This window comes from Copadichromis virginalis, linkage group LG6 (assembly GCF_057382275.1).
Source record: "Copadichromis virginalis isolate Kocher_CV1m ecotype Utaka linkage group LG6, C_Virginalis_male_GT1.1, whole genome shotgun sequence".
Lineage (NCBI taxonomy): Eukaryota > Metazoa > Chordata > Actinopteri > Cichliformes > Cichlidae > Copadichromis > Copadichromis virginalis.
In genome coordinates, this window is record NC_140623.1 from 25,442,797 (window position 1) to 25,502,725 (window position 59,929).

Consider the following 59,929-nt stretch of genomic DNA (forward strand, 5'->3'; position numbering starts at 1 on the left):
AATTGGTACCCTGATCTGTCTGCACGGTTTTCGGGAGGCCAAAGGTGGTAAAGAATTTGACTAGTGCTTTGGTAATGCTTGCTGTCGTGATTTTCCGCAGAGGAATCGCCTCTGGGTATCGAGTGGACACACACATTATGGTTAACAAGAACTGATTCCCTGCCCGCGTCTTTGGTAAGGGGCCAACACAGTCTACCAGGATATGCTCAAAAGGTTCACCGACAGCAGGGATAGGACGTAGGGGGGCGGGGGGCACCGCCTGGTTCGGTTTACCCACAAGCTGGCAAGTGTGACAGGTGTTACAAAACTGCACTACATCTGCTTTCATTGCCGGCCAAAAGAAATGCTGCAGTATACGGTCATATGTTTTAGTGACACCCAAATGACCTGACCATGCGTGATCATGTGCTAACTGCAGCACATGCCACCGCAGACTGGTCGGAACCACCAACTGCCGCACTACGCTCCAGTCTTCTCCAGGCCTTGGGGTCCACTTGCGCATCAATAAACCTTCCCAAACGAAAAATGTCTGCCTCTTGCTCCCCTCACCTCCCTTATCCTGAGCTGCTGCGGTAAAACACTGAACTAATGAAGGGTCTTCTTTCTGAGCCTTCACAAGTGCTTCCCGGGTGAGCAGAAAAGGAGCTCCAGACACAGGAGCTGGCTCAACCACACTGTGAGCTAACTCTAAGGCTCCATTATCTCCCTCATCGGTGCAGGGCATCACATCCTTCTCTAGAATAGAGCCGATCACTGAATCTGACAAATCAACCCCCCCACCTTGTTGCTGGGCACGTGAACGAGTCAGAACGCTCACCGGGAACACATCCGGGTGCTGCAGGCTGAGGGCATCTAACACAGGCTCTATAACAGGATTGTTGGTCACCTCAGGGGTAGGGTAAACTTTCCCACCCGCGATATCATTTCCCATTATAAAATCCACCCCATTAATCGGGAGAGAAGGCCGCACACCCACTGAGAAGAAACCACTCACCAGCTCACTCTGTACCCAGATACGATGGAGGGGAGCAGGCACAAAACTCATCCCAACACCTCTTACAATGATGCTAGAGTCACAGTCAGACTTCTCATTAAATTCAAGCACACTAGCTAGTATGAGGGACTGTGAGCCACCAGTATCACGCAGAATGGTCACTTCACGCTTATCCTCGGTCTTACCAGAAAGCGAAACTATCCCCTTAAAAATGAAAGGCTTAAAACACTCATCCGGGGTCTCAGGGGAAGGGGGCCTACTGACAGGAGGCATGGTTTTAATCAGCCCAACCCCTTTTGGTTTACGTGAAGACGAGACTGATTGTTTCCGTCTGTAAGCTTCACAATCTGCGATCAGGTGGCCAGACTTAAAACAGAAAAAACACTTTCGGTCTGCCTTGGGACGAAACACAAGTACCTCACTCTTTGGGTGCTGTGCAACTGGCACCTCGCTAGCCTTCACTGGGGCATCGCGCCGGTCATACCTACTGACACTGGTTTTATGGACGAGCGCGAACTCATCAGCCAGCGTCGCAGCCTGCTGTAGCGAGGAAACCTTCTGTTCATTAATATATACCGCGATGCGCTCAGCAATGCAGTTCTTAAATTCCTCTATGAGCATTAGTTCCCGGATCGAAGCCAGGTCAGTGGCTTTGCAGGCCGCACACCACCGATCGAAAAGAACACCTTTTTCCCTGGCGAAATCAAGATAGGACTGACCCTGACCTCTTCTCAACCCCCGGAAACGCTGCCTATAGGCTTCTGGGACCAGCTCATAGGCCAGCAGGATAGCCCTTTTCAGCTTGTCATAGTCCAAGCTGTCCTCAGCTGACAACGAGGAACAAACTTCTTGAGCCTTACCCGCCAGCTTACATTGGAGCAAAATGGCCCATGAATCCCGTGGCCAGTGCAAGGCCGTGGCTATTCGTTCAAACGACTCGAAGTAGCTGTCGACCTCAGTGTCATGGAACATCGGAACCAGACGACTGTTTTTCCCTACGTCAAACGGGGTGTCCGCCTGACGAATGGAGGCGGTCGGAGGAAGGGAAACCTGCCGGAGTTCCAGCTGTCGCAACCTCACAGCTGTCTCTGCCTCCACCTCCACCTTCCTCAATTCGACCTCTCTGGCTCTAGCAAGCTCTGCGTCTAAACGCCTAAGCTCCAGCTCTTTCTTTAGCTGGAACTCCCTCTCACGGTCCTCCTTCTCTAACTGGAGACGAGCCAGGCGTACACGGAGCTTAGCATCCTGCTTCGAGCCTTCACTTGATTCAATGGAGAGGGGTTCGAAGCGAGGCAATGTCATGGGTTTGTCCACAGGCAGCCCCTGACCAACAGGTGTCGACACCAATGGACCTACAGCTTGAGCTGACGCCTGCGGAACAGGCTGAGACGCTGCACCATGCTCAAGTGGACTGGCAGATACTGGCAAGGCCACTATCCCTTTCTCCACCAAGCCAGCCACAAGAGCAGCTTTCAGCTCAGCCTTACGCAGAGCTGTGGAAACAGAAATGCTATAACCTGATGCCACCTCATGCAAATCCCTCTTCCTACAGGCGTCCAGTTGGACAAGCGAGGGGTTTTTATTAAACACGGCAATATCAAAGGTAGCCATCAACTCTAAAAACAAAAAACTACCTGAGGCTAACAATAACAACAAAGAAGCACCACCTCCAATACACTAATGAGAAAACAGGTGGGAAAAGTGTGGCCAGAGGTTAACCAATAAATAAAAGTACCGCCGACCCTCTCCCCAGACCTGCCTACTAAAATCTTAGCCTAGTTAGCTTCTGGAGTGTACCAGGCTCGAGGCAACTTTAAAGGCTAAGCATCAAGTGCACAAAGCACCGACAAGCCTACCCCCGACAGGGAACTAATCCCCACCCGGGATTACTCCGAAAATAATAAAGGAAAAATAAAAAATGAGTGCCTGAAGGAGGAGCTTACGCTCAGCTAGACACTCCCCTTTGCTAACTGGAGAGAGAGCGCAGCAGATACCATACAACTAAACAAGCCACCGGCAAACAACTCACTAAAACTCAACTGTTGTTCCTTCCATTCATATCCCGGACGAGCCCCCACATTGTTACGTTCCCCCCGAAGGGGTCTAGGCATGTGAGAGAGGGGACCAGTAACAAATGAGTCCGGAATCAGAATGAAAAAGGAAAACAAACAGAGTTGTTCTGCATCAATAAAACTTTATTACAAAAATGGTACAGGTTAACATTAACTTAAAGGGCCGGCAACGCCGTCTTACCAATAACGCCAAAGAAACAAAGAAAACGCTCGCAGCCACGAAGGGCAGGAGGACTACCAAACAAACACAATAAAAAAGGAGGCACTTCCCACACTTCCTACCCTACTCCCCACCACGGGGAGACACTCTCAGGGCCCACAAGCCCGTCTGCTCACTGGTCAGAAAGAGGCTGTCTGTCCAAAATCTAGCACAGAACCGCGTAGAGCCACCGAGGAAAAAGCCCCAGTTTAAATAGCCTCAGAGGATGATTGCTGACTGGAGTCAGGTGGCAAACGAGGCTAATCAGCAGCAGCTGTGTCCTGGGGAGAGAGGAGAGTGAGAGAGACAGAGAGGGGTAGGAGTGGCAAGAGGGGTGGAGGCGGGGAGAGTGGGCAAACACCCCACCCACACACTCCCACAGCCTCACAGAACGTAACAGTCAGTATCTCTACAATAGTTCTACATTCTATGATAACACATTTCTAAACTCTAAAATAAGCTAAACATTCCTACACTAACTAATTAAAGCTATTTAAAGTGCGTGTTCTCAACGATATGGTCTGCAATTTGTTGCAATCCACTTGGCACTGTGTGAGTCAATATCTCCGAGGTAGCCTTACTGAGTCCCCGGTGCTCCGTGAGTGGTTTGTCCTTACCTTTGTGCATAATACTTTACGTCAGTCGACTGCTCCATTTTGTTATTTTTTTAATACTCAAATTTCCCATTGAGAGGGCCAATGTGCGTTTATCATCTTCCAAATTGAGTTGATTGGTTCAGCTGTCCGTCACTACCAGATCAACTGCCCATTTGCACATGTGCGAAGGTAACTCGACTTGGACAAACTGCCCGAAATGCGTTGACAGAAACATTTCAGGGATATTTTGAGTCATTCTGCACTCGAGATGCGTTAATAGCGTTACATTTTTTTTATCGCATTAATCGTGATGACGGCTTAATTAGGAAGTAGTTTTTGTACCAGCACTTTCAAGATTACCTTTTTTATTTTTCCAAGAAATGATATTTGAAAGAAGTTGTAAACATTTTCCTTGTGTCCTTAAAGTCAAGATTGACCATCATACAGGCTCTGTCTCATGCTGCAGAATGACAGAGATCATCCAGTGTAGTGTTATTCAAAGAAACGTAATCAACACCAAGTGAATTACAGCAGCATCAAGAAACCTCAGCATTACTTTTCATACTGCAGTGTTTTGAAGGGTATTTTGATTCAGGCACCGCCCAAGTTATTCACACTGCCCATAGTGCCCTGATATTCCTATCTTGCATAGATAATATCAATCAAAGGCTTATGCACTGGTCATTATTGCTGCCAAATTTTAACACTGAGTTTACCGCCTAAAGGGAACCAATAACATAGTGATAGACACTCTGTTTCAGGGAGGCTCTTAAAGCAAAAATGTAATATTCATTTTTTCATCCTGTTTGTGCTCTCCAGCTTTGCTAATGTGGAAAAATTTCCCTTATTTATAACCCAATAGAGAGCAACTTCTTCAGATTTCATTGATATAAAACATGGTTAAATAATATTCTTGCATGACCAGAAAGTTTAGGTTTGTATAAATATTTAAAATGCATTTATAAATTGATTTCAATAAAAGTTTTCAATAAAGGGTAAGGCTTATTCATTTTATTTTATAGGTTGTGTGTGTTTTGTTGTTTTCTTTCTTTCTTTTGTTTTTGTTTTGTTTTTTCATTTTCTTTGTTTTTGGAAAATTAGCTTTCAGGTTACCATCATAACTTCACTTAGTTTTGCACCTATAGAAAACAACCACGAAGAAATGTTCCATTCAGCAGGCCAATCACAACTCACATTTCCTTTAACGGAAAATGTTCATGTGTCATGACATCTGTTAATAGGACGTGTTGCTGTCTTCTAACTCCAAGTTATCGTCATTAGACATGGACGGGGTGCATGCATTTCTGGTTGTTCTTTTCGGTAAATCGTCTAAACATTTTGAAGATATCCATTTTGGTCCCATTTTAACAATGAACATTTTTTCATTCTGAATTTTTTTTTTTTAAATGTGCATATGTGAACATTTTTTTGTTTCTATCTTCCAGGAGCTTTATCTTCAAGTCAAGATCTGAGAAATGAATCAGTGATAGAGATGAGAGTGAGACCAGGAGAAAACATCACTCTCTACTGTGATTGTAAATCATCAGTTGGAGTATACATAGTGTGGTACAGGAATTGTTCTCATGAGAAGCAGCCTTCCCTGGTATTAAAAACCAGGCTGGATTGGAGATATGGTGCCCCACACTCAGATTATGAGTCTACTTTCTTCCATCTCCTGAATCCATTTCCTGATTTTCATCTGGTAAAGAACAATTTCTCTCAATCTTATGACCTGCTGATCACAAACATCGCTGAGACTGATGAAGGCCTTTACTACTGCGGAACTGAAGAGTTCAAGGTTAAGGATGAAGAAAAAATTATCCAAAGATATGTGCGCACATATAGTAATATCACAACAAAGATCCTGCTTCATAAGGATTCTGGTGAGTCTTGCATTATCTGTGCACTGTTTTTTAGCCCTTTGAAAAACTAACCACAGTAAGAAGATATGATCCTACATTATGATGCATTTTAAAATGGACAGTTTGATTGTTTAGTAGATAGTAGGTGAATGATTATGATGATTTGCATGCCACCAGAATAAATTTAAAATGAAACAAGAAAGATGCAATTTTTTTAAATTTTTTGACAAACGGAGTTGTAAATGAAATGCAAATTTTTTATGTTTTCTTTGTGGTGTTTTAACACTTTCCGTCCCTCAGAATGCTTTGCTTGGCCTTAAATAAAGCTGTCTTAAGCTTTTGCCAGTAAGCAAACTGCATTCTAAACTGAAATCAAGTCAATGACGTGGCCGTTACTAAATATTTTATTTATTTATTTATTCATTTTACTTCTTTAAAACAAGCTAGATGCTGTTACAGCACATTCTGGGTTATCCTCTATAATATCAACTACATCTGTAAAAAGCCCTCATCTTTGTGGCTAAAAGATGAGCCTGGTGTCAGAATGTAGGTAAAAATGAGAACATTTATACTGTACAACTTCGTCTGAAGTTTTAAAGCACATATCTTGCAAGGTTATATGATCTTTTGTACTCTAATTTCTACTTTGTTATGATAATTCATAGACAATTAGTTTTACTATTGAAACTATCATATATAGTAATGTTCAATGCTGGCATTAGAGCAATAGAATAAAAAATAAACTTGAGCTTCAGATTTTGAGATTACTTAAAAACTGTTTTTCTTGCAACTTTGGTTGCAATTTTTTAGAGGAGCTAATATGTTTATTTCGAACATAAAAATTTTATATCACTTGCTCCTATATTTAAAAGTTGTATTTTGTGTTGTGATTCACTGTCCACAACCTAAATAGCATTTGGCTTAATCTGAGCTGAAAGCAGTTGAGATTTTGGTGAGGTCTGATGCAAAAATTCACAGAGGGTTCCTGCATTTGTTTGGATTTTCACTCATTCACACAGGGTCAAAATTATATGTACAGGTTCAAATATGTACAGTGGTGGCTGTGACACATTAAAAAATAACACATTACTGTAATCACATTATATTTTCCAGTAACATTTTACTGTACAAATTCAATAATGCAGCACATTACAGTTACAATTATGTTGTCACTTGCGTTACAAAGGTTCATTCATTTGCTGTGCGGCAGAAACCATTTGCACATTGTTAAAATCAGGTGATTTCAGTTCATGTCTGAGAGGAGAAAATTGGTGGAGCAGTACAGCAATACAGCTTTTGAGGAGTGGACATTAATTACATTTTTATTGCACAAAAGGACACAAGCACGATGGTCAAGCGGAAACAGCTTCCAGGACAGAAACAACCACATTATACTGCTAACACAACATTAACTCTTTGCAAGCATCTACATACACAACATGCTAACACAAAGCTAGACAAGAACTGAGAGAAATTTTAAAGCTGAGAACAAACTGACTGATCTTCAACAGGGACAAAAAACAGTGATGAGCATTGAGGCTAATAGTCACCATTTCTACCTGTTCATGTTTCTAAAGTAGAATGACTGTGTCGATCATTTTCAAGTTTCTTTGAGCTGGTTTTAATCTTTGCTTTGTGTTGTCAGGTTAGTGTTCCTATCTAAAAACTGAAAGAAATATTGTACGTGTGTCCCCATTAAGATCGAGATTTGTGTTGGTACATGAGGCTGTAGCCTACATTAGCTGGTTATTATCAAACGATGTGTTTCAGGTCATTTTATGGAGTAATGACTAACTTAATGTAACATATGAGTAGTGTAACAAATAATTTTTCCTGGCAAGTAATTATGCAAAGCATAGCATTACTTTTAAGTAAAGTAACAAGTAATGTATTAAAAAGAGGTGCTGAAGGTTCTACAATGTCTTTGAACCCGATAAAGTCAAGGCATATTAATGTCTCATTAGTGATCACAACTGACTACATTTGGTAGTTTCTTTTTGCAAACATAACAATTTGTACAATAATTATAACCATAATAATTTATTTGTTAGCAATCTTTGGATTGACCAAACTCAGAACAATGGGAAAGTCCAAGGAACTAAGTGAAGACCTAAGAAAGAGAATTGTATAAGTTGGGAAGGTCTCTTGGAGACCTTTCTAAATGACTGTAGAGTCCAAGATTATCAGTTGAGACAATTATAAATAAGTGCAACTTATTTGGATGTTGCCATTTTGCCAAGGAAGAAGACCCAGACAAACCCTGAAATAAGAGGAATCTGGTTAAGATGTTCAGGGGCAATTCAGTGCTCAAACATGCCATGAACTGAAAACTCCTCAAATGCCAGCATCACTTCCCACAGTGAATTGAGTTTTACATTGCCATGGACTGAGAGGGTGTTGACCAGTAAAGAAGTCCCTGCTCCAAAATCGACATCTTCAAGCTCGACTGACATATGCAGCTGCCTATGATGAGTTTATGTGAACCACAACTGTAGAAAGTATATCCCTCTACACGTCAGAATCATTAGGTTTATGTGACATATTCACAAACAGAACTGGACAGTGTGCACTATTTCTTACATGTGATGCCATATGCATGGATCAAGAATTTTAATTGTTTCATTCCAGAGTTTCAAAATTGTCACAGTTTCTTGTATCATCAGTCTACACAATGAGCTAACCTCGATAACTTCTGTTTTTCAGGTTCAAGTGAGAACCGCTGTTTTACAGCTTCAAGTGAGCACCATCATGAAACTTGTTGGATTCTACTTTATTCCTTGTGTCCCGCTTTTGCTGTTATCTCATCACTTCTCTCTTCTCTTTTGATTTATTACTGTCAGAAGACAAGTAAGTCCTCAACGTTTAATTTGTCTACCAAATTATTTTTCATCTCTTTATTTCCGTGCTCATTTTGCCATCATGATTAAATTAAGTTTTTGTCTCTAAAATTGAAATATTTTCACTTTCTCTATAATTCTGATATTATAATTTTACTATGATTTTTCCTTTGATCTGGTTATAGTTGTTTTCTTTTGGTGTACTGAATTATAATAACACTATGTTAATTTCTATAGCTAAGACACCTCAGGATGATGAGAAAAGATACAGCAAAAGAGTACAGAAAAGATGGAATGAGGTAATTAAGAACTTTCATCAGTCTTTATATGTACTGATATTTAATATTTATAATACCGTATTTTCTGCACTATAAGGCGCACTTAAAATCCTAATTTTCTCAAAAATCGACAGTGCGCCTTATAATCCGGTGCGCCTTATGTATGAATTCTTCTTCATCTGTTAATTAGCATTAGATTTTTTAACATGAGCGCATATGGATGTATCATGTCTATCCCCATTCTTTTAATGATATATGCTACTCAAGCAGAACGTGTCTATTTTAAAAATTGTTTTAAAATCATTTTTAACTAGTACTCACTATTAAGTTTTCTTAACTAAATAAAAAAAACTATTTTGAAATTTCATGAACTAATTGATTGTAATAGCAGTGATAATTCTAAATAACAAATGTCGTATTGTTTTTTTTAGGATGAAGACTTATGTTTAACACAAGTGTTGTTCTGGGCTCAGGATGGATATAAACATCAATAAACAAGATGAAGAAAACAGTGGGAATTTTCCACATTTTCACAGAAAAATTAAAATCCCAGTGTATTACATAATAGTTGTGACTTGCCAGTCTTATTGTCATGGTCCGGAGTCTGGTGATTCCATGTTTGTGTTTTTTGATTATTAATATTCTTTAGTTAGTTTCTGGTTTTCTTTAATGATTTTAAGATCTTAGGTTTTGTCATTGTGCCTCTCTTGTGTCTCACGTCTTGTCAAGTTATGTTTTCATGTTTGTGCTTCTCATGGTTTTCTTGTCAAGTCTGTTTCTCCATGCCTGACTTGTCTTTCCTATTTTACTTTGATAGTCTTGTGTCCTGTGTTCAGTGTTTTGAGTTCTGATTCCCCCTTGTCTCATTATGACAGATTAGTCCCAATTGTGTTTCCCTCCTGTTTCCCATTCCCTCATTACTCCCTTGTGTATTTAAACCATGTGTTTTCTTCTGTCCTTTGTTGTGTTGAACACCCTCGTTGCTGTGTGTCTCCTCTGTGCACCTGACAATTCCTAGTTTTCTGCTCTTGGTTTGTTTTCTAGTTTTGAGTTTCTTGTTTCTAGTTCCCAGTTAGTCTTTGTATTAGATGTCTGAGTTATCCCCAGCAAATAAAGCTGCCATTTTGAGTTCAAACTTTTGCTTGAGTCCTGTGTTTGGGTCCTCATCCTGCCTGCCACACAGCCGCACGTGACGGTTTTGCAGTTTTAGCTTCTATCTTCTTTTTTGCTGCTTTTCATTTCAATGAATTGTGAAGTGGCAGCACGGTGGCACAGTGGTTAGCACTGTTGCCGCACAGCAAGAAGGTCCTGAGTTCAATTCCACCATCAGGCCGGGGTCTTTCTGTGAGGAGTTTGCATGTTCTCCCCGTGTTTGCGTGGGTTCTCTCCGGGTACTCCAGTTTCCTCCCACTGTCCAAAGACATGCACTTAGTGGGGATAGGTTAATTGGTTAATCCAAATTGCCCATAGGTGTGAATGTGCGAGTGAATGTGAGTGCGAATGGTTGTCTGTCCCTGTGTGTTGGCCCTGCGACAGAAACCTGCGACTGCAACCTGTCCAGGGTGTACCCCGCCTCTCGCCCTATGACAGCTGGGATAGGCTCCAGCACCCCCCGCGAACCTGAAAAGGATAAGCGGATGCGAATGGATGGATGGATGAATTGTGAAGTGTTAAAAAAATAGTTGTAGTTGTTAATGTTCACACATCCAGAAACTATAATATAGTCTGTTTTTTTTATTGTATACTCTTGCATATTGATTGTAATGGACTGCAGTACTTAATATTTGGGGAAAAAACCTTTACAAATTACAAAAAAATGTCTGCCTGTCAGATAAGTATTTTTCTGGTCAGAATATGTATTAATGAAATGTCATTACAAAATAAATTTTCTTTGTCGTCCATTGTTTTCTTTCTTTGTATGTTTTTTTTTTTTTTTTTTTGTCTTTTAAACCTCAGGGGACTCTCATGTTTCCTCAAATCCTCTCACCGAGGTTTCCTAGACTGTTTCTCTACAACAGGTTGCTTTTCTGCAACTCTGGGCAGCCTAGGCAGAGTCCTGCCACTACACAAATAATATAATGGATTGCATTTATATAGTGCTTTTCAGGACCCCTCAAAGCGCTTTACAATACCACTATTCATTCACTCACACATTCACACACTGGTGAAGGCAGACTGACAGAGGCGAGGCTGCCATATTGCGCCATCGGCCCCTCTGGCCATCACCAGTAGGCGGTAGGTGAAGTGTCTTGCCCAAGGACACAACGACCGAGACTGTCCGAGCCAGGGCTCAAACCGGCAACCTTCCGATTACAAAACAAACACCCAACTCTTAAGCCACGATCACCCACTGTATACACACACACAGATACCAAAAGAGGAGAGGCAGAAAACTATAAGGTGGAGTGAAAAAAAAAGGAAATTGGCAGGTCCACATGGATATCAAAACATCTTTCTTCATTACTAGTTATGTAATTCATTTACTCAAATTGAATTGTTATTGCAACTATACAATAAAAATAGCATATTTTAAAGATGAAAAATCAATACTTTTCCTTAACAAAACTTGCAACTTTGGTCCCAAAGTTTGTGGTTATGAGGTTGAGAATGTAGATTGACCAGTAACTCGACAGTATCATTACTAAGCTCAGCTCTCTGTTACCACAACAGACAGGACACTTTCTGTATCACTGTTAACACTGCACCAATCAGTCTGTTAATTTCCTGATCAACTCTCCTTTGAAATATGAACAAGACCCAATAATACTTAAACTCCACAATTTGTTCCTGCCCCACATTAGGTACTCCACCTTTTACTGGCTGAGAAGCATAGCATGGATGTGTTAATTCTCCTCCCAACAAGTTCACACTGATCTTCTAACCCCACCACGTACACACTGGGGTTGATGCATCAAATTGTGTGACTGAAGCCAAATGCTACCTTATCAAAGTTGGTTGCCTGTCCACTTTATGTAGTCTGGCAGTTACACTGCATGTTTCCCATCCAACATTAGTTTAACTATTTAGACACTGCTGGTACCACCACTTAACACTTACAATCTATTTTCAAAATATCTGATATTTCTACCCTGATTTTGGTAACATAAATCCACAGTGTTTAACATGATATACATTTACATCTCATTCTTTTCTCTTGTTGATTTCTTCTTGTGCGTATTTCAAACAGCTACATTACATTCACTTTCATGTCACAAGATAATAGAGCTCACAAACCACAACCATTTTGTATGTGAGCAGCAGGCTTACAGCAAAACCACAGAAACAAACAACCCAAACAACGAATACAACAGACCAGTGGTGGTGGTCCAATGCATTTGTGCACCCCTCTTTTTTTCAGTCTTCATTCTTTATTTTTAGAAGCCACATGCATATGATGCCGAAAACACACACAAAACTGATTTCCGAGCAGAGGGATGCAGTCAGTTGTTTCAAATACAGATATTTGGTGCGCCTGCTTGCTGCTGCTGCTCATACACAACACAAAGGGGAGGGAGTGGGCTGCTTCCCATGCACATTTAATTCATAATGTTGTAAATCCAAGCCCACTATGTATTAATTACAGTGGGATGCAAAAGTTTGGGCAACCTTGTTAATAGTCATTATTTTCTTATATAAATCGTTGGCTGTTACAATAAAAAATGTCAGTTAAATATATCATATAGGAGATACACACAGTGATATTTGAGAAGTGAAATGAAGTTTATTGGATTTACAGAAAGTGTGCAATAATTGTTTAAACAAAATCAGGCAGGTGCATAAATTTGGGCACAACAAAAAAAGAAATGAAATCAGTATTTAGTAGATCCGCCTTTTGCAGAAATTACAGCCTCCAAACGCTTCCTGTAGGTTTCAATGAGAGTCTGGATTGTGGTTGAAGGTATTTTGGGCCATTCCTCTTTACAAAACATCTCCAGTTCATTCAGGTTTGATGGCTTCCGAGCATGGACAGCTCTCTTTAACTCACACCACAGGTTTTCAATAATATTCAGGTCTGGGCTGAGATGGCCATTCCAGAACGTTGTACTTGTTCCTCTGCATGAATGCCTTAGTGGATTTTGAGCAGTGTTTTTGGGGCGTTGTCTTGTTGAAAGATCCAGCCCCGTTGCAGCTTCAGCTTTGTCACTGATTCCTGGACATTGGTCTCCAGAATTTGCTGATACTGAATGGAATCCATGTATCCCTCAACTTTGACAAGATTCCCAGTCCCTGCACTGGCCACACAGCCCCACAGCATGGTGGAACCACCACCATATTTTACTGTAGGTAGCAGATGTTTTTCTTGGAATGCTGTGTTCTTTTTCCTCCATGCATAACGCCCCTTGTTATGCCCAGATAACTCAATCTTAGTTTCATCAGTCCACAGCACCTTATTCCAGAATGATGCTGGCTTGTCCAAATGTGCTTTAGTATACCTCAAGAGGCTCTGTTTGTGCTGTAGGCGGAGAAAAGGCTTCCTCTGCATCACTCTCACGTACAGCATTTCCTTGTGTAAAGTGCACCGAATGGTTGAACGATGCACAGTGACTCCATCTGCTGCAAGATGATGTTGTAGGTCTTTGGTGCTGGTCTGTGGATCGACTCTGACTGTTCTCACCATTCGTCACTTCTGTCTATCCGAGATTTTTCTTGGTCTGCCACTTTGAGCCTTAACTTGAACTGAGCCTGTGGTCTTCCATTTCCTCAATATGTTCCTAACTGTGGAAACAGACAGCTTGAATCTCTGAGACAGCTTTCTGTATCCTTCCCCTAAACTATAATGGTGAACAATCTTTGTCTTCAGGTCATTTGAGAGTTGTTTTGAGACCCCCATGTTGCTACTCTTCAGAGAAAATTAAAAGAGGAGGGAAACTTAAAATTGACCCCCTTAAATACTCTTTCTCATGATTGGATTCACCTGTGTATGTAAGTCAGGGGTCACTGAGCTTACCAAGCTAATTTGAGTTCCAATAATTAGTTCTAAAGGTTTTGGAATCAATAAAATGACAACAGTGCCCAAATTTATGCACCTGCCTGATTTTGTTTAAACAATTATTGCACAATTTCTGTAAATCAGAAATCTAATGTGTTCTCAGCTTGTTTTACTTCTAGACAAAGGGGAGTAGCAATTTTAATACATAAAAATTTTAATTTCACAGTACTCGATACAGTTATAGATGCAGAGGGCAGATTCTTAATCATTAAAATATCTATACTTGATAAAAAGCTATGTATTGTAAGTGTATATGGTCCAAATGTTGATGATCCCTCATTCTTTCACGTTTTTTCAGTGCACTCTCTGAACACTTAGATGGCACACTTGTTCTTGGAGGCGACCTCAACCTTGGACTAAATGAAGACATGGATAGGCTCAATACAGCGGGAACTCAGCGTAATTGGCAGTCCACAAATATAATCAAACAGTATATGAGCGACTTTGGTCTTTGCGATGTATGGCGCTCCCTTCACCCCACCAGTCAGGAATATACTTTTCTCACATGTCCATCACTCCTACTCTCGTCTGGATTATTTTTTGGTCAGCAGCTCACTGCTGAGCGACATTTCAGACACTGAGATTCACCCTATAGCTGTCAGCGATCATGGTCCTGTATCTTTAACACTAATGCACAAGAATAACACTACGCCAGGTAAAAACTGGAGATTGAATACATCACTGCTTAAAGATGAAGACTTTATTAAATATTTTTAAAAAGGAATGGACTCTATATTTAGACTTTAATGACACTCCCGGAACATCAGCTTCTGTCCTATGGGAAGCAGAGAAAGCTGTGTTGAGAGGTAAAATAATTTCTTTCTCATCACATGAAAAGAAAGAAGAAAACAAAAATATTCAGGAATTAGAAAAAACCATCAAATCCCTTTAAGAAGCCTACGTGTCACACCAAGATCAGGAAACATTGAGCAAAATACGCAAAACAAAACTAGAATGAAATGAGATAATTAATAAAAAAAACAAAATTCTTAGTACAAAGACTACGCTTACAAAATTATGAACATGGTAATAAATCCGGTCAATTTCTAACGAACCAGCTAAAAATAAATAAAGAAAAAACAACTATATGTGCTGTTCAAGATTTATCTGGGAACACATGATATGACCCGGAAAAAATAAACAACATTTTCAGGGATTTCTATAAAACTTAGTATTTGTCAATATAAAATTGTACTTAGTAGTCAGTATAAGCTTTTAATGATATAAGTTTGCATATGATAGAATACTGCATGATGACCTTTTTATGACTTAGTCTGTTGTCCACTACAAGACTTGTTTTATAAATTCTTTCTCACAGCAATAATAGCTGAACAAGCTGTTATTATTTCACTCCTGCCAGGAAGAGGAGAGCTGGACACTCTTATCTGCACTCCCTAACAAGAAAAGGGGCCACGTCCTTCAGAATCACACACACACACACACACACATACACATACATACGCACTAACATTCTTCTGTCTATGAATAGATGTATTCACTGTTGTATTATTTTTGTATATAAATAAAGACAAGTGCAGGAACAGAGCGCACATCACAGGGCCCCCACTCTGGTGTGAGCGTTCTGTGATCGCCCTTGCAAGTAAAAGCTGCAGCGTCTGTGTGTGTCTTCACTCTTAGACTCTCAGCTGAAGAAGTGTCATTTAGAATAAATCTCTTGACATTTATTCACCACAAATAAACCCATCTAAAAACGAAACTGATCAGTTTTTGAACAACATAACGCTTCCAAAATTATTAGACACTCAAGCAATGGCACTGGATTCGCCACTGACGCCAGGTGAACTCCAGGAAGCCTTGATAAGTGTGCCCAATAATAAAGCTCCAGGTCCAGACGGCTTTCCTGCAGAATTCTACAAAGAATTGTAATTAATTCATTAATTCATCCTGACCAAACTGGTTTCATAAAAGGTAGGCACTCATCAACAAATACACGTAGATTACTTAATTTGATGGACTACTCATACAGTAAAAACATCGAAACTACAATATTTTCTTTAGATTCAGAAAAAGCGTTTGACGGAGTTAACTGGAAATTTCTATTTGCAACTTTACACAAATTTGGTTTTGGTGGACGGGGCTATACAATTCCCCAACAGCTTGTGTCAAAACAATAGTGATGTGTCGGTTGCAAACGAAATGGCTCTTAGAGCCGGGTCTTTGACATGAACGACGCAAGCCGGCTCCTTATCGCGAGCCATGGTTTGTTTTTTTTCTTTCTCTCACCCTCTCTCTCGCACTTTTTTCCCACTTCACTCCACATGCGAGCCTTGTGCTTTGTGCTGGGCAGAGGGGGGAGGGGCGGTAGTTACACTCTCAGTAGCACAGGAACAGAACAGGAGGGAGAGAAAGAGAAAGAGAGCCAGGGACAACAACGTCACATTAGAAAGGTATAGTAATCATCCACAACTATTTTCAGTTGCGGATGATAAAGGATTCAGAAAGTTTATTCATGCAGGCCCATATGACAGAGAATATGAATCTTCTTTTTGTTTTCATATTTTAATTTATATTTAATTGTGTTGTGGTTTGCAGCGTTTTGTGTTATTTCATTTTAAAAGGAAAAAGCTGAAAATTTAAATAGTTGAAAGTTGAACTGTGACTAGTTGGTTTTTGCGTTATATGATTATTTTATTACATTTTATGTGGAGTGAATAAATAAATGTATATTTATGGTGGCCCCTAGAAACAAAACACGTAAAAACTTCAAAACACGTACAAACCCTGAAGCATGTACAAAACACAACAGAAGTGCTCCAGGATGCTGGGCCCAGTGTTGAGCTTTTGTTACCTAGAGGCTACACAAGCCAGCAAGTACCAACGACCAGATTTGGTGTGTGGTAGTAACAGGTAAATGAAATTTTTTTTTTAATTTTTTGAATATATATATATGAGTGCTTGTGTATAAATACACAAACAATACACATATGCTTTCAATCTTGTAATATAAGTGATCTAGGTAGCTCTGCTTTGGAAGTTCAGTTAACGCTAGAAATGTGTTTTGGAGTTTGTATGTGCTTTGTCTCTAGGGGCCACTGTATATATTTATATATAAACATATATAAATAAAACCACTTTTTTTTACATTAGTAATTCCTTTTGTGCATAATTTTATATTATTGTTAATAATAAATTAATTAAAGCAACAAAACAACCTGAAGAGCCGGTTCTTTTTAGTGATCCGAGCCGAAAGAGCCGGAAATCCCATCACTACAAAACAAATGACCAGACATCCTCCAGCTTCTGTCTCCTGAGGGGCACCAGGCAGGGATGCCCACTCTCCCCTTGACTGTTTGCAATTTTTATTGAACCACTAGCAGCAGCAATTAGACAGAATACAGTAATTAAGGGCATAAAATGCAAGAACGTGGAACATAAAATCAGCCTTTATGCGGATGATGTGTTACTTTTAAAGAAAGTAGAAGGCGATCTGGCTAGATGCAAAGGTCTAACCATATCACTCATGGGAAGGGTTGCCACTATAAAAATGATGGTCTTACTAAAAATAAATTATTTATTTTCAATGATCCCAACTAAACCTCCTGGGTTTTATGTGGCTCCCCACACCCTCTAGCAGATCATTACATGAATGAACCTTTTAAATACAAGCGCGCTCATACTCACAAGTGTGCTCACAGACACAAACTCACAGACACAAACTACACCCTTTTTGGCTCCTACCTCAAAGCACACTATGCGCTGTCGATTCTACGTGCTGCACAATAATATTCAATATTTAGTATTTACTGTTATATTCACATAGATCATCGCGATGATGTTGTTTATTATATTGCTCTCTCTTTTTGCTTTTTTTCTCTTTTTCTTTCTTAGCAGGTGATCCAGGTGATTGATATATGTATTTTTTGTCTGTTTGTTTTGTTGGTTTTTGCCCTTTATCACCGTTCCTCTTCTCCGCTGTTTTTCTTTCCCTCTTTCTTTCTCCCTTTTCTTTCGCCCAGTCATGTCTGTCCCATGTGTAGCAAGTGAAAATAAAATAAAATAAACAATAAAAGCAAAGGTGAATCAAATAGACCAATATGGCAAGGCCGGGATGGTCCATTTGGTAAAGTAAATCCATTGGGCATCTTTCTTTGCCTTTAGACAATAATTCTGATGGCAAAAGAACCAAACGGGACAGGCGGGGGGCGGGGGGGGGGGGGGGATTAAAAAATAAATAAATAAATAAATAAAAGGTAGACTGCAACATCAGCAGAATACTTTCATGAAAGCTACAGACCAAAATAATGCAACACTGAAAGCTAGCTTTGTTGTGGCTGGAGAAATGGCCCAAGTTTCAAGTATTTCTTGGAGGGTGCATTTTTTAGGTGCTGCATGCCAGGATCTTGGGGGTGGGCACGATACACGGAGTCCAAAGTACCATCAGGGTGTACACCCCACCCCTGGCATCGTTGCCCACCTCTCAATTTTAAATACACGTAGACATTGAGGGCTAGCAGGAGGGACCATGCGCTTACCTGCTGCTCTCTGGCAGGTAGCTCCAAGCCCTCCTGGGTTTTAAATGCACCTTAGAACACACATGCATCAACATTACAATGAGCGGGTGGAGGGAGGTTTGGAGTCTTCTCTCACCCCCATTCTCTGTGGCCTGCTGGAGCAGGGGGGCTAGGACTAGGAGGAGGAGTTGGCCGTCCGACTGCGGTCTGGAGTGTGGAGCCTTCCTGCTGCTGCGGAGTCGGGGCGGTCTGCCTCCCCCCACCGCAGGGAAAAGGGAAACACCACCTGGGTCTGGGTGCAGTTCCCCCCTCCAGGGGCGGGGGCACCTAGACCCGGTTTGTAGAGTACGCTTGGGGAGTGTGATCGTGTGTACAACGTCTCTTTATGTCTGTATCCACGTTGGTTGAGTGTGGAGTAAGTGCATATGAGAGCATGAGGGTGGGAATGGATGTTTGTATATGTGTGTGCCTGTATGTCTGTGTCTATATGTCAGGTTGGGTGTCAGGCGCCACCTCTCTGGGGACATCTCAGGCCCTCCAAGGTTTGGAGGCCTATCTCCCCCTACCACCACTTCCCCTGCCAGTGGCGGACCCCCTCAGACATCGGTGCGTTGGTGGTTCTTTGTGTCCGGGGATGGGCATCCAGGTACACACCGGCTCACTCCTTGGTGGCCGCTTATCGGGGCCTGGAGCCTGGGGCTCGCTCGGGCCACTTCGGAGGTGGGGTGCCCCCGGCCTCTCGGCCTGGGGCTCGGTCACTCAGGCGCAGCTGAGTGAGCCGGCGGAGCTCACGGGCGCGTCACTGCAACCCCCCCCCCCCCCCCCCCCCCCCCCTGGCTTCTGCTCCGCGGCTGCTGAGTGAGCCCTCATCTGGGACTCTCCTCAGCTCTTTCCGGGACAGTGGCGCAGCTGCCCCTCTGTTGGTCTTCCTTGGTCTCTTGTGTTCTGGGGGCCTCTGGATGTCTGGAGTTTTGATCTCCTCCATACCTGCTTCATGCCCTGGAGGACGGGGCTGTGGCCCCCCCACACCCTCTAGCAGATTATTACATGAAGGAACCTTTTAAAAAACAAAAAACAAGCGCGTCCATGCTCACAGGTGTACACACGGGTGATCACACCCACAAACTACACCCTTTTTGGCTCCTACCTCAAAGCACACTGTGTTCTGTTGATCTTATGTGCTGCACAATAATGTTTAATATTTAGTATTTACTGTCATATTCCCATATATCATTGTGATGTTGTTTATTCTATTACTCTTGTTCTCTTCTGCTTGCTTTCTTTTTTCTTTCTCAGCAGGTGATCCAGGTGATTGATATATGCATTTTTTTTTCTCTGCCCGTTCTGTTGGTTTTTGTCTTTTGCCCTTCTCCCCCGTCCCTCTTCTCGGCTGTTTCTCTTTCCCTCTTTCTTTCTCCCCTTCTTTCCCCCAGTCAAGTCTGTCCCGTATTCAGTAAGTGAAAATAAAATAAACAATAAAAGGTGAATCAAATGGACCATTACGGCAAGGCTGGGATGGTCAATTTGGTAAAGTAAATCCGTTGGGCATCTTTCTTTGCCTTTAGACAACAATTCTGATGGCAAAAGAGCCAAACGGGACAGGCAAAAAAAAAAAAAAAAAAAGGTGCTGCATGCCAAAGGTGAGCAGGTAAGGCCCAAACACTACACTTGCTACATTCTTTTTGAAAGCTATAAATTTACAGTTGTGTATTTTTTCATAATACACATCAGACAATTGAAGTGTGAAACTGTCAAGACTGCAAAAAACACAACCAAGGGTAACGCTATGTTCCTAGTAACTTAATACAGAGACGTTTTTGACTGACACTCTACTTAAGTATCATCTGGAAAAAAAACTTTGCTCTTGATGTCTAGACAGTCACAAAACATCACACCAATAGAAAACAACCACAGAATGAAAGGTTTCATTCAACTAGCCAATCACGACTTGCATTTCCTTAAATGGAAAAGTTTGTGCAGGCAACACCCAAGAGTCAAGAAAGATGCCAGTTTTAGTGTCTTTTTGCTGCAAGTCATCAAACATGGAGAGGCTTAACACCCTTCTTGTCCTTCTTTTAGGTAATACTTTAGTACTTTTAATAAACTATTTATTATACTGATTCTATTTGGCAATCTACATTCACTTCTGTACTCAACAGCTACAAGCATTTAGTATGATAAAAAACACTACCGACATTTGCTGTTGTGTTTGTATTTCAGGACATCGTTGGATTTTTGGATCAGTAGTGAATGTGACAGTGGGATCAGGAGAAAACATTACTCTGTACTGTGACTGTAAAATATTGACTGATGAAATTATTATGTGGTACAGAAACTGTACACATGAAAATCAGCCTCCTCTTGTTCTAGAAAAAGAAAAGGATCCATTCAAACCCACCAGTGGCCGTGCAACTCTAGTGAATTTGCTACCTCGCTTCCATTTTGTAGAAAACCAGTCCTCTAGTTCCTATGATCTACTGATCATGAATACTTCTGATTCTGATGAGGGCCTCTATTACTGTGGAACTGAGCGGTCACAATCAGTTGGTGGATATAAACACAAATATATTTACGGATATAGCAATGCTACAACACGGATCCGATTCAGTAAGTACTCTTCTATTCTTCAATTTTTTTTAAAATAATGCCTTTGCCTATGACAAATAAGAGAGTGTGCTCTTGTATTTAGTGGAAATTATATTCGATGGTGCAACATAACCCTCTTGAGGTTGCACCGAGCTTAAACTACATATACAGTAATAGAATATGTATATAAATATGGTTTATTTGAACAAGTTGAAAGTCAAAAGCAAAACGACTTGTGCTAGACAATAAAATGAAGGAGGCTAGAAGGAAAAATGCCGATGCTAATTATGTGATTATTTTATTATTTTTGCTATTTTAATTTTAAAAAGCCATCAAATACTAAAATTTTAAATAAATTTTATACACATGTGCAGGTTAAATACCCCACGGATAGCTGCACTGCTGTGCATTGTGCACATAATGGCAATGTTGACTCATTATTAGCAAAGAAGAGCTTTTTATGAAAAACACCTTTGTGGTATAAAAGCAGAAAAAATGGTTGCTATGTGTTTAATCTCTTTAAATAGCTGTTATCTGGTACTGATGTATGAGATTTGTGTAAAAGAGAAGTATAAAAATATACACAGAGCTAACTGAAACAGTTTGTGAACAATTTAGAGGCCAGTGAACAAATTTCAACTGATCACCCAACTCTACAAGACTGCAGCATATGTTGGAAGCTGCTGTTCATCCTGTGTCCAACTTTTGCTGTTCTGTCCTCTCTACTTATCTCCCTTCTTGTTCATCGCCTCTGCCAGAAAACAGGTAAATACTAAATGAAGTAGTTTTATTCACTGGATCCTTTACTTAATTCCATGACTTAGTTTTGTGATTGGTTCTATATGCAATATCAATTTTTTTTCTGAAGTCTAAAAGGACTTTTAATTACACAATAAAGCTTCACATACAATTGCTACTAAAGTCATTTGTAATGTTAGATGTTATTGTTTAATAATGTTGTATTCCTTTTTGTGGCTAAAAGATGATCAGCCCAGATTTCAAACCAGTGGGCAAACAAGAAGGAATCAGGTAAATTACATCAGTATCAAATTTGATTTTTATATGTGTATTGTTTTAGATTATGTTTTAGTCACTTTCATAATTCATTCCCTCTCAATTTTTTCTTTCCCTAAACAAACCAAATGTACAGGGTGGGCCATTTATATGGATACACCGTAATAACATGGGAATGGTTGGTGATATTAAAGTCCAAACAAAGAGAAACTTGTAAATAACTCATGAAAGAATAAAGCTACTTTGAAACCAAGCACACCATTGTTTTTCTTGTGACATTACCAATAAGTTTGATGTGTCACATGGCCCTCTTCCTATTGAATAAACAAAAGTTGTATCCAAGATGGCCGACTTCTAAATGGCCACCATGGTCACCACCCATCTTGAGGAGTTTGCCCCCTCACATATACTAATGTGCCACAAACAGGACTTTAATATCACCAACCATTCCCATTTTATTACGGTGTATCCATATAAATGGCCCACCCTGTATAATGTCTGCAGTGAGTTATATGTATATGCAATATATGCAGACTTTGTATCTCTGATAATTACTCATCATAAACAGCATTCTATGTATTTTCTGCAGCAACAATCGCAAATAATAATTTGACATTATATTAACTTCTGTACCTACTTACCTATACATCATACCCTGTGTAGACATTAAAAAAATCTTCCCTGGTATAGTGCCATGAAATTAGACTGTGAGCAACAAAATCCAGCAATGATACATAAATACTTATATACACACATAAGATGTGAACTACAGTGAATAATTTTAGGTGGTTAAGATTACTTTAAAGCTACCTGCTAGAAATGGTAGCCAAGTACTCACTGAGGAAGGAGGGAGGAGATTATTAAGCATAACAGAAAAGTACATCTGTCTGGGTTAGGGTTAGGGTCGTCAGCATAGCAATGATAGGAAAATGACACAGGGGTAACTTATAAACTGAGCACAGAAGCGATCTAAGGATTGAGCCTTGAGGGACCACATCTATACAGGATGGTTTATATTAATAACATACAGCTATTTATTTAAATTTGGTAATGTCTATCAAATCAGTATGAATAGCATTTGAGAGCAGTGTCAGAGATGCCAACCCAGTTTTATAATCTGTCAATCAAAATAGCATGACTATTGGTGAAAAACTGTGCACCTGAGTTAAATGGAATATTTGACTTTATCCAAACTCAAAAGAATATTGTCAGTAATTTTTAGTAATATTGTTTCAGTGTTTTCAGTACCCAGATTGGAATTTATTAAATATTGTTTTCCTTAACCGATCCAAGAGAAGGAACGATAGAAGAGTGATCTCAAGATTTTTTTAAATGATGGGATCTAGGGAGGGTTTTGTTATTAAAAGGGAAAATGCTGGTTGTTACAAACGTGAGGCTTCACCTTCGTAATTCTGACCAGAAAAATGTGAGTGAGTGCTAAGCATCTGATTATGACTGTAAACAACAAATGTCCCCTCACAGGATGAAGATGTGTTTTATGCTACAGTGGAAACCCGTCAAGCAGCACACAAATCAAAGAAGATAACCTATAGTTCTGACATCTGCACCTATTCTGCTATCAACACCTCTGGCATATAGATTTAACAGTATTTCATGTTGTGAATTTGTCAGCATTCTTAGCTTTACCACAAGAATTGACAAGCGCTGGCCTTTTGCCGTTATGGAGAAGTTACCTCACTGAAAGATGAAGCAACTTGATTATTTGCAACATTGCAATAGGCCTGTGCTGCTGGAGTGTTTCTTCTTAACTAAACTTTTTTCACTCTCTGTGTTTGTACTTTGCATTTAGTCGTTTGTTATTATTAATCTTTTTTCCTGTCTTCCTCACCTTGTATCCTACTGGTTGTGCCAGATTGCTCCCCATCCCTGAACCTGGTTCTGCTGGAGCTTTTTCCCTGTTAGGGGAATTTCGCCTGCCTACATTAGTGCTTGCTCATTGAAGGTGATCTGATTTTTTTGTGTTTTCTCTGCATTATAGAAGCGTCTTTACCTTACAATGTAAAGTGCCCTGAGGTGACAGTTGTTTTGTTTGGCACCATGTAAATAAATTTGAATTGAATACTAAAATGTGATTTTATTTGTGATGTGACACTGTTTGCAGTGTCTGTTGTTTTGTGGTATAATTAGTAGTATAAGTAATAAACATGAAAAGGAACACGTACATGAAATATATGCTACACTTAAGAATTTTTTGTTCTTATTTATAACAAAATTCCTTCTGTCAGTTGGTGCAGGGTCTTTGGCACTCTGTATCAAGCATTTCTTAGCATTAAAATCATGAACTAACTACACAAGATAGTAATTATATATACATTTTGCTATATATATTTTTTTTTCTTTTTTTAATTGTTAATATTGTATTATTAATAATATTTGAAATTAAGTTCGACAAAGACCTCAGCCATCATGAAATATAGTCTGTGTGATCATTAAGCTATACAGGAATTCCACACCGACATGAGTATCAGTTACCTGACAAACAGATCCGCTTGTGGCTACAAACAAAAACTAGGCTCATGAAAATCACTTTCTTCAAGAGTTAACTATTATCCAAGCATGAAGCCTTGAATGCTTATACAGAAAAAACAGACATTAGACCTAATGAGGTTGCACTTCCCTCTGAATGAGTCTCATTTACAGTGTTTCTTTCATCACTAATTAGTTGACTAATGTTCATGAATTGACAACAAAAACATTTTCAATTGGTAATTGGATTTGTAAAAGCTTTCAACACAGAAACAAAAATATTACTGCAGAACTTAGTCATTTCTGCAGTAACCTTGGGCATTTTAACATGAGACTTTACAACACACAGGCCCCAGAGTTTTTGAGAATTAACACATACTGTACATACTAAAATACCTCCTGTTGTATAACATATTTAAACACCAGGTATAGATATATTGCATCTTATGTAATGGTTAGCACTGTTTGCAATATAAGCTCTGTTCTTTTTTTTTCTTCTTTTTTTTGACAAACTACTGATGTCATAGCTGTCGGAGTCAGAGGCTTACATGGATTGCTGTTTTCGGTTGCCTGCTTGAAATCATCTTGTATAAAAGTTACTGTAGCATTGCACGTTGTGCCATGGGTTCCCCAGTTTCACACATTGTGGCCAACTTGTACATGGAAGATGTGGAAAAGAAGGCTCTGTTATCCTACCCTGAAAAACCACTGGTCATTGGTTCAGGTATGTGGATGACACCTGGGTGAAAATCAAATCGCAGGACATACCGCAATTCACTAATCACATTAACTCGGTGAACCAGCACGTCAAATTCACCAGAGAGGCTATGAAAAGTGGCAGGTTAGCCTTCTGAGACTATGAGATTTCTATAAGTAATGGGGGTCATCTAGTCTATCCTGTCCTAGCCTATCGGTCTATTTACACCTACAAGCCACTCTTTCAGTAATGACAATGTGCACATCCTGCACAACGAGGAATGCTGGTTTGAGCATAGAACAAGGGGACCACTTATCTGCAAAACGAATGAGTCGAGTAGAGGACCTAAGGTTACTTGTTTCACCATTTTACAATGCTTTGACTGCATCCATTCCCCAACTCTCTATGAATGGTATTCATGGCCACTGATCAATTGTCATTAATCAGTAGTCTTTGATCAGTGGTTGTTGATTAGTGGTCATGACAATTTGTATATTACTAATCATGAAACTGACCTCATGGCCCATTGTTCATTCAGTGGTGAAGTTGTTCATTCAGTGGTAGTTTCAGTCATTGTGCAAATGCACTGTTTACAACAAAGGCTGTGGAAACCTGCAGTCAGCTGAGACTGAAGAAGCCACTTGGATGAGTGACAAAACATTTCTTCCATGAAAACACTATTTGCAGATAAAAAGAATGAACTATTTGGGATTTCCTTACCTGGATGATTGAGCATGCATCAAACCATATTTAGAGGAGTGGCTGAGCTTCAGTCAATGTTGGATCATTAAATGTCCAATATTCAGTAAAATCCTGGTTCATGAGTAAAGGTTTGTCTTAGCAACCCTTGGTAGAAACTTACCTTTCATTCTCCTTTCTGTTTAGGAAAACTGTGGAGCAATTTTGGAGAGAGAGCATTGGCCTTTGCACATAATCGCTCTTGGGAGATGAATTACTGGGAGCTGGGATTATCACTGCTCAATGAAATCACATGTCATTGATTGATTTCTGCTTTTCCCTAGTGGAAAAACTGACAATTTGTCATGTTGTATTTGTTCTATTTTTAATTTTGTGTTGCTTTTAAATCTGTAATTGTACTATGAATTGGTAAAAGATTTTGTGAGTCATGTCATTGAGCAGTGCTAAACAAATATATTTTGCTTGCTCTTTCCTAGACTGAATATTGGGTGGATTAATCTTATTGTTGATCAGCATCAGGAATTTAAAAGATGTTTGCATGTTTTCTTTGCCAATTTGTTATCAGACTCTAACGGTTAAGACTGAAAAGTACATATCTGACACACTGTCATCTTGAACACAAAAAAAATTGTATACTGTTACAACAGTAACGTCAACAGAAAACAACCACAGAACAAAAGGTTCCACTCAACGAGCCAATCACAGCAAGCATTACCTTTAATGGAAAAGTCTGCGCAGACCATGACATTCAAGAGTCAGACAAGCTTTAGTGTCTTTTTACTGCAGATCATCATCAAACATGGATAGACTTCACGTTGTTCTTGTCCTGCTTTTAGGTATTAAACAATACATTATTTAATTGATTATATTTACAATCAAAATAAAATTTTGTATTTAACAGTTAAAAGCATTTGGCATGGTTTTGTGTTTGTATTTCAGGAGGTCATTTGATTTCTGGATCAGTGGTGGATTTGACAGTGACAACAGGACAGAACGTCACTCTGAATTGTGACTGTGAAGCATTATCTGAGGAATATATTGTGTGGTACAGAAATTGTACCCATGAAAATCAGCCTCCTCTTGTTCTGAAACTAAAAGAAGATGCATGGAAAAAAATCAGTGACCGAGCAATTTCAGTGAATTCTCTATTACGCTTCCACTTTATAAAGAATCAGTCCTCTGGATCCTATGATCTGCTGATCATGAATATTTCTGATTCTGATGAGGGCCTCTATTACTGTGGAACTGAAAAGGAACAGTGGGCAGATGCCACAGACGTTCAGGTCAGATATGACCACAGATATGCCAGTATCGCAACAAGAATCTTAATCAGTAAGTACTCATCTGATTTTTTTTTCAATGATCTAAAGGAATATATCCATGACTTAGCAATTAACATTATAGGGAAGTGTTCTCAGGTATTCAGTAGAGAATTATTTATTTATTAATGATGAAGTGACAAATGACCATTATAAAGTCAAATTCGGTATATTTAAGTGAGTTCAACCATGCACTATTATGTCAGAGTAATATATCTGATTGCTCAGTAGTTTTCTTTTTCAAAGAGAACAACAGGGTGACCAATATAAAGCAAACTATCTGTATCTTAACAGAAAATAACAGTCAGGATCGTTTTCAGAAAGCATTTTTATAAAGGACAAAAGTGAAGTTAATAATACAATACAATACAATACAGTTTTATTTATATTGCACATTTAAAAACCCGAAGGCACACCAAAGTGCTTCACAATAATACAGAAAACCAACATAAATCAAGTCAACTTGCTCTTGATTTTCAATTTTTTACTGTAAGGGAAGAGTAATATACCATGATTGATCAATATGGTTATTTTTTCAAAGAAACCCACAGTGTGACCAAAAAAAGGAAACCAAATTTGTATCTTAAAAAGTAACACTCAGATGAACAGAATCAACCTTTTGGTAACTATTTGGCAATTTTTATTTTAAAAATCCCTTAATATTAAAATGTTAAACACATGTTGCGTATATATCCAATTGATTACTCTGCAAATAGGACATACTGTGCAGTGTTTACACAATGGCTAAGTTAGATCGTTATTACAGAAAAAAGAATTGTTTACAAGCAGACAAATATTTTTTTATTGACATGGCATAATTCTTTTGAAACTAGACTGACAGGGTACTAATGTTTGAGTTTTTTGTAAAAGAGAAGTATCATAAATATACTCATACCTAACTGAAACATGTTTGTGAACAATTAAGATGCCAGTGATACAACTTCAACCCATGAGAGGACTCCACAGGTTGAAGATTGCACCATGTGTTGGAAACTGCTCTTTGTCCTGTGTCCAACTTTTGCCGTTCTCCCCTCTCTTCTTGTCTCGCTTCTTGTCCATCACTATTGCCAGAAAACAGGTAATTACTATAAATTGTACTTGTATTCAATTAGTCCATCATCAGTTCACTACATCACTGAGGTTTTTGATATACTCAGTTTATAATCTCAAATTATTGATCAAAATCTAAGAGTATTTTTAATCCCATAGTAATGTTGGATGTTGTTGCCTAATGATGTTGTATAATAATTTCTGTGGCTGAAAGTTTATCACCAAAGACCTGAAACCAGCAAGCAAACAAGAAGAAATCAGGTAAATTACATTCATATTCAATTTCTGTAATAGCACAGATAATTTTTTCATAATTATTTCTCTTTTTTTTTTTATTCTACATATGGCATTTGTAATGGCAGCAATCTACTTGGCAATTGTGCTTGATGACACACTAGTATGTAAAATTTATTGTGAATTCTCTTTAACAAGAACTAATCATGAACAGTGTCCTAATGATAGTGATTAAAAAAAACTTTATTTGTACTTTTAGTCCTTTAAAACATACACACAGTTAAAAAGTGCTTCGCAGTTTGGATACAATAACATATTAAATATAAGTGATCATGTCCCACTGTACAAATATATATTCAAATACATTGTCTTACATTAATTCTGACATAAATAATTCTATACACATATTAGATGTGAACTATAAAGAAAAACAATGGGTAAAAGATTAAGTAAAAGCTAATCTATAAAAAAAATCGCAATGAAGTTTTCACTGAGATTGGAGAAGCTATCAAGGTTGTTAGGCTTAACAAAAAAGTACAGCTTTGTATCACTAGCATAGCAATGATAGGAGATGGCTTTGCAGCTAATAATTACATATCCCATGGGTAACGTATAAAGTGAGAACAAAACTGGTCCACGGATTTAGCTTTGCGTGACCCCTCATACAAGGGGCACAGGAGAGGACAAATTGGGATTTATATTAATTTTATGTCAGATGAATATGATGAGAACCAAATGAGAATAGAGGCAGAGATGCCCACTCTTTTCCAAATCTGTCAATCAGACTAGCTCAATTATTGGTGAAAAAGTGTTCAGACAAAAAGGAAATTTACCTTTTACCAAGTTATACAATACAATACAACTTTATTTATAGAGCAAATTTAAAAACAAACGGTATACCAAAGTGCTTCACATAAAAGACAGAAAATAAGACATAAATTTTTTTTTTTAAATATCACAGAGAAGTGATGTGTTTCTGTCAATAACTAAATCGGAATTTAGCAAGTATCCCATGTCGCTCAACCAGTCAAAGTAACTGATCAGCAATGACTTTCTCAAAAAAAAATTCAAATGAATGGAAGTTTGGAAATGTAATTATCTAACACTGTGGGCGCTAACAAAGTTTCTGTTTTTTTAACAATATGTAATACACTAGCTCTTTTTATTTTGAGGCTTAAAATTCTGGTTGCCAGATTTAAATGTCAATATAAAGACTTAAAGAACATTATCACTGTCAAGCATTGGAGCATTTGGCTACTGTCCTGACTGTAAATAACAAATGTCCGTTCACAGGATGAAGATGTCTTTTATGTTACAGTGGAAACCAGTCAAGCAACACAGAAATCAAAGAAGAAGATAATGCATAGTTCTGATTTCTGTACCTATTCTGCTATCAACATCTCTAGGGTCTAGATTTAACTTTGTTTCATTCAATTATGCATAATGAATTATGTTTGTTAAACCAACTTTAATAATCCGCAAGGATTGACAGTAGGTCCTTTGCTTTTCCCCTCATCTATAAATGAGTGAATACTGTAGTGACCTGACTGTGTGCATATAGCCTAAACCACAATCTCCTCGCTGTCCTGTTTAGGCATCATATCAGAATCTCTAGGTGCCAGTACTAGATGTTGATGCCAGTAAATTAAAGTTATGCATCTTATCTGTGAATGTTCATGCTTTGGATCATTGGTATATACATGCAAAACAATTTGTATCATTTGTCTCGTTTTTTTTATTGTTGTTCATTTATATATTTTTAAGCAATTATAATAGCAAAATCTAAATAGTTTTAGCTTTATACATTACATTTTTGCTTCTCCCTGAGTAAAATGTGTAATTATATATTTTAATTGAATAACTTAACAGCTGAAAAAAGAAACATTTACTAAACAAAAAACAGAATTTAAACAGAAACAGAAGTAGTTTACCAATGCAGAGATGTAATGTTATCTGTTGATGCAGGCAACATACTAGAGTGTGATTGTATTTGTGGTCTGATGCTCCTTGTAGTTCATTTTTATTTTGTTTATTTTGTCTAATTAGTAGTTTAAATAACAAACATACAATTGTAAACAAATTCCACACTTAAATACCCTGTGACAACTAGAGCAGGGTCATAAACACTGTGTTAGAAATTTATAAGTACAGTGGTCCCTTCCTATAACGCAGTTCACCTCTTGCAGCCTCGCTGTTTCGCGGATTTTTTTTGGTGCAATTTTGCATGCTTTTTTTTAACAGCGTATTGTGTTCTGGGTCTTGATTGGCTTCAGACCATTGTCAATTAATCTCCTCTGTGTCGTGTCTCCTCTCAGTACAAAATGCGCTCAGCTTGTCAAATTTACATAAATCTTCGATCGCTAGTAGTGTGACTCTGAAGTGCTGTACTGTATGTTTGTAAGTTTTCTCCCAAACGAACACAACAATATCGACGAAACGTTTTGCACCGTAAAAAGGCACCTGCGGTAGTTCCAAAAAGGCAAAGGAAGATGCTAACCATCGCGCAAAAAGTTGGACTTCTGGACATGCTAAAGGAAGGTAGAAGTTACCATATATTTTGGACAATAAGGCACACCGCATTATAAGGCGCATTAAGCAAAACAAAACAGTCAGATAAGTCAAACTTTACTCAACTGATTCTTCTTGCTTCCTCCACTTGATTCATTAATGTTGAATTCTCTCGCAGCTGTTCTATTCCCATGTTCTGGACCTGAAAACAGGGTTTGCTCTTTGGTTTCATTCTATAATACTGGACTTGCTTTTCTATGAAGGTTTGAACTTTGGGAGCGTTTAAGCAAGAGAGAAAAGTGTGAAAATGTTCATTCCTGTCTAAAAGTGTATAAAGTGTGTAGTGACAACTTTTGCGGCCTTAAAACATCTATAAAAATTGTAAAAATAAATAAATAAAGCTGGCTACTTCACGATACGATTTCACCTATCGTGGGTTATTTTTAGAACGTAACTCCCACGACAAACAAGGGAACACTGTAATGAAATTTGAAAAATAAAACAATACTTCGTGCATGGAACTGTGGTTTCATATTTTGTATATATTTTTTTAATTATGAATGTTAGAGAAGAATAGAAAAACCCTTTTTTGTCATTGTACTGTAGATGTACAATGTAATTATGCGTGCTCCACACCAACTGTGTCATGGTACTGGGTCATGTGACCCAGTATGTGGGTTGTTAGTGTGTCATTTTGTATTCATTTGTGTTCTAGTTTCAGTTTAGCTCATTCAGTCAATTTCTAGGTTGCTGTTAGTCCTTTGTTTCTTCCCCTGTGTTCATCTTGTTGTTTATTGGGTGTTATTGGTCATGTTTCTTGCCTGCCTGGTTAATGTTGTCAAGTTCGTGTCATGCCAGCTTCTTGTCATGTTTTCCTGTTTATTTTGAAAGTCCAGTTTTCATATCTTTGTGTTTGGATTTACATTTCCTGTGCATCATTATGTTCATCCTAGTCAGCTGTTTCCTCGTGTGTCTCCACTCCCCCTGATCACCCCATGTGTATATTTAACTCCTTTGTCTCTTACTGTTCTTTGTCAGATCGTCTGTTATCCTCGCCACAGATTTCATAGTTTTTCCTCTTTGTTTCACTGTGTTTCATAGCATTCCTAGTTACTCTGCGTTCATAGTTTTTCATAGTTCTTTCACAGAGTGTCATAGTCTTTTAGTTTACACAATCTTCTTAGTCCCCTTAGTTTTCCCAGTTTCAGTGTGTCTCTAGAGTTGTTCTCATGCCATCAGCCACAGTAAAGGCTCGCTTTATTTTTGGAAACTTAGTTCTGTCTCCACCGTGCTTTTGGGTCTACCTCATCTACACATCGGCGCAGCCCGCCGTGACAAACTGTGCAGGAATAAAATATAAATAGTAAGAAGGAGTAAATAACAAACAGGAGATATATATATATATTTTTTTTTTTTCTTTTTTTTTTTTTTTTTTTTTTAAAACAAGAGAAAGGCCCACAGTGGAGAACAAAGGGCTTGGAAGTGTCAGGGTACCTGGGTCCCTGACACAGTGCTTTTAGTTTGGACTTTTGTCACTGTTTATTTTCCCATGTGTTTCCTGTTTTATTTTGATAACCTTTTGGTCGCGTGCATTATGGGAAGCTGAGGTGGAAACCATGACTCATACCGGAGTATAAGCATATCTTCTACAGGACTCATCTGGCTCTCGGGGGTCCTTGAAGCAGGCGCTCCTCCACCTGGATGGCCTCTGGGGGTGGCAGAGGGGAGCCACTGATTAATCTACAGTAGACTGAAACTATTTCATACAAAAAAAAACCATTAAAAACATGTAATATAGATACCAAAAGAACTGATGTAAGAACTATTTTTGAATGCTATTACTCAGATATTATGTTGGTTCTTACATGGTAAATACCACTCTACAGCAGCTGGGATAGGCTCCAGCTCCCCCGCAATCCTGACTTGGACAAAGTATTGGATGGATGGACATTGTAAAAACATGGTGTTAATAATATCCTTATTTACACATTGTTTTCCCAATAGTACCACATCATTACCGACTGTGCTATAAAGTGCCACCTTTTTTGTTGTTGTGCGTCTTCTTTTGTTTTATTTCTGAAGTAAAAAAAAAAAAAACTAGGATTACATGTGAAGATATAAAAGCCCAAGTCAGGTAATTATTAGGCTTTATGCTAAACATTTGAGTGGTTATGACACACATGTTAAATAATAAATTGATTAATCATCAAATGTTAGTAAAAATGTTATAACCCAAATACAGCTGTGTTTTATGATCTCAGGTGTAACAATGCTCCTGACATGTTCTACATTTAGAGCAAAATATAATTAAATTAGCAACACAGTGCTATATGACAAACTATAGCCTTTTTTTTCCACACACAGAAACGGTGACAAGCACAAAATCTAATCTTCTTACAAAGACAAAAACACAAGTTATGTAAATAAATTTAGCTTGCGTTTTTTAGACTGATGACTAGGATGGATGGATGGGTGATTATGACATGTTTTCACGTATCCCAGTCACATTCTTTGTGAAAGCTACTAAGTTTATCTCATTTTGCATCATAAACATCAGACTCTTCATGTGTCTAATGGTGAATGTGAATGTTTGACACACTGTCGTCTAAAAAAAAAGAACACAGCATACCATTACATTCACAGAAAACAACCACAGAACAAAAGGTTCCACTCAACGAGCCAATCACATCTAGAATTACCTTTAATGGAAAAGTCTGCACAGGTCATGAAATTTGAGAATTAGGCCGGTTTTACTGTCTCTTTACTGCATGTCATCGTCAAGCATGGAAAGACTTCACATTGTTCTTGTTCTGCTTTTAGGTAATATTTAGAATGGGTAATTAAATATACAATTTATTATAGAATAAACTATTTAATTAATTATATATAACATTCTAAATTAGCTTTTTTACTCAACAGTTACAACCATTTGGTGTGGTTTTAAACACTGGCCACATATGTTGTTGTGTTTGTATTACAGGAGGTCATTGGATTTCTGGATCAGTGGTGGATTTGACAGTGACAACAGGACAGAACGTCACTCTGAATTGTGACTGTAAAACATCAACAAACATCAAGGAATATATTGTTTGGTACAGAAATTGTACGCATGAAAACCAGCCTCCTCTTGTTTTAAAGCAAAAAGAAGATCCATGGGAACAAATCAGCGACCAAAAAAGTCTGCTGAATTCTCTATTACGCTTCCACTTTGTAGAGAATAACTTGTCTGGATCGTATGATCTGCTGATCATGAATATTTCTGATTCTGATGAGGGTCTCTATTACTGTGGAACTGAGAAGGAACACTGGAAGGAGGAGGATAAAAGTGTTCAGGTCAAATATGTTCACAGATACAGCAACATCAGAACAAGAATCCTAATCAGTAAGTACTTGTGTGATAAATATGTATATTAAGGAATTTAACTATGACTAACTGATGAACTAATGAATGTGTGCTTGTGTTCAGTTTAAAGTAAATTTTAATGATCGAGTCACAAACAACCATTATGAGGTTGTATTATTTTTGTAGTAAATATTTGAGTAGAATTTTGTACACATACAATTGCTTACATTTAATCTTTTAAATGTTAAGTAAGAGAAATTTCTGGATCCTAAAAACAGTAACACTCGGGATCATTGTCAGAAAGCATTTTTATTTTTATAAAGAAAAAATACTGAAGTTAATTGTATGATTATGGAATTTTTTGGCAGTTTTTAATTTAAAAAGCCATTAAATACTAAAATGTTAGATACATTTTATATGTACATGCATTGTGCACATAATGGCTATCCAAAAGAGACGAAGAATGGTTTTCCAAACAATCCTCTGCAGCTTAGAGGCAGAAAAAATATTTTGATTGGCATCTATTTATCTATTTAAACTACATTTACTGGGTACTGATTTTTGAGATCTGTATAATAGTGAAGTACCAAGAATATACACACAGACCATAACTGAAACATGTTTATTAACAATTTAGAGGCCAGTGATACAACTCGAACCCATGAGAGGACTCCACAGGTTGAAGCTTGCGGCATGTGTTGGAAACTGCTGTTTGTCCTGTGCCCAACTTTTGCTGTTGTCCCCTCTCTTCTTGTCTCACTTCTTGTTCATCACTACTGCCAGAAAACAGGTAATTGCTAGTAATGGTACTTTTATTTAATTTTGTTTATTGTATCAATTCTGTCATCAGTTCACTACATCACTGTTCACTACATCAGTTTGTAATCTCAAATTATTGTCCAAAATCTGGTATTTTAAGTATTAAGTATTTTAATCACCAAGTAAAGCTTCACACACATTACATACTATATTTAAGTCTGTCTGATGTTTGATATTATTTTTTATTATTTTGTTGTATTCCTTTCTTTCTGTGACCAAAAGTTGATCACCAACGACCTAAAACCAGTCAGCAAACAAGAAAAGATCAGGTAAATCTCATTCATATTCAATTTTTGGTATTTTCATAACTAATTCTCCTACTAATAATTAAAATTTACATATAGCATTTATAATGGCAGAATTTGTATTTATACTGATCTATTTGGAAATTGTACTTGATAGCGTATTTATCAAGTACAATTTGACACATGGTATGCGGAACCTGCACATCTTGTAAAAAAATGTATTGTAAATATTCTGTACCAATTACTCATCATGATCAGTGTCCTATCCCTTTCCTGCAATAATAAGGAAAAATGACTTAATGTGTTATAGATTCACATATTTTCATTATTTCATCGATAAAAAGAATATAAATAATAAGAATAACTTCATTTGTTTTGCATCTTAAAACACACACACAGTTTTAAAAAGTGCTTAACAGTTTGGATAAAACTGCACATTAAATATAAAGTAAACATGTACCAGCATACAGACACAAGCTCAAACAAATAGTCTTATATTTACTCCTACATAAATAGATGTGAACTATAGCTAAAAAAAATAATGCCAGAAAGTTTAAGGAAAAGCTAACCTCGAAAAATGACCATTCTGTTACATTAAATTAAATTGTATTTATATAGCTCCAAATCACAACAACAGTTGCCTCAAAGCGCTTTATATTGTATTGTAAAAGCCCTACAATAATACACAGAAAACAGACAAGGCACAATCACTCAGTGAAGCATTCACTGAGGTAGGAGAAGCTATTGGGGTGGTTAAGAGAAAAGTACAGCTTTGTCTTACCAACATAGTGATAATAGGAGATGCCTTTGGAGCAATAGTGCATGAGCCTGAGGTAACATATAAGGTGAGAACATTTAGAACCATTGGATCTGCCGTGTTTCTTTAATCAGAGAGAAGATGCTGGCTGTTTTAATTGTGATGCTTAACACTCACAATGGCGACCAGATTTATATGCCCCTAGAAAGATTTATAGACAATCATGTCATGCATTTGACCATCTGATTATTGACTGTAAATGACAGATGTTCATTCACAGGATGAAGATGTGTTTTATGCTACAGTGGAAACCCGTCAAGCCACACAAAGACAAAAGAAGAAGATAACGCATAGTTCTGACTTCTGTACTTATTCTGCTATCAACACCTCTGGGCTCTAGATTGTTCATTGTTTCATTTAAAAAATGCATAATGAATTATGCTGGTTAAACCAAAAACTTCTGCAAGGATTGAGATTAGCACAATCCTATGCAAAGCTATTCTAGAGCCTATAGAGCTTTTAATCACTGAGGATGATGTCTGGTGTAAACTGCAAGGAAGCCAAACACACAGTGCTGTTGATGCAAGATAATTAATATTTTTCATCTTCTCTGTGAATGATCGTGGTTTGGATGATCGGTGTATACATGTAAACAATTAGTATCATTTGTATTCCTGTTTTGTTTTGTTTTAATTCTAAGATTGTTCATTTGTGTATTTTTTTCGCCATTTTTAATAGCAAAATCAGTAGCTTTAGCTTTTTAGATTACATGTTTGTTTTTTCTTTGTTAAAATGTTTAATTATATATTTTTGCTTAATCATCTAAAAGATGACAAAAGAAACGTATCATAAACAACAAACAGTGGTGTTTGTCGTTTATGATGTTTGAGTGTTTTGTTTTTTCAAATCAGTTGTAGTAGTTTACAGTATACCAAAGAATACAGACCTTTACAGAAGTTTACTGAAGCAGAAATATTATGTTATCTGTTCATGCAGCTAATATATTAAATTGCGATTGTATTTGTGGTGCGATTCACCTTCTACTGTTTTTTTAAGCCTCTCTAATTAGTAGTATAAATAATAAATGTGATTGTAAAAAATTCGACACTTCTTCCTTGTCCTTGATAACAAAATGCACAGTTTCAACCACAGCAAGGTCTTTTACACTGTACTGAGAAATTATTAAGCACTGAAATTTGAAAAATAATCCAGAACTAACTTGATTAATATTAAAATTCTTCTTTTCTGCTGACATTAGTTTTTAAAGCCTTCCAGGAGTGGACATCACAGGAAATTTACCAAAGGGTGAGACTCTGCAACAAAAATGCAAAAACAAAACCCAAAAGGAATAAAAAATTAAAATAAAATAAAGGTGTTCCAGCTGTTACTCTTCAAAAACAATACTTCTTCTCAACTGTCAAACATAGTGGTAGAGAGGTGATGATTTGGACTTGTTTTCCAGCCGCAGGATTTGGGCACTGAATAGACAACGAACTCCTCTGTATAACAAACTATTCTATTCTTGTGAGCTTTTGAAGTGAAATGAGGCCTTGAGGTGACTTTTGTTGTGATTTGGCGCTATATGAATAAAATTGAATTGAATTGAATTGAAATGTGAGGCCATCTGTCTGATGTTTATAGCTCAGTTCAGGCAAGGGTCAAGGAGCATGCTCGGAGCAGTGCTAGCAGTTAAACCAACTTTATTGTGGAATAGGCAGGTGTAAAGGGGCAGGGTTATGAGGAACACGACAGGGCTCAACTTAAGGGTGGTCTCAGGAGTTCTGTCAAAATTAATTAATTAATCAATTCATTAATTCATTAATCAATTAATTAAATTAAGCTGGATTCTGCCTTAGTGTTTTACCAGGCCGGACAAGCGTGGGGGGAGTTGGCAGTTGACAATACTGTTCCAAATTATAGCCAAGTGGTGAGTAAACAGGTAGATTAAGGATGGGCTTAGCAGAAGTATTACCAGAGGTGCCAGAGAGAAGAAGGTGTGCAGATGAAGTCAAATGTGGTATTCTGGACAGAAAGATCCTGAACAAGGTTTCCAGACATGGATGAGCAGAAAAGACGGGTAGCTGGGCAGGCAGGCAGGGGTGAAGTAAGGGAATCTCAAACCAAAAGGGGCTGATTATCACCATGATGGTGGAGAATAACCACGCAGTTCAGCACCAGTTTAATTCATATTAAAACCAAAATTCATATTATAGATTATTAAAAGATCTGAAATGAAACCTCATATATTTCTACACTGTGTTATGTTCCTGAATTGACTGATATGTGTCTTTGCTACACCATGAAGGCAAAACAAAAAAATTCAGATCAAAATGTGAGTCTGAAATCTGTAGGAGTGAGGTAAAGATTAAACTTTTAATTCTGTTTACTAACAGCTACAAGACAAAATGCAAGATATGTATTTTTCAAAGAATCCCCCATTTACCATTTGGTTGGCAGAAATGTGCACAATGTTGATTCTTAACATAAAACAAGACTCTTTTTTTTCTTGTAATTTTTTTTAAGCTACGCTTTAAATTTCCACTTCAGCTTTAACGCATGCCCCATATTTTTGGAAACTCTCACAAGTTGAAGGTGCTCACAAACCACCACCATTGTAGACGATATAGTGAGCAGTAGGCTCACAGGAAAACCACAGAAACAAATGTCTACTTGGACGACAGAATGCAACATGTTTTTGTGAACCCCGTACTTTATTCAATCTTTATTTTTTAATTCTAAAACCAAAAGACAGAACAGATTTCTGATAAGAGGGACGCACTCTGTTGTTTCAAGTACAGAAATCACCATCACTATAGACATATGTCATATTTTTATAACTCTATGCTAAGTGAGTTTGACCAACTCACGACAAAAACGTTACTCTTCAGTTGTTGAATGTTCCATTAAATTTACCAGCTCATAGCTTTTTATGCTGTTTTTGGAAAATAGTGTTTTCGATCATTGCTGTAAGACTGAGCCAAAGCAGTAATTCTACAGGCCATTGAGGCGACTTTTGTTGTGATTTGGCGCTATATAAATAAAAATTAATTGAATTGAACTAAAAAAAGAATAACTGAAACATTTTAGTAGTAATAGAAGTAGTTTCGAGTCAGATAAAGTTTACATCTGTATTCATATGCATCTAGCAACTTGATTTGTTCATTTTTATTGAAGTATGAAGCGGATATGCTAGCACACTGAAAATAGTTTGTAACGTGGAGATTTGTGCAAGTGTCACACTAGATCTTGGTAAACCTCCCCCAACCCTCTCCCTGCGTGGCACACAGAAGGTAACCTACAGCTGATAAAACCAAATGTTTCTGTCATGTGTTCTCTAAATAAATTACATTGTCACATAGTCATCATTTAATGAACTTAGATGGTCACATAGATGAACTAGAATACACGACATATTACACTGTGTCTTTATCTTAATAAATAATAATCAGTTCTGTTTGTTTGTCTGTTTGTTTTTTCAAATTGGGTCAAGAACACACCAGATGTAAAAATCAATAAAAGTTTTTATGGATCGCCTTCAAACTTCACAGTATGCTAGACCTTGGGGTACATGAGTATCTAGGTTGGCTAAGCATTTCACCTTGGCCTTTATATTGTTAGTGCTCAAGGTCAAAGTTGACCTTAAATAAAGTTTCAAGGATGCATATCAAGTAATATGTCATTTTACTGTACAGCAAACTTTTAACCTTTTTAATATGATACCATATGACATCAGAATGATGCCATAAAAGACTGATGTCAGAATGTTGTAATAAAAAAAATCATAGCTCATCAAAATTCGTGTGTACCTCTTGTCCTTTGGGAGAAGATGTAATCCCTGAGTGTTCTTGTTCATGTCTATAATGGCTAAGACTGAAAAGCATGTTGAAAAGCAGTCTGTCATGTTAAAAGAACTTTAATTTTTACATCCAGACCATCACATGACATTGCACTGACACAGTGTAACCACAGAATAGAAGGTTCCACTCCACCACCCGATCGCAACTTGCATTTCCTTTAGTGGAAAAGTTATGCGTAGGCGATGACATTCGAGAGTCACACTATTCTTACTGTCTTTTAACTGCAGGTAATCATCAAACATGGACAGCCTTCATGTCATTCTTGTCCTTCTTTTAGGTAATATTTTGTACAACTAATTAAATTATACATTAATATTATAAAACATTAAATGAATGTGTCAACTCTATTTGGAATTCTACATCACATCTTGTACTCAACACTGGCAAAATTTGTTATTGTGTTTGTATTTCAGGAGGTCATTGGATTTCTGGATCAGTGGTGGATTTGACAGTGACATCAGGACAGAACGTCACTCTGAATTGTGACTGTGAAGCATTTTCTGAGGAATATATTGTGTGGTACAGAAATTGTACCCATGAAAATCAGCCTCCTCTTGTTCTGAAACTAAAAGAAGATGCATGGAAAAAAATCAGTGACCGAGCAATTTCAGTGAATTCTCTATTACGCTTCCACTTTAAAAAGAATCAGTCCTCTGGATCCTATGATCTGCTGATCATGAATATTTCTGATTCTGATGAGGGCCTCTATTACTGTGGAACTGAAAAGGAACAGTGGGTAGATGGCACAAGCGTTCAGGTCAGATATGACCACAGATATGCCAGTATCGCAACAAGAATCTTAATCAGTAAGTACTCATGTGTGATTGGGGTTTTTTTGTTGGTTTGTTATATATATGCATACAGTACTGTGAAAAACTTTTAGGCAGGTGAGGAAAAATGCTGTAAACAAAGAACGCTTTCAGAAATGGAAGTGTTAATCATTTATTTTCATCAATCCACAAAATGCAGTAAATGAACAAATGAAAGATAAATCTCAATCAAATCAATATTTGGTGTGACCAACTTTAAAACAGCATCAAATTTTCTAGGTAAACTTGCACACAGTTTTTGAAGGAACTCGGCTGGTAGGTTGTTCCAAACATGTTGGAGAACTAACCACAGATCTCCTGTGGATGTTGGCTTCCTCACATCCTTCTGTCTTTTCATACACTCGATGGTGAGATCATGGCTCTGTGGGGGCCATACCATCACTTCTAGTACTTCTTGTTCTTCTTTAGGCTGAAGATAGTTCTTAATGACTTTGACTGTAGGTTTGGGGACATTGTTCTGCTGAAGTCTGTTTAACAAAGACATTGCTTCTGTGCATCTACTGTATTTAATTCTGACATAAGCAAAAATCTTTACCCATCCCTCATTTTTATTTATTTTTTATTTTGTCCCTGATTTTCAGTGCAACTCTTGGGTAATTTGGCCAGTTCTTTGGTAGAAAGAGCTAAAATTGCTCTTATGATGTTGAAAGTTGCCGACCCCTAGCCTAGGTGAACCATACATGTATCAACTGAAGGGCCAGCTGCATTTCCAGCTGCAAGTCTTGGTGGATTGTTTTTTAACATTTTCTTAAGGAAATCACTTTCAAATGCAGTTCATTTGGTGTAGATAGTGTTTTAGGTCTTCCACTTCTTTTGTCCTGCACTTGTCCAGTTTCCACAAACTTTTAAGTACACACTGCACACCAAGTTTTTGGCTATTGTTTTTGCATCACCTTCTTAGTTAAAAAACACTCATGTTTAATATCCAGTAAAATACGTAAAGGAAAATAATAAACTGCAAATGATGTTAATATTATTAAACCTGAATTTTTTTCAAATGGGAATGCAAAGGTAAGTCTTGCTGTAAAAAATGTTTCTTAATGTGTTTATAATTTTATTTGCTGGTTTGAAGTGTTTGAATATGCATTATGGTATTACTTTTGTAAATAATAGTCCGTTTAGAGTAGAAAAGACGATGAAGCAGGATATACTTTAGCGTGGGGCTTTCTTGTGATTGAAAGTCATCTTACATGAAGTAAACAGAGCAGTGTGCTTGCCACTTAAGACGTACAATAACTAAAGTCAGTACTAAACTAGATTGCTACACAGTGTTTCTATATTGTGTAAACTAAACACACTATACAAAGCACTATACATAAGTGGATTGTAGTAAAAATGTAGATCTAATACACAACTTATTTCATGCAGATTCACCTCACACAAGTCCTTGCCCTGATTCCAGTCCTTGCCCTGACTCCACTCTTCACTCTGACTCCAATACTCGACCTGACTCCACTCCTCGTGCTGTCTACGACAGAACCTGTGGTTCCAGTCTCGTGCCCTGGCTGATGATGTTTACACCAGGATTTTCTATTCTCATTTCATTTTTTTCCTTTATTTTTATTTATCAGTTGTGTCGGAAAACAGGTACTGTATATTTTAATTATTAGAATTTAATTTTTCGAATTGTTTGACTCACCTTCAAACACACACACACACACACAGTCCTCCACAAAACTATCTACAACCATTAAATGGCAAATTCTTAATGGCACTGTTGCTGCTGAATGCTCCAGTATGATAGTGCATTTTTGTTTATGCAGAAAAAGAACTTCAATTTTTTCAGAACAGACCAGATCACAATAATCAAAGGAGACAGAATGAGGTAAACTTTCTCTTCTTCATTTTCTTATCTACACTTGTTTTTGTTTTTTTATTGCATAAACAGCTGTGTGTGGGTCACTATTCAAAATAGTAATGTAATACACATTATTATCAATTACTTACTATAAGATCATCAATTACTGTACAAAATTACAAAATGATGGATAATTTTTTTAGCTAGTCATTACAATGTTTTTACATCACATAGCTAGCAGTTAACTATATAAACCTTCTGTTACAGTCCCACACATTAACATAATCTCTATCCTAATGGGAATGAACCCAGGTGATTAACTTTTAACATAAAGAAAAGGAAAGGGGAAAAAAACTTTTAACAAAAAGCTGACAGCGTTAGAAAACAGACCAAATAGAATAGAATAGAATAGATCTTTATTGTCACTGTTACAAGAACAATGAGACACAGTTTTGCACCATGTAGATTTAGATTAGAATTCTTTTAGGATAGGAGAATAAGATAAAATAGACTTAAGTTTCTGCAAAGTTACATAAGTATCTACACAAAAAAAAGGATTGTTGTTGTGGCCTGGGCACAGTTTCAACTCTGTCACCACATGCATGTCTTTTTGTGAAATAAAAATATCCAGTCTCTTTAAAATCTGTAGACTGCTGTACAGTTTATCGTTTCCCACCACATACTCTAAAGTGAGCTCATTATACCACAAATGCAAGGGGGGATAATTACTGATGTGACTCATGTGATTACTGAATTTATTACAGTTATTCATTACATTACTATACTTGGGAATTGAGTAGAACCAACTCTTCTCAGTAGTTCAGTTCCTTGGAATTCAGTTCACTTCCTTGGAAATTAACTAGTCTGCAGCCTTTATATAGACATTACTTTTAGTTTTAATGCACAAAAGGATGAGAGCAGGAGCAGAAGTGCAAACTGTGTCCAGAACAGAAACAATTGTATTATGCAAATAACATAACTTCAGTGCTTTGAAAGCATGCCAACGCTACCTAGTGCTAAGATAGCCAAAATCCCGGAGTAACATTAAAGTTAAATGAGTGCTGACCCCAGCAAAACAGCCAGACCCTGAACTTATATAACAAAAGAAGTGATTAGCAGTCAGGCTGAAGCCTCCATTTCTACCTGTTCATGTTTCAACAGAATCAAGTCTGTTTGTGCTTGTTTTCAACTTTGCTATGTGCTGTCAGCTTTGGGTTCATACCTAAAAACTAAGAGAAAGATCAATTGTGTGTCCTTATTAGCACAAGTACTTGTATTGTGTGTGAGTGGGTGGGGTGGGGGGGCTGTAGCTCGTAGGTTTATATTGTTAAATGACCACTAATATCAGATAATTTCAGGATAAATGCGAATGTAATGTAATAAATTAATTTCATTAATACACTATTTCATTAGAGGAATGACTGCAACACTGATCACAACAAAGAAGGGAAATACCTGCAACATTCGCAGACATTAGTCCACACAGCATGAATAACTTGCACAAATGTAATGTCTTTGATATGTTTCTTACTGATGGTGCTGGCTCTCAAAGTGGAGCCGATAAGGAATAAAATTGATAAGTGATATCAATAATGGAATCAGAATTGCTAAATTCTTATCAATTCCCATCCCTAACTATAATGTGATTATAACAGTTTATTAGTTTGTAATACATTACACACAACACTGATAAACACAAATAATGTGTCAGTACTTTTTTAATGACATATGGCATTCAAACAGAACGTCCTTTTTAAAATTCCATATTGTTCTAATGATTGCAGTATTCATTTAAGTAATTACTTAATATCAGAAGAAGTTATGATTCTAAATGTCAAATTGTTTCTCAGGATGAAGATTTGTGTTTAACACAAGTCTGGTTCCAGGCTCAAAATGGACAAAAAAATCTTTAGACGGATTCAAGATGGAGAAAACGCTGTCTTCCACTGAAAATTATATACGTAGTTTGTTTTATTTATTTGTAACTGAACAGAGTTAGTCATTATTGAATTTTAATTTTTAGTTTTAATTGTTCTTTATGTTTTCCTTAAATTGTAGTTTTGGTGACTGATGCATGTAAATAACTTTAGAAGTAAAACTAACAAAGTATCCAGAAAAAGAGTGATGAATTCTGATGATTTTGTCAGATTTGTGTAAATTACAGCGCTTATTATAGGAAACTAAATTTTTTAAATAAAAAATATCTTTTCGTACCCATGGTCTGTTGAATGTCTTTAAAGAGTATACTTCCTTTGCCTTTTTTTTAATTGTTGATTTAGACTAATCCTTGAAATTATATACTCTCTAAAATTATTATCACTATTTTTTTAGATTTCAATCAGTTTTTGGTTATCTTTTGTGTCTGCGGACACACCACCACAAGCCTCAATATGCAAACATATTTTCACTGTTGTACTTTATAAAGATATTTATGCACAAGCATAACATCTCATACCAAACCAATGCTGTGTTCTAATATTTTCCTTGGCCTTTATTTGGAAATAAATTGCCATGCAAACTATAATTACAAAACATTTCATATCAAATCAAAGCAACACAAAGCAGCTCACGGGATTTGGAATATGACGATGTCTGCGATATCAAAAATACATAGATGGTTCATTTCTGAGAGAGACGCAAATGCAAAAGAAGGTAGATGGAACTGAGACAGGGTGAGCACATGGGACAGCAGTCATATCCTGGAAGACCCAGACAAAGTGTGTCAGCAATGCTGATCTTGTTACCCTCTGATAAGCAGTGTTGGGTAAGTTACTTTAAATTAGTAACTTAGTTACATTACTAGTTACTTCTATCAAAAGTAACTCAGTTACTTCAAGTTACTCGTTACTTTCAGAGTAACTAGTTACTAGGGAAAGTAACTTTGGTTTTTCTCAGAATTCTCTTGTTAATGTGTTGCTTCCGTAACTGGATACCCAGCAAGATTGCCAGTCTTCTAGCTTGCTTACTTGCCACAAGTGCACTGTGCCACCTACCAATAGAAAGGAAAAGATAATGTGCACATTTCCACGAGAGAAATCCCACGCCTGATTCTATCCTAGCCTGCTTTTTACATCCAACACAAAAAACTGCAGTGGTGGTGCTTTCGATTGTACTCAGAACTCTGAAATTCTGCCTTCTGAATAGGAAGATGTAGGTAACACCAGACTGAAGATGAGCTGCATACAGAGCTGGACTGGGACAAAAAAATCGTCCCGGGCATTTTGACTAGAGACCGGCCCACCATTATAGGAAAACTCATAAAGCCTTTGAATAAAAATAAACACTGTTGTGACAGTGATGTACACTGTTCTGATGATATATATGTATCAATCTGGCCAGAGGGGCCGATGGTGCGATATGGCAGCCTCGCTTCTGTCAGTCTGCCCCAGGGCAGCTGTGGCTACAACTGTAGCTGCCTCCACCAGTGTATGAATGTGAGAGTGAATGAATAGTGGTATTGTAAAGCGCTTTGGGTGCCTAGAAAAGCGCTATATAAAAATCCAATCCATTATAATCTATCAATTGTTTGTTGCAAGACTCAGATAATTATTTTTTTAAAAGTGAGACATTTTAAATGAGAATAAGAAAGTATTTCCTTGTGCCCCCCTTTCCCTTTTAATGCCCTACATGGACCCCTGGCAACACTTTGCTAGACCCACCCCTGCATAGTTACCAGCTGTCAGCTACTTAGAAAAGGATCCTGGTGTTATTTGTCTCACAGAAACAGTTCATAACTTCCCTTCAACTCATTCATGTCACCTAAAAGGTAAGGATGATCTGATATCCTCGTGTTGGTGTTGTTCCCAGACCATCATGAAAATGTTGTTCTAGGTTCAACATTGCAAGTGACCAATCACATTGTTGTGACGTTATTCTTTTGCGCGCCAAGCCATTCCTGCATTTATGAAATTCCAATGTTGCAAGGACAATATCAATTCTGCTTACTGTTTATTAAAGGGTTACGGTTAGGGTTAGGGTTAGGGTCCGTTGATCGGCGGACAGAGGCGGTTTCACGCAGCTTTAGTACAGTTTTTTGTTTTACGCCGGTTTTTCCCGAAGTCGCAAAAGTATGACGTCACAACATTCTGATTGGTCACTTGCAATGTTGATCCTGGAACAACATTTAGTATGATGATCTGGGAACAACACCAACACGAGGATATCAGATCAACCTAAAAGGTAAACCTGTTTCTCCATCACAGCTCTGATGATTCAGGAAGGACATCTCCTGGTTTCATCTTCATGTTTCCCTCTCACCAGATAACCAAACCGATATCATGACCAGCAGGTTTACAGCTGTGGCTCCAGCCAACATCAGCTGATACTAGAAATTAATATTAAATGAATTCTAACAACAGCTGATCAAGCTTAAAAGTGCTGCTGTTGTTTACCGCGACATCCGCTGGTTTCCTCTTTCTGGCGCAAAGTGGGCGATAAATAAACAAGAGAGAAAAGCCGATCAGCTGATCATTGATCAGTTTCATGATTGAAGTAGAAACAGGAGAGGGAGGGTGAGAGGATGAGAGAAGAAGAGGCAGCTGTGCAGCGTAAACACAGAATAACTCCAGCTTTGTGTCTTTTTCATTGTAGCTGAAGTCCGGGACAAACTGTGTTCCTTTTCACCTCAATACGAAACCCATAATATTTTCTCTGAATACGAGACGATTCCATTTTTTACAGGATGGTTGGCAACTCTAATAATTAACCTTATGAACAAAATAAAGTTCAACATCAGTAACATAGCACCCACCAGCCCGTTCTCACTCCCGAGGCGTAACATGTCGACGTTTTGTCACGTCCCGCGGCGTTCCTGAGGAACGCGAAAGGAGACCTTCGGCGTTCTTATGGTACGCAGCGGGCTATGGCTGGAATCCAGTGCAATGACGCTCCCGCTTCGGGTCTCTCCTCCCTTTTCCTTCATCCACCTGCTGGCCTCCACCACTTGCTAATGTTATTGAATCTGTGGAAGCTCCGCGATAGCCACCACACGAAGTAACGAATAACGAGCCTATCTAAATCCCAGTAACGAGTAACGCGTTCCCGGTTTTGGCATAATAACTAGTTACCGTGCTCGTTACCACAATAATAACGTAGTTACTGTAACACGTTACTTAATAACGCGTTAGTCCCAACACTGCTGATAAGGGGACATTCTTCAAGACAGAAGGGGTGAAACAACAGTCTCCACCATATTTTCTTCACGGGGTTGGATGCCCTGCTACCCAACCCTGGATTAGCAGAGAGTTGTGGGACTCTCTTTTCCAACACCCTGGCATAGACTTTCCTGGGGCTGATGAATGTGATCCACTCATAGTTGGGGCACACACTCCAGTCCCCTTTCTTAAAGACAGGAACCACCACCTGGTCTGCTAATTCAGCAGTACTGTCCCTGATTTTCATGAGACACTGAAGAGGCATGTCAACCAATAATAATAATAATAATGGATTGGATTTATATAGCGCTTTTCAAGGCACCCAAAGCGCTTTACAATGCCATTATTCATTCACTCTCACATTCATACACTGGTGGAGGCAGCTACGGTTGTAGCCACAGCTGCCCTGGGGCAGACTGACAGAAGCGAGGCTGCCATATCGCGCCATCGGCCCCTCTGGCCAACACCAGTAGGCAAGTAGGGTAAAGTGTCTTGCCCAGGGACACAACGACCAGGACAGAGAGCCCAGGGATCGAACCGGTGACCTTCCGGTTACAGATGCGATTCCCAACCCCCTGAGCCATGGTCGCCCTGGCCCCAAGACATGGGATAGCGTGAGAAGTTTGGCCATTGGGGTGGGGCTCAGAGTAGAGCCGCTATTTCTCCACATTGAAAGAAGCCCGTTAATTTGATATGGTTTTTCTTTTTACATTAAACAGCCGAACACACACGGCCCCTTTAGATTCTAATTCAATCCATTTGTTTTGACGCAGAAATCTGTACTTCATAATATTACACTGACTCTTAGTTGTTATAAGATATCGTTTTAAAAATTCTGTACAACTTCACATGTCGTCCCTTGCACTGTGCTGGTAAGCCATAAGTTCAGAAAAATTACTGTGAATCGAACAGAATTACACTGTAAGCCTAACACACAGATGCCCTTTCAGTGGTCTCTGTTAACAGAGCTGCAGAGCGAGAAATATCTTAAACCAGAGAACAGAGTATGAGTCTGAGGATGAATGTGACATGATATAACTCTTTTCTCTTCTAGCTGTCTTTTTGTATTTGCAATGATTATACTTTAAATTTCCACTTCATCTTCAACTTTAATCTATGAATGGTGCATTTCAAGGGTTCGAGATAACAGAGTTGACAAATCATAACCATAATGTAGACCATCTAGTGAGCAGCAGGCTCACAGGAAAACCACAGAATAAGCATGCCCTCGGACAGCTGACTGCAGCATGCAGAACAACACAATCTGCACACTGGTGGCCTGTTGAATGCTTTCATGCATCCTTCAATTTGTGCATTCTTGACTGATGGCCAGGCTCATAACATACATTACAATAAGAAGTAATGAAAAATGCTTTATTTTTTTCTATATGTTCTTTTCAAATGAGCCAGAAATGAGGAGTCTGAGGTTGAAATACTAATGAATCACAAAATATTTCTTTTGGTAAACACTGAAACGCAACAGTTAAACCTAAATGACAGTTCTGTTATTAGATGCCAGTTTTGTTCCTATTAATAAACTGCCATAACATACTCTGCATGCATATATGGAAAGTGGATTGCTTTGAACCTAAAGCTCAGAAGTGGTTGCTGTGCAAATCACACCCATATATGACCACAGATACACAAAGTATCAGTATAGCATAAGAAAACAGCATAAAAAATAAAAATAGTAAAATTACTCACACTTCTAATCTTCATATAGATTTATAATTTCTTAAACTTTTATCATTTTCATGATGATGCTGTTGGAATTTTGTTCACTTCTTTGGAATGTAAGCAAGAAGACTTCAGTGCAAACACTTTAGGAAGATCTACAGTTACTTTCCAATGTTAAGTGACCTCTAGTGGTTGTGTGAGGAAGTCGATGCTGAATGTTTTCAAGAAGTTTGGCATTTAGATCTTTAGCAGCATTATTTGGGATTTAAATATTACATTTATTCTGTTTGCACAATGAATATGTGCCATGGTTACTTTACCAGTAACAATAGTAGAGACCCCTGCTATGTAACAGACCACAAGCATTACAACATGATGCAGATATTAACTGCACAATACATTGTCAAAGTTTATAAAGTATAAAGGTTTATTTCCTGGGATTGTCTTGAGACTGGTTGATACAGCTGTGTGATAATTTTGGAGAATGTAGTTTGAGGTTCTGTTGAACTGTGTTGCATTTTACAAAGGTATGTTGCTGTTATTTGGCCTACTCTCATTTACATAAATGCGATGGACAGAAACCAAAGATCTGCACCTATCCTGCAATCAAAAGACACTTGGGGACCAAAATATATGAATATATATAAATTCATTGTGTTTTAATTAATAATTTCCCCTACATGATGTATTAAACAGGATGTGTAAATACATATAAAGCAGTGCTCACTCTTGTGTACTTCTGTGGGATGTTAAACAGAAACTGTCTGTATTATTTAAAAAATAAACAAACAGAAGATGAAAAAGTGCTTTCTGCAAGAGATACCAACACGCATCATTACACCCACGAAATTGGGCCAACAGGAAACCCACAGAGACAAAAAAAAAACCCTACATCTAGGCTGGTCAAGATGAGTGGCCTGTTGAAGGCGTTGCCTCATTGCTTTTTTGCACTTAAAATATGTTTGTTGACATGAAAAAACCCTAAAACCACAGACAACAGAATGCCCGGTTATGTTACAATAACTTATGCGTTACGTTTGAAAATAAGTCATACTAGTTGTTTTTTGGCAACTCATTTGGTAAACTGATTATCTTTGCATGACTCTTTTTTTAACAATGAAATTCCATTTTTAAAAAATAATATGAATAAAGACATTATACGAAAAAAAAATGTAAAACACCAATATAATGAATGCTTATCATGTGACTAATTGGCACAATGCAGTTTTTGCTACAGGTTTTTAGCCCATTTGCTAATGTGCAGTGACAGTAGAAACAGAGAGAACAGAGAAAAGAAAAAAACAAGAAAACCTCATTGACACCTTTCGTTTTGTGTCAGTAATAAATGCAGGGTAATGTTTCTCACTGTTTCTAAAGCTCATCATCACATATAAGTTGGTTGCATAGTTTTATCTGAACATTTGTTTGTAATTATTGTTATTTGTCTCTTTTGGGTTAAAAATCTCACATTTTAGATTCAACTTTAAAAACAAAAATTATATTCTCAATGCTTCATAGCTTCAAATCCTTCATAGCATTCAGATAAATTCTATGACAATGAAGAAAAGTATTTGTGATTATAAAATGTTCATCTTCGAGTCACCATATCTGTTCAGTGGAAGTAACAGTCTCTGTGGTGACTGCAAAATATTTGTTACACAACACATAGTTCTATTGTAAATTAAGTTAGAGTCTATTGCACATTTAGAATCCATTAAATTATTCAGAGAACAACCTTACACTTGTGAATATTGGAAGTTAGAACACTGTTTAAGGATATAATTAAAATGGCATTTATAGATGTGGTGGTAGCTTAGGAGGTAGAGCAGGGCATCTAGGTCATCTAGTAGGTCAGTTCAAAGGTTGGTGGCTCGATCGCTGGCTGCTCCAACCTGCATGTCAAAACGTTCTTGAGCAAGATACAAAACCCCCTAGTTGCTTTTTGATACATTTAACAAAGTTTGGTTGGTTACCTTATTAGTCTTGTAAAGAGCAACAGGCATTTCAATATCTCCACATTTTGGGATTCTGTTTGTATTCCAGGTGTTGTGTCCTGCATTCATAATTTAATCAGTGGATCAGTGTTGGAAGTGACAGTCAGACCAGAAGCCAATTGTAAAACATCAAATGGAAAATATATAGAGAGTTATTATCATGTGAACAAGTTTCTCTTGCTGTGAAACTAAACAGTGACTCATGGAAACAAAGCACTGTAGTCACGGCCTTATTTTTACTTCATTTAGAAACAGCCAAGGCAGGAGGCAAGAAAAAATACAATTACATGACAATATAACAACAACAATCCCATTCAATATGCATTCTACTCTAATTTTTCAGTCTGCAATATTAAATGGCTAACACTTACCAGGGTCAAACTATAACTGTAGTAGAGACCCCTGCTATGTAGCAGACCACAAGCATTACAACATGATGCATGTGTGCCAGATATTATCTGCACAATATGTTGTCAAAGTTTATAAAGTATAAAGGTTTATTTTCTGGGATTACAAAGGTATTTTGCTGTTATTTGGCCTACTCTCATTTACATAAATGCGATGGAGAAATAACAGAAACCAAAGATCTGCACCTATTCTGCAATCAAAAGTCACTTGCAGACCAAAAAAAGCGCTTTCTGCAAGAGATACCAACATGCATCATTACACCCATGAAATCGGGCCAACAGGAAATCCACAGAGACAAAAAAAACCTACATGTAGGCTGAGTCCAGATGAGTGGCTTCTAAATGAAGAAATGGATAGGCTTAATGCAGCAGGAACTCAGCGCAATTAGCAGTCCACAAATATAATCAAACAGTATATGAGCGACTTTGGTCTTTGCGATGCATGGCGCTCCCTTGGCCCCAACAGTAAGGAATATACTTTCTTCTCACATGTCCATCACTCCTACTCTCGTCTGGATTATCTCCTAGTCAGTAGCTCACTGCTGAGTGATATCTCAGACACTGAGATTCACCCTATAACTGTCAGCGATCATGCTCCTGTGTCCTTAACATAAGAAGAACGCTACACCAAGTAAAAACTGGAGATTTAACACATCACTACTCAAAGATGGAGACGTCATCAAATAGGGCTGCTCAATTAATCGAATTTTAATCACGATTACGATCTGGGCTTTCAACGATCATTAAAAATGACTGAGCCGATTATTAGCCCCTCCCTCATGCTTTACTCTCGCGCTGCTCCATGTGGTAAATCAAGCGCACCGCTCTCCATTTCGAACACGCATCACAACAATTAAGAGGACCGGAAAGCTAAGCAGAAGTTGTTTGGAGAGGAGAGTGACTGCCGTTGGTTGAAAAGAGAGGTAAAAAAAAAAAAACTTCAGTGGTGTGGAAACATTATGGGTTCGCGGAGTCAGACGTGGATCAAGTAGACATAGTGTGTAAACTTTGCTACAGTGTTGTAGCTGCACCACAGAGCAACACTGCAAAGTTCACTACACATAGATGTTTACATTTTTCATTTATTTTTTATATTGCAAACATTTGCACTGTTATCAGTATTTGCACACTATTTTATATTATGTTTTTAAAGTCATTATTCAATACATTGTTATTGTTAACCCTTTAAAGCCGGTCAGAGCAGCATGCTCTGTTTTGTGTAACTATTTTTAAATCCCTGTAGAACCTGAACCGCTAAGCTAGCGCAATAATTTGTTTTGCATATGAAACCGGAGGAGTTGTACTTACATCTTATACCATCAGCTTGTCCTAGGTCACAGTTTCCTTCCACATATGCAAAAATTGCATAAAAAGCCTTGCAGGAACAAAAACATAATATTCCAGAAACACGCTTTGCCAATCCGATCAGCTGTTCTTAACACTTCCCACATTGAAAAAGAAGTCAGCGCGAACTATCGCGTTTCCTGCCCGAAACCGGAAGTGACGTCATTCTCGCGGAAAATGTAGCTTTTTACTTGTAGGCCTTAAAAGCCTATACTAGTGTTTTTATAAGTCATGTTTGACTTTTCTGAATAGTTGCTGGGATGCTTAGAACTCGAATTGCACTGCTGGAAATAGTTTATTTTGATGCACGTGCTGTTTTCTTTGCAAATTTGCATCATAGGATTGTTTTTTTGTTTTTCCTGCAGTATATAAAAATTGCTGTATCTCCAAAATAAAACTATGAAGACACTCAAAATAAATTTCCTGTTGTTGTAAACTATTTTTTGCAACTTTTTTGTATTTAAAGTTTTGAGGGATAAACCTCTTAAATTTCTCCAAGTAGAAATATATGTAAAAAACAAAACAAAAACGATTTTCAATTTTTTTGTAGTTTATTGCACTTGTGGTAAATGGCCTGCATTTGTATAGCGCTTTTCTAGTCCATAGGACCCCAAAGCGCTTTACACTACATTCAGTCATTCACCCACACATTCACACACTGGCGATAGCAAGCTACATTGTAGCCACAGCTGCCCTGGGGCGCACTGACAGAGGCGAGGCTACCGGACACTGGCGCCACCGGGCCCTCTGACCACCACCAGTAGGCAAACACAGGGTTAGTATCTTGCCCAAGGATATTTGGCATGCAGCCAGGAGGCAGCCTGGGATCGAACCACTGACCTTCTGATTAGTGGCTGACCTGCTCTGCCACCTGAGCTACAGCCACCCCACTTGTTTGCAATTAATGTAGTTACTATGGACTTAATGCATACATATTATTAAAATATGGGCTATAACAGTTGTATTGATGTATAGCAACTTGAAATGCTCCCACAAATGGCACTACAGCATGTAAAAAAATAATATAAGCTCTGGCGGACTTGGTTCTATGGTAGGTCTTAAAGGCTTAAATAAATATCGTCAAATAATCGTGATCTCAATTTCAGTGAAAATAATCGTGATTATCATTTTTGCCATAATCGAGCAGCCCTATCATCAAATACTTTAAAAAAGAATGGACTCTTTATTTAGGCTATAATGACATCAGCATCTGTCTTCTGGTAAGCAGGGAAAGCTGTGATGAGAGGTAAAATAATTTCTTTCTCATCACATAAGAAGAAAGAAGAAAACAAAAATATTCAGGAACTAGAAAAAACCATCAAATCCCTAGAAGAAGCCTACGTGTCACACCAAGATCAAGAAATATTGAACAAAATACGCAAAACAAAACTAGAATTAAATATAATTATTAATAAAAAGACTCAATTCTTAGTACAAAGACTTCGCTTGCAAAATTTTGAACACGGTAACAAATCCAGTCAATTTCTAGCTAACCAGTTAAAAATCAATGAAGAAAAAACAACCATATGTGCTGTTAAAGATTTATCTGGGAAAACAATATATGACCCTAAAAAAAACCCCAAATTTTTTAGGGATTTCTTTTTTTTTTTTTCTTTTTTTTTTTCTTTTTGCCTGTCCCGTTTGGCTCTTTTGCCATCAGAATTGTTGTCTAAAGGCAAAGAAAGATGCCCAACGGATTTACTTTACCAAACTGACCATCCCAGCCTTGCCGTAATGGTCCATTTGATTCACCTTTTATTGTTTATTTTATTTTCACTTACTGAATGCGGGACAGACTTGACTGGGGGAAAGAAGGGGAGAAAGAAAGAGGGAAAGAGAAACAGCTGAGAAGAGGGACGGGGGAGAAGGGCAAAAGACAAAAACCAACAGAACGGGCAGAAAAAAAGAAAAAGAAAAAAAAATGCATATATCAATCACCTGGGTCACCTGCTGAGAAAGAAAAAAGAAAACAAGCAGAAGAGAACAAGAGTAATAGAATAAACAACATCACAATGATATATGGGAATATGACAGTAAATACTAAATATTAAACATTATTGTGCAGCACATAAGATCAACAGAACACAGTGTGCTTTGAGGTAGGAGCCAAAAACGGTGTAGTTTGTGGGTGTGATCACCCGTGTGTACACCTGTGAGCATGGACGCGCTTGTTTTTTTAAAAGGTTCCTTCATGTAATGATCTGCTAGAGGGTGTGGGGGGGCCACAGCCCCATCCTCCAGGGCATGAAGCAGGTATGGAGGAGATCAAAACTCCAGACATCCAGAGGCCCCCAGAACACAAGAGACCAAGGAAGACCAACAGAGGGGCAGCCGCGCCACTGTCCCAGAAAGAGCTGAGGAGAGTCCCAGATGAGGGCTCACTCAGCAGCCGCGGAGCAGAAGCCAGGGGGAGTTGCAGTGACGCGCCCGTGAGCTCCGCCGGCAGCCAGCCGTGCCTGAGTGACCGAGCCCCAGGCCAAGAGGCCGGGGGCACCCCACCTCCGAAGTGGCCCGAGCGAGCCCCAGGCTCCAGGCCCCGCTAAGCGGCCGCCAAGGAGTGAGCTGGTGTGTACCTGGACGCCCATCCCCGGACACAAAGAACCACCAACGCACCGACGTCTGAGGGAGTCCGCCACTGGCAGGGGAAGTGGTGGTAGGGGGAGATAGGCCTCCAAACCTTGGAGGGCCTGAGATGTCCCCAGAGAGGTGGCGCCTGACATCCAACCTGACATATAGACACAGACATACAGGCACACACAGATACAAACATCCATTCCCACCCTCATGCTCTCATATGCACTTACTCCACACTCAACCAACGTGGAGACAGACATGAAGAGACGCTGTACACACAATCACACTCCACAAGCGTACTCTACAAACCGGGTCTAGGTACCCTTGCCCCTGGAGGGGGGAACTGCACCTAGACCCAGGTCTTTTTAGGGATTTCTATGAAACACCACAAATAAACCCATCTAAAAACAAAATTGATCAATTTCTTGACAATGTAACTCTTCTTTTCTAAATTATTAGACACTCAAGCAATGGCACTGGATTCGCCACTGACACCAGGTGAACTCCAGGAAGCCCTGATAAGTGTGCCCAATAATAAGGCTCCAGGTCCAGACGGCTTTCCTGCAGAATTTTACAAAGAATTCTGGACAACTCTGGCACCAATGTTTCACAGAATGCTGCAGGAAATCAAGGAAAATGGCAGAAGACCACCAAATGTGAATTCTGCAAATATTAATCTCTTACTAAAACCAGGCAAAGACCCTTTATTTCCCTCCAGCTATCATCCAATATCCCTTATAGATTATTTTGAGATCCCTTGTAGATCTCAAAATAATCTGCAAAGCTCTCTCAAAGAGATTGGAGAAAATAACCCCCCTTTTAATTCATCCTGACCAAACTGGTTTCATAAAAGGTAAGCACTCATCAACAAATACGTGTAGATTATTTAATTTAATAGACTACTCGTGCAGTAAAAACATTGAAATCATAATATTGTCTCTTGATGCAGAAAAGGCGTTTGACAGAGTTAACTGGAAATTTCTATTTGCAACTTTACACAAATTTGGTTTTGGATCCTCTTTCATAAACTGGTTAAAAATATTATATAATTCCCCAACAGCATGTGTCAGAACAAATGACCAAACATCCTCCAGCTTCTGTCTCCTAAGGGGCACCAGGCAGGGATGCCCACTCTCCCCTTCATTGTTTGCAATTTTTATTGAGCCACTAGCAGCAGCATTTAGACAGGCTACAACAATTAAGGGCATACAATGTAAGAATGTAGAAAATAAAATCAGCCTTTATGCAGATGATGTGTTGCTTTTTCTCCAAAACTCAAAAAATAATCTCTCTGGGGTAATTGCATTGATAAACTCTTTCTCAAAAGTCTCAGATTATTCAATTAACTGGTCAAAATCTACAGTTCTTCCGATTAATTGCTCCTTCTATAATTCTTCATCTACCCCACTGCAATCTGGAAATATTAAATATTTAGGTATCAATATCTCTCCTAAGCTTGCAGAATTAACTAAATTTAAACCACATCCCACTTTTAAAGACAGTAGAAGGCGATCTGGCTAGATGGAAATCTCTACCCATATCACTCATGGGAAGGGTCGCCGCTATAAAAATGATGGTTTTGCCAAAAATAAACTATTTATTTTCAATGATCCCGAGTAAGCCATCACAAGATTGGCTCAGATCTCTAGACTCGTATATTTCTAAATTCCTTTGGAAAGATAAACCCCCACATATCAGCTTAAAAACATTACAAAGGACCAAGGACAAAGGAGAAAAAAGAAATTTAAACCCAGTGAAGCTGAATTACAAACGCCACAAAGTGTGGTACAATCTTTTAATCTAACCCCCCCCCCCAAAATTATTGTCTAAAATATACAGAACAATTTCTAAAACAGATGAATCAATATCCCATCCTATTGCAAAATGGGAAGCGGATTTTTTGATCAGCTTAGACCAAATCTTCTGGTCTCAGATATGCTTAAAAACCTTTCAATGGATCAGAAATCCCAGTTTGCAATTAATACAATACAAATACTATATAGAGTGCACTATATTTGTCATAGGATGTTCAAGATGGGCTTTACGTCTTGCAACAACTGCTCACACTATGAAGGCAATGCACCGGATAATCCACGCTCTTTGGTTCTGTCCACCAGTTCAGAAGTTTTGGCGCGAGATATGTGAAGACTTATCAAAGTGTCTGAAATGTAACATTCCAGCCTCCCCTTTAGTGTGCTTGCTGGGCAACTTGGATGAGGTCACTACAGAAATAAACACAGCCCACAATCCTCATTAACTGGAAAAATAAAAATAATCTTAATTTATATAGTGCTTTTCAATTCCACTATTCATTCACTCGCACACACTGGTGGAGGCAAGCTACAGTTGTAGCCACAGCTGCCCTGGGGCAGACTGACAGAAGCAAGGTTTTCATATTGCACTATCAGCCCCTCACCAGTAGGCAAAGTGTCTTGCCCAAGGACGCAACAACCGCGACTGTCTGAGCCGGGGCTCGAACCGGCAACCTTCCGATTACAAGACGAACTGCTAACTCTTGAGCCACGATCGGCCCTTAATTCTAAACAATTTAAAAGCCATCTATTCAATTCAATTCAATTCAATTCAATTTTATTTATATAGCGCCAAATCACAACAAAAGTCGCCTCAAGGCGCTTCATAGATACAGAGAAAAACCCAACAATCATATGACCCCCCTATGAGCAAGCACTTTGGCGACAGTGGGAAGGAAAAACTCCCTTTTAACAGGAAGAAACCTCCGGCAGAACCAGGCTCAGGGAGGGGCGGCCATCTGCTGCGACCGGTTGGGGTGAGAGAAGGAAGACAGGATAAAGACATGCTGTGGAAGAGAGACAGAGGTTAATAACAGATATGATTCAATGCAGAGAGGTCTATTAATACATAGTGAGTGAGAAAGGTGACTGGAAAGGAAAAACTCAATGCATCATGGGAATCCCCCGGCAGCCTACATCTATTGCAGCATAACAAAGGGAGGATTCAGGGTCACCTGGTCCAGCCCTAACTATATGCTTTAGAAAAAAGGAAAGTTTTAAGCCTAATCTTAAAAGTAGAGATAGTGTCTGTCTCCCGAATCCAAACTGGAAGCTGGTTCCACAGAAGAGGGGCCTGAAAACTGAAGGCTCTCCCTCCCATTCTACTTTTAAATACTCTAGGAACAACAAGTAGGCCTGCAGAGCGAGAGCGGAGCGCTCTAATAGGGTGATATGGTACTACAAGGTCATTAAGATAAGATGGGGCCTGATTATTTAAGACCTTGTATGTGAGGAGCAGGATTTTGAATTCAATTCTGGATTTAACAGGAAGCCAATGAAGGGAAGCCAAAACAGGAGAAATATGCTCTCTCTTTCTAGTCCCTGTCAGGACTCTTGCTGCAGCATTTTGGATTAGCTGAAGGCTTTTCAGTGAGTTTTTTGGACATCCTGATAATAATGAATTACAGTAGTCCAGCCTGGAAGTAATAAATGCATGAACTAGTTTTTCAGCGTCACTCTGAGACAGGATATTTCTAATTTTAGAGATGTTGCGCAAATGGAAGAAAGCAGTCTTACATATTTGTTTAATATGTGCGTTGAAGGACATGTCCTGGTCAAAAATGACTCCAAGGTTCCTCACCGCGTTACTGGAGGCCAAGGTAATGCCATCCAGAGTAAGAATCTGATTAGATACCATATTTCTAAGATTTTCAGGGCCGAGTACAATAACCTCAGTTTTATCTGAATTAAGAAGCAGAAAGTTAGCGGCCATCCAGGTCTTTATGTCTTTAAGACATTCCTGCAGTTTAACTAATTGGTGTGTGTTATCTGGCTTCATGGACAGATAGAGCTGGGTGTCATCTGCATAGCAGTGAAAATGTATGCTATGTCTTCTAATGATACTGCCTAAGGGAAGCATGTATAATGTAAACAGAATTGGTCCTAGCACTGAACCCTGTGGAACTCCATAATTAACCTCAGTGTGTGAAGAGGACTCTCCATTTACATGCACGAATTGGAGTCTATTAGATAGATATGATACAAACCACTGCAGCGCAGTACTTGTAATACCTACAGCATGTTCTAATCGCTCTAATAGGATATTATGATCAACAGTATCGAACGCTGCACTGAGGTCTAGCAGGACAAGCACAGAGATGAGTCCACTGTCAGAGGCCATAAGAAGATCATTTGTAACCTTCACTAAAGCTGTTTCTGTGCTGTGCTGAGCTCTGAAACCTGACTGAAACTCTTCAAATAAACCA

At 38.3% G+C, this 59,929-nt stretch overlaps 2 protein-coding genes and 1 long non-coding RNA gene across 3 annotated transcripts; all 3 read left to right on the top strand.

The window, feature by feature from the left end:
* Positions 1-5,144: 5,144 nt before the first annotated feature.
* LOC146707875 (uncharacterized) lies at positions 5,145-10,011 on the top strand. Its single transcript, XM_085460896.1, has 5 exons — positions 5,145-5,181; positions 5,307-5,744; positions 8,427-8,570; positions 8,798-8,859; positions 9,270-10,011. Exons 1-5 carry the CDS (start codon positions 5,145-5,147, stop codon positions 9,330-9,332), a joined length of 744 nt encoding a protein of 247 aa, XP_085317022.1. The 3' UTR covers positions 9,333-10,011.
* Positions 10,012-25,008: 14,997 nt separating this feature from the next.
* Positions 25,009-29,799, top strand: LOC146707876 (uncharacterized). Its single transcript, XM_085460785.1, has 4 exons — positions 25,009-25,111; positions 26,723-27,115; positions 28,028-28,143; positions 29,680-29,799. The coding sequence occupies exons 1-4, from the start codon at positions 25,009-25,011 to the stop codon at positions 29,797-29,799; spliced, it is 732 nt and encodes a 243-aa protein (XP_085316911.1).
* A 10,305-nt stretch (positions 29,800-40,104) lies between these two features.
* Positions 40,105-44,749, top strand: LOC146707877 (uncharacterized). Its single transcript, XR_014920889.1, has 5 exons — positions 40,105-40,192; positions 40,329-40,721; positions 42,114-42,332; positions 42,509-42,570; positions 44,394-44,749. It is a non-coding gene; the product is annotated as an uncharacterized LOC146707877 (long non-coding RNA).
* The last annotated feature ends 15,180 nt before the right edge of the window (positions 44,750-59,929 follow it).

Bases quoted from the DNA above. Each gene is read 5' to 3' on its own strand.
- LOC146707875 (XM_085460896.1), top strand. From the start codon at position 5,145: ATGGACGGGGTGCATGCATTTCTGGTTGTTCTTTTCG. The intron at 8,571-8,797 runs GTAAGTCCTCAA...TAATTTCTATAG, and splicing joins TTATTACTGTCAGAAGACAA to CTAAGACACCTCAGGATGAT. The intron at 8,860-9,269 runs GTAATTAAGAAC...TGTTTTTTTTAG, and splicing joins TACAGAAAAGATGGAATGAG to GATGAAGACTTATGTTTAAC.
- LOC146707876 (XM_085460785.1), top strand. From the start codon at position 25,009: ATGGGTTCCCCAGTTTCACACATTGTGGCCAACTTGTACATGGAAGAT. The intron at 25,112-26,722 runs GTATGTGGATGA...TTTGTATTTCAG, and splicing joins ACCACTGGTCATTGGTTCAG to GAGGTCATTTGATTTCTGGA. The intron at 28,144-29,679 runs GTCTCGCTTCTT...GTCCGTTCACAG, and splicing joins CCGTTCTCCCCTCTCTTCTT to GATGAAGATGTCTTTTATGT.